This window comes from Lytechinus variegatus, chromosome 7 (assembly GCF_018143015.1).
Source record: "Lytechinus variegatus isolate NC3 chromosome 7, Lvar_3.0, whole genome shotgun sequence".
Taxonomy (NCBI): Eukaryota; Metazoa; Echinodermata; class Echinoidea; order Temnopleuroida; family Toxopneustidae; genus Lytechinus; species Lytechinus variegatus.
Window position 1 is genome coordinate 39,847,158 of NC_054746.1, and position 72,089 is coordinate 39,919,246.

The 72,089-nt window shown below is 33.9% G+C and overlaps 3 protein-coding genes across 5 annotated transcripts in view; 1 reads left to right on the forward strand and 2 right to left on the reverse strand.

The window, feature by feature from the left end:
• Positions 1 to 10,727: 10,727 nt before the first annotated feature.
• LOC121419272 (RNA polymerase II-associated protein 1-like) lies at positions 10,728 to 51,843 on the reverse strand. Of its 3 annotated transcripts, XM_041613662.1 has the most exons (30): positions 51,780 to 51,843; positions 49,705 to 49,934; positions 48,988 to 49,082; positions 48,562 to 48,643; positions 47,849 to 47,889; positions 46,942 to 47,034; positions 46,635 to 46,788; positions 45,812 to 46,042; positions 45,421 to 45,536; positions 44,778 to 44,913; positions 44,328 to 44,530; positions 43,716 to 43,817; positions 42,938 to 43,105; positions 39,283 to 39,471; positions 38,646 to 38,853; positions 38,060 to 38,157; positions 37,497 to 37,654; positions 36,815 to 37,015; positions 35,884 to 36,103; positions 35,125 to 35,234; positions 34,427 to 34,778; positions 33,645 to 33,787; positions 32,930 to 33,124; positions 32,688 to 32,813; positions 32,018 to 32,181; positions 31,536 to 31,668; positions 30,722 to 30,887; positions 29,220 to 29,462; positions 28,465 to 28,645; positions 10,728 to 10,803 (listed from the first exon to the last, which is right to left on the reverse strand). In XM_041613662.1, exons 2-29 carry the CDS (start codon positions 49,901 to 49,903, stop codon positions 28,472 to 28,474), a joined length of 4,500 nt encoding a protein of 1,499 aa, XP_041469596.1. In that variant the 5' UTR covers positions 49,904 to 49,934; positions 51,780 to 51,843; the 3' UTR covers positions 10,728 to 10,803; positions 28,465 to 28,471. The 3 variants fall into 3 exon arrangements, with proteins under 3 accessions (XP_041469596.1, XP_041469594.1, XP_041469595.1); XM_041613660.1 differs by lacking the exon at positions 10,728 to 10,803 and having other exon boundaries at positions 28,224 to 28,645; XM_041613661.1 differs by lacking the exon at positions 10,728 to 10,803 and having other exon boundaries at positions 28,224 to 28,645; positions 51,776 to 51,797.
• Positions 51,837 to 60,206, forward strand: LOC121419273 (dynein regulatory complex subunit 5-like). The gene is made up of 5 exons (XM_041613663.1): positions 51,837 to 51,919; positions 53,683 to 54,011; positions 54,627 to 55,484; positions 56,050 to 56,213; positions 58,096 to 60,206. The coding sequence occupies exons 2-5, from the start codon at positions 53,720 to 53,722 to the stop codon at positions 58,291 to 58,293; spliced, it is 1,512 nt and encodes a 503-aa protein (XP_041469597.1). The 5' UTR covers positions 51,837 to 51,919; positions 53,683 to 53,719; the 3' UTR covers positions 58,294 to 60,206.
• Positions 60,207 to 63,143: 2,937 nt separating this feature from the next.
• The window catches only part of LOC121419274, a 9,237-nt gene continuing 291 nt past the window's right edge, over positions 63,144 to 72,089 (reverse strand). The window contains exons 1-5 of the mRNA XM_041613664.1: positions 71,898 to 72,089; positions 69,919 to 69,988; positions 69,063 to 69,128; positions 68,199 to 68,323; positions 63,144 to 65,252 (exon numbers count right to left, since the gene is read on the reverse strand). The exon at positions 71,898 to 72,089 is cut by the window's right edge and continues 291 nt beyond it. Of these exons, the coding sequence (XP_041469598.1) occupies positions 65,140 to 65,252; positions 68,199 to 68,323; positions 69,063 to 69,128; positions 69,919 to 69,988; positions 71,898 to 72,009 (486 nt within the window). The 5' untranslated portion in view covers positions 72,010 to 72,089 and the 3' untranslated portion in view covers positions 63,144 to 65,139. The remainder of the gene's footprint in view (positions 65,253 to 68,198; positions 68,324 to 69,062; positions 69,129 to 69,918; positions 69,989 to 71,897) is intronic.

Consider the following 72,089-nt stretch of genomic DNA (forward strand, 5'->3'; position numbering starts at 1 on the left):
CTACATTTTGATTAAAATGCAGTCTCTATAGGCCTAAACTCTTCAGTAAGTTATAAATGTAAAATGCTAGATTTTTTTCAGTAACACCAATTCTCCTGGGGAAACCTGAACATCTAAAATCACATGCAGAAAATCTAATAGTGTTGAACTACAATGGAGCCAGAATCATCTTTACTACAACTAGTTAAAAAAAAATGATATAAAACTTTAAGGTTGCTTTTACATCAAATAGAAGCACACACACAAGGTTTTAGGACATATAATTTTACAGATGATAATCAAATAAAGACGACCATCTTGAGAAGTTTGGATGGATAGTATTCCATGAGCGCAAAGGTCGTCATCTCAATTCGCTACTATCACTTTCAACAAACTCGGAAGTAATCAAGTAATCGCTGGAAACCAGTGAGGAAGGATCGAATTCAAGTTCTATGGTAATGTCATTATCAGATAGATGATTGAATATACATATGTTAGCAGGTCAAGAACAAAAGTCCTCCTTGGAATTACTTTTCCAGAGGAGATTTTTTTTCTTAAAATTATTGTTTGATGTAAATGAAAAGAGCTTTAAGAAAAATAACTTGCACTATGTGTATTAATGGGTGAATGTGATTTTTCTAGATTTTTCTATGGATTAATTAAAAAACAAAAATGATTCTATTATGTCATCAGAAGACGAACTTGGAAATGATTGAAAAGAAAATAGTTATTCCACCTGTAAATCTAACAGTAATAAAAGTTTGGAAACATACTATCTCTGATGCTTATTCAAGAAGTATAACCCCAATGAAATCACTGGCTTTATCTGTGACAAAAATAAACCACTTGTAACAACTCTGCAATTAGTCATTAATCTGTTCCCTTTTTAAAAGTGATTATCACATATTATGTTAAATTATACATAGTCCTATAGATGTTTTCATGCATACAAAAAGATGCAAGTGAACCAACATTTATCATATGTGAGCCAATTGCACAGACCCTACATTCTTTCACACTAGGTGGTTTCAGACCGCCTTGAAGTTCGCCAGTTCCAGGTATTCTCTGATCGGGAAATTTACCCCGATCAGAAAATACCAGGTATTTTGGTAATGTGAAAGCAAACTACGCGTAATTTCCCCGAAAGAAAATACCCGCTAAATAGTAGGTACTTGGCGAAATTACGAGAACTTTCGTGGGGATTTTTCCAAGGTCGCAGGTATTTTGGCGATGTGAAAGCAAATTACGGGAACTTTTAGCCCAGCGTGTCGTTGGGCGCGGCGGCGTGGGTGGCTGCTGGGCTAGTGATTTTGAATCTCGCGCCTTGCCTGCTTATCAGACCATACTGCGCATGCTCGTAACTTCGGGAACTTATCCCGAAGGATGTGTTTCTGGGTGGTGTGAATGCAGGAATAATTAACGGGTATTTTTTAGCCTTAAAAAGTTCTCGTAATTTAACGGGGATTCTTGTGATCAAGGCGGTTTGAATCCGAGTACTCTGAGTATGGAAAATGATTGTTACCAACTGCAAAATGAACCTGACACCACCTTGAATTACATCACATAAAAATAACCTGTTCATGTTACTATGATTCTCATGCCATGGTTGGTTGACCTATTTCTCTTATTGATGCTAAACATCTACACAAGGTAACTCGTGCATGAACTTGTTTCTATCACCAATGTTTTTCAGATTGTGATGCCACACCAGTAATGTTCTGAAGTCTGAATATGCATCAACATTTCCTGAGTGGTGGCTCAGTTGGTAGAGCGTCCACCTCACAACTGGGAGATAGGGAGTTCAAACCCCAGCCGCATCAGACTAAAAAGACATTAAAAGATGGGAGCTGTTGCTACCCTGTTTGGCGCTCAATGATGCAAGGGATAGAACTACATTGATCTGGCGCTGCACAGTGGCTGCCAGGCCCACAATCAATTGGGTAAAACAAATTTTCGGAGTATTCCTGTTTCAGATACATCTATTTCCAACAATAAATAAATCATGGATTTAAAGAATTCATAAAATTAAAAAATCTTCAGGAAAACATTAAAATTATATTTGACAGACAATTGCTTCTCCCATGATGAAGTTTGTAATATTAAAAAACTTCAGGAAAACATCAAAATTATATTTAATAGACAATTGCTTCTCCCATGATGAAGTTTGTGATATTATAGTATAAGGGGGCGCACATAAATTGAAATACTTGCAGTAAACAAAATAACCCCTTAACCTATCTCCCTAACCCCCTCTCCATCCCTTTCAAACTCCTGGGGGGTGTTTTACAAAGATTTAAGTATGACTTAGAGTCGCACTTAAGTGCCTAGTTGCGCGAGGTATATAAGGCTTGACCGCATTGGTCAGATCATGCAAAAAGGACGCGCACTACTGCGTATTGATCAATAAGATTGCGCGTTGCATTTCAGATACGCGTCGACATTTAAGTCATACTTAAATCTTTGTGAAACACCCCCCAGGTATCCTTCTCTTTCTCAACCTTGCTCCCATTGTCTTACAATCCTCTCACTCTTTTGAACTCTTTCATCAAGTTTCCAAATCATTAAAAACATTCTTCTTTCCCATGCAAATCTTCCTTTTCTCTAACTACTACTAGTACTTCAAAATGATCTGTGGTACAGCAGAGCAAAAGAAACAACAAATCATGTCCAGAACCCCTTCCTTATTTTGGTTCCCTGTGTTCTAAAAATCAATTCCAAAGAAACTTATCAATTTAGTCTTTAGATTCATAAGGATGTTTAATCTATATGAAAATCATCTGGATGAGTATCTTTCTTGCTCTCATCCCATAACAAGCACTATATTCCTCAGCATGAAAACATGATCTACTTTCTACTTTGAACTCTGGTAAAGAACCAAACAGAAAGATGATTCAAAAGAAGGAATCCCACAGTAAACTCAGCATGAATGCTCTCTTCAGGTTAATATCAGATGTACTTAGTTAGCATTGATCTTGGTGAACTTGAATATTGCTGGTTTGGAATTCATGTGGGTATGAGAAAAGTGAGATCGAGCACGTATCTTATGACGTCAAAATAAAATGGAACAATTGCTGCCATGTAGGAGGCATGCATTTTCTTATCCCTCTTATTGTTTTTCCTTTAGAAATAGAAATGTGCAGAATTGCAATTTGCTCAACAATCTAGATCACATTTTCTTTTGTCTGAAACCAGCTGTTCTTTATTATGAGACAATTGTTTGACTTAAAGACATCTGCTTTATACGCTCCAAAACAGACCTTTCAGAAGCTCCAAATAAGTCAAGTAGAAAACACATTTTATAAAGTTGCCATTAACTTCCAGTTTGATGTAACTCATGGTTTGAAAGCCGTTTTATCTTTTACTTTTTGTGAAGCCCTACTTAGATCAAATGAAAAGAAAAAATATGATACAGTTTGAGTGCATTGCAATCATTCATCACTAATTCCCAAGAATTGATTTTAAATTGTTTGAACTTTAAGGGAGGTTGAAAAGTCAATAATTCTCATATTCACGGGCAGGAAATCACTTCCAAAATATTGATTTGGAAGACACAAAACCTTGTATCTTGGTTTATTCTACCTCCATTTCCTGAGTGAACAATCAGTTTGATGCACACAGACCCCTGCAAACAATACCCTTCGGTGATTAGATTGATAAGATTCAATCACACACAATCTAGTGCAATGATTTGTAAATAATCCTTTTGAATCGCATATTACGACTGTTTGCGCGCCCCCATACCTACATGCCCCGGCCTAAAAGGTCCATAAAATGGGAGCAGGGAAGCATGATCACCTGGTGGGGAAACAGAATTGATAAAAAGATGAATTGAACTTGTTAGATGGGCTTTCATTCTTCATCTTTGATTGAACTTCGGGTAGAGGTAAAGTGGATTTGGTGCGTTAACGAATATAGAGGACAATAATCATTGAGGACAATGGATGAAATGAGAGGTAAGTAGAATGAAACGGAACCACGCATGAAGTGTCTCCATGGACATATCAAGATACCAAGTGTCTGGTAGTGACCCCTATCTGACCTTGGACTTGTTTGCCATGGATTGAGGGAAACACAGTGGCTGACTGGCTGGCTGATGGTAGGTCTGGTCTTCAAGGGTGATATCAAGCAATATCTCATTTATACATAAATATTGCTGCACATTAAAGCAAAAAGCAATCGTGAGGTAAACAAATACAACAACCAGAAAAGAAAAACACTTCCGTGCAACAACCATATGACAATTCTACACAGCCTTAAATATATGCCTATTATTTGCACAGTTATTGATGGACATAGATAAGGGGAAAAAAGGAAAATATTAAGGCCAACTAGTTTAATAATGGCTTTCATAGTCTATCCTTAAAAAAGAGCCTGTCATAACATGAAATAACTTGTATAGGTTTTCATGATGGAAAACAAATCAGAGGCATGTGATATTTATTGGGAATGTGTTTGGTTCTGGAAATTAAGACCACCCAAACTTGATAATTAGGCAAGAATGTTCTTGCCATCTTCTGGAGTTTATCGAATAATCCTATCCAATTCTCAAAATATATTATGTTTAATTATTCATAAACCACACAAATCTTATTTCCTGAGAGCGTTTCATAGCACTGAATAATCCATGCTACTTGAACACTCCCCCAAACGTCCCACAATCTGAGGAAAATCAACAGTTTTAGAAGAGGACCTCACGTTCAACCCTAAACGATTCCATATCTCTTCATGTACAATGAACCTGGTAACCATAGCAACAAACATAGCACCATAGCAAGTATGCACTCTGATTGGCCAAGAAGAAGGGAGTGAGCAAACATTTGAAAATAAACTTCCGATCCGTCCATGCTATTGTGGAGGTTAAGATCAAAACAAATGATGAAATATGGTTGTGGGAGTTTTATAGCATTGTCTGGGTTTGCCAGTTAAAGTCGCAATGCAAAATAAATCAAGTAGGGTGGATTAAAGCGTTGATATTCTGGTCATGTTTGAAATTGATTTAAAGGAGTCAGGGGCTCTAAAGCTACCAAGTGAAAGATTTATTTCACACTTGAACCAATCAAGTTACTAAATCATTGCATCAACACTTGTATTCCTATAACATGAGAATATTTCTTGCCTATTCAGCAGAAAATGTTGAAGATTAGTTAGAATCACAGCTAACAAATCAAACCATCAAGAATAATGATGTCAAAGTATCTGTTTTTATACAGATATTTCAGTGTAAAGTGGACAAAAGGCACAAGGCATTTCATTGATTCAAACCATTTTGATATCCATATTCAAATCAACTCGAGCTTAGATGACTAATTAAGAAAATCAAGAGAACTGTAGGATCATCATTCAGAAATTATTACATCAAACACTACGGTTATGAATAACTATGCAAACTGTGCAAATGTACAAATCTTGACACAAAATCAAATAATTTAACTCATCAAAGACAGGTCTTTAATGACTACCATGTGACTAACACCTGATTCTACTTTAAATCTTACCGTATTCATTTTATTCTTCAATATTACCAATGTCAATTTACACAGTATATCATCCCATCTATCAAGATAAACATGAGGCTGGTTTAAACCACACCTTAAGTGTATCTTCACACTTCTCATCTCTTTACAATAAAATATGATAGGGAGTGAATTGAGATTTAAAGGTGAGAAACCAAGTTTTGTTTCGTATCAGAATTTCTGTTGCACTAAATCATTAGAAGTAATTAAAAAAAGAATGAGAGGTAATTGATACTCCTTTTCTCACTCACTCACTTCCTCTCGCTCTCTTTTAAATAAGAGTGAAATTCACACTTAGATGAGGGATTTTACTAAAGTTTGAAGAGAGAATTTGGAGAGGACAATGTGCATTTTCACTTACTTGTGAGTAACTAAAAAACCTATATGGAGGGAAAATGCTACTAAAGTTTCAGTCATGTAAAGTATACCAGTTTCCTTTTGTATACCTTAAATTTAAGTTTTTACTTGAATATGTTATCAAAGACATGTGTTTCCTTCTTCCTATAAAGTTGATTTCTATGCTATAAGTGAAATATATCAAGTAAGAATATTATTAATAATAATATACTTTTTTTATGGAGAAGCAAACTAAAGCTATGAACATGTGATCTGTGAACACAGACGATGGGGCCTTGAAAACAAATATGTTGACTTTTCATTTTCAAATCTGAAGAAATAGAGCAAACAATCATTCAGACAATACCAAAGTCCAAGAAAATCAAACTCTTTTGAGTTCAAAAAGTAATCATACCCAGGATCTTTGAATGGGATGGTAGGGGGTAACTTGAACTCGAGGAGATTGTGAAGTGCAATGTACAAAGTATGATTATCATTAAAATAATCTTGATGATTGCATGATGGACCTACATTTTGAGCACTTCTTCCTCTCCTACTCAACCACCACCACCACCATCACTACTAGTACTACTACTATTACTACTACTACTACTATTACTACTACTACTACTACTACTACTACCACTACTACCACTACTACTACTACTACTACTACTACTACTACTACTACTACTACTACTACTACTACTACTACTACTACTACTACTACTACTACCACCACCACCACCACCACCACCACCACCACTACTACTACTACTACTACTACTACTACTACTACTACTACTACTACTACTACTACTACTACTACTACTACTACTACTACTACTACTACTACTACTACTACTACTACTACTACTACTACTACTACTACTACTACTACTACTACTACTACTACTACTACTACTACTACTACCAGTACTATTACTCCTAGTTTTCTCCTCTTTCATAGGAACAAAAATCCAACAAAATCTGTCTTATGTCACATCCATAATAGGAATAGACAATGCATGTATATATAATAAAGAAGGACAAGACATTGCTAAATCCATATTTATACAAATTCATGTTGTTGTGATTGAGTTTTGAAGAAAGGAATTGTGTCATGGGGGAGGCCACATTCTTACCTTTTTCCTTGACTGCATCAAGTATAATCTCTTTTAGACTCAATCCCTTTCATTTAATCAAATTTTGACCAATCTAAATGTCAAGGTTATTTTCCAACTAGACGCAATTCACAAGGTCCATTTGGAACACAAATAGGAGATAAACTTGACACTGAAATGGCGCCATGTATTTAGTTTGAAAAGCGGCTCAGGGCAAAGCACGACTGGTACACAAAAGGTGACAATGGTGCGTGAAGAATCAGAGAGTTGTGAATGGAGTCGGAAGCACGTTTATCAGAGTCAGGGTTTAACAGAAGATTGGATGAAATATGGACATTAAAGAAACAACACAAGAAAAAAGGTGGATTCTATAAAGAGGGGTAATGTGCAAGGGAGAGAGAATGCTAGACTCTTCCAGCAATCTACATACCAAACTAAAAAAAAACTGAAATCTTAAATCCTAGCTATTCCAAGTTTTGGTAAATCGATTAAAAGATGTTGCTACTAATGATATTGATTACTAGATTGAATGTGCGTGGCCTAAAAGGGTTATGATGAGGAGGATATAAAAATAAAAATGTGCTTTTTTCATTGGATTAGACAACTAATTTGATCTCATGCTGTATCAAAGTAATATATGCATTTTTTTTTCCTTTTAGATACCAGTTCAAACTTGCTATCAAGGGACAGATCTTCTATTATGGTTCTTGATTTGTCTATCATAACTAAGGAAACAAAGGTATGGAAGATACTGTCTTCTGAAGACTTATTGATATTCAATTTTCCCCAAATAATTGGATTTTTGTAATAAAAAATGTCAAAATTTTTGCTTGCTCGCTTTGTTCGCTCCCAACTTTTATAAATTTTGCCCAATTTGCCATATCTGGCCCCTTCAAAATTTTTGGCTCATCATGCTACTGGGCAACATATTCCCAAATGAACACATTATGAAAGAACTGAGTGATTCTGTTAATTGCTCTTAAAATACTGATTCACCATTCTAATTTTGTGGTAACACTTTCCTTTATTTGTTATATAATGACTTTTGGAAATGAAAAAGCGTACAATTACCCATTTAATGAGTTACCGCAAAATGATATCTCTACAATCAATGTGTACTCCTATTACAATTCATGTTTCAGAGACCTGCTATTAGAAATTATCACAATATCCATCATGCACACAAACCGAATTGAAGTGAATGAAAAATCAACCTATATGAATCTTACTCTTTAATGATATCTAGGAAAATAATTTTCAAGTACTTTCAGATGAATTAATATCACAATTGTTTTAAAAATCTTTTTCAGTTTTTTGTTTAAAAGATATTAATTTTGAATATTTTTTTTCTCATTTCAGTACTCACAGAGGTCTCAATGTTTTCATTACCACTATGAAGAACAAAACCAACAGAGAATCTGAAGCATTATTTGTTCTGATATTCTCTCTTGAATTCCAAAGGAAAGGTAATAGTGCTCTCGACCACAAAAATGACCCCCTCAAACAGGCTACGTCAAACAACTTCTTGACCCTTTATCCTGTACTTTCGAGTGCTACTGATGTTCTGAGGAAAGATAGAATGGAACAGAGAGAGAGAGACATACATACAGATAGACAAAGAGAAAGAAAGAATGAGAAGGAGACAGAAATAAGAGAAATAGAAAGGGAGAGGGAGAAATAGAGACTGACACAGAAAGAAAAAGAAAGAGAGTTGAAAACAGAAGAACTTCAAGGGCATAACTTATTCTATAATACACCCTTCTGCCATGGAGTGCAAATATCCCACTTTTTATAGCAAACATGAGAATCTAGACTGAGAGATGCCTTTTTTAGCCCTTGTTTCCGGTACATGTCAACAAGTTGGAAGCTGAATACACACATGCTTCAGACACTGCTTAAGGTGTGAATACCAATGCAGTCTTCATTACTTTGAGAAATAAAAGGAAGAATTGTCAGAAACCGTTTTATGGTGCCAGAGAACATAATCAAAACAACAAGAACAGACAGCAATGGAGATAGTTGGAACTACAAATACTTGATAATCATTTAAAATTTAAGAGTAATTCAAACATAAAATTGAGCATGCTGGTTACCAGTGTTTCTCAACTATATGACCATAGTAAGCTCCATGATCACATGACCGACGATTTTAGTTGTTGGCACAGTCGTGAAACTGTGCCTTGGTTTTGAATAAAAGTGAGACATACAAGATCTCATGTGAATATAGAAATCAAGGTCCTCTGCTGTCAAATAAATTAAACCCCAATACAAAGTGCACATCAAATTGTACACTTTTTACTTAATAATGGAAGGATTTCAAAAGTTGTAATTATACTTTCTAGTTCTACCAAAAAGAAATGCAACTGCATCACCTAACCAGTATACGAGACAAGGATTTGATAACATACTAGGCTGGTGTATAAGACTAATAGTGATGATGAAAGTGAGTGAGTCTACAGCTGTGCTTACAGCTGTAGGTAAGCTTTAGCCACAGAATCACGGAACCATCCTCTTGGTAGACCCTACCGGATGTTTTGGCTTTGGTTTCGATGGAAGATGAACGGATGTTTGGTCGATAGCTAGGAGTCACATAGTACAGATCACATCATTGTCATAAAGAATCATCGTCAGTACATTATAAAGTGTCATTAAAGATATTTGACCCACTTGAAAGAGTGATTCCAAGAAAATATCTCAAAACTTGCAAAAGTATGTAGATCAACAAAAAAGGGAGATCAACTTGCTGATCATTCATCAATCATAATTTCAGTAAATATGCCCTTAATTTGTTTATCATCCTTCAAAATTTCTTCTTTTCAAGAATCTACAAAGTATTTTAAGTAAAAAAAGGTCTAAATAAAATATTCTAAATTCAAATTGCCTTTGGCAGAATGCAATTCTAATGAGAACCTTGCCCAACAAAGCTATTTATGCAGACTAGATTTCTTATCAAAGTTGATTCATTAAAAACAAGCTAACAGGATGGTGGATACCTCATCACAATGTCAGATGTTTAGATGCAAAACAAAAATTATTGCACTAATCTCTGATAAATCAGATCATGTTAATAAAATGTTTATTATAATACAATTCATCAATTATTTCTGATCACATTCTTACGTTTGATACTCTCTTCTTTCAGGGTTCCATGCAGTATAGCGTGTGGTCTGCTCGAGGCTACACTGGCTACTAAGAGGGCTTTAATCTTATATTAAAATGCAAATCCTTTACCAGGAGGTACACATGAATAAAATATGAAGCTTGGATCAAAGATGGTCCACAGACCTGTGAAAGTAGAGCAGCCAATTTAAGCATATCACAGCCTAAATTTGCTGCTAAAAAGACCCATTTAATATTCAGACCCTGGAATAACATTTATAAGTGGCTTATGAAACATTCATGGCATACATATCAAGTATTCCGCCCTAGATTCAGGTCTACGTTGTGCAGTTCGATTGACATTTCTCTGATTGCTGTTACCTACACTGATTTGGACTTGCATAAAGTATGGAAATATCATCTAAAACTATTTAATCATATAAAGCCGTAATCATCACAAACTTTAAAAAGCAATAGAGGAAGTGTGTGTGTGTGTGCGGATGTGTGTTTGTACGTGGGTGTGGGTGTGTGTGTGCATGTGTACAAGCTCATCAATTTCCCATGTTTTCAAAAAATGACTCATTTAGTCTAAATTAAGATGCAACAAATTTTTAATTATATTATACATGTATCATTATTAGTGACACACATCTCATTTGTATAAAAGTAACAAAAAAAATTGTTCCTGGAAAATACCAGGACATAAATGAACATGTACTTACCCACAGGGATGTTCTCTTCTACACAGTGAACTATAAAGAAAAAAAGGAATATTCAGTTAAGATTATATTATTCAACTTTGACCCACCCCCCCCAAAAAAAAACAAAAAACTAATCTTGATCAATGAGTAAGAGTATACATATAATTACATAGATTATGTTCTGAGAAACTCACTACTGAAAATACTGATGATTATAAATGAGATAAAAAAAAACCCAATACTTTGGTAACAATGTTCAGGGCTAAAGATTGTCATAAACATACACATTCTTACAAAAAATCACATTCAATCTAAACTTTAAGAATGTTATTTTTATCATTACTTATTTGGCCTTAAAAACATACAAATTTTACAATGTAAATACATAAATACAATTTACATACAAATAAGTAAAAAAGAAATGAGAGACAAGAAGGTTTTCCATTGGCCAGTGCTCGCAAAAGTAAAATTCATTACTTTTGCCCAGGGGTGGTATTCTGAGGTCATTTTATCTTTAAAATATTTTATTTTATCTCTTAAAATGAAATTGGTATTCTGAGATGAGATTTTATCTCTCAGATAAAATTTTGATTTTATCTTGCGTATAAATTTTATCTTGCGTATCTACTAATGATACGCAACAGAACAATGCCTGCGTACACATACCCATCGCGTATCTGGCCATTGCAACGCAGATGATGTGCTTGCGCCCATGTTACTTTGAAGAAAAAATAAAATAAACTTAAAAGAGGGTAGAGGCTATTTTATCTCTGCGACATTGATTTCACCAGTATTTCTAGGTGAATTAACCCCAAATGGTGACATGAAAATGAAGAAAAATTATATATTTATTGAGAATAACACCTTAACGTTGTTCCTGTACAATCAGAGAGTATTTCATAAGACTTTTCTTTACTAATACTGTCTTTGAAATGATGTTTGAAAAGATGCGATATAGACTTCGAAAAAAGATGAGAGTATTGTCCTTTTTGTTAAAAAGAAATCTCCGTAAAGACGCGCAAGCGTATAGTGCAAGCGTATTTGAAGTCAATAAATTGACGCAATCTGGCCCCTTTGCCACACCTCCTGGCGGAATGGATTTTAATTGGTTGAGTGATATGAGAGAGCTATAAAAGCGCGTTTCTAATTGGATATTGATTAAAAAATAGGTGTGTCTTACAGAGATAAAATGAAGATAAAATGGTTCTCAGAATACCAATTCGGAGAGATTTTAAGGGTATTTTATCTCACTGATTTTAACGGAGATAAAATATTTTATTTTATCTGAGATAAAATGGATCTCAGAATACCACCCCAGAGCAGACATCCATTGAAAAAATATTCCACATAACCGGTCTATACAAGTAATAAAACTTCAATTAAAATACATTCAACCAACATTGTAGACACTCAAATGCAAGTATGTACAGTAGGGCATGGTAAAAGAAAGAGGGGGGGGGGGAGGGGTAGAATTAACAACATAGAATTACAGTTAATCTCAATGTTGCAATTGATCTTAACCAATCATGACTGTCTGTGTGAAAACACCTTGAATTTTCTAGAAATGTTTAAATTCCATTTAAGGAAGCCAGCAGTCAAATTTGATTTGTTGATAGAGATGCCACAGTGATGAAAGAGAAATGAGAAAGGTAGCTGTTTCCATGGTGATTGACCTCAGTTCAAGTTCAACAGGCTCTTGAGTGACAGCAGTCTGACATTGACTGGGTTTTCTTATTTGTCTTGGAAAAACCAACAGAATGACAGACTAAAAACTTATTCTTTAAAAATGTATAAGTACCAGTTTCACTTTTTAGTTACATTTAGTTACATTTTGTCAATTTCTAGATCTCTCTCTCTGTATCTCTCTTTTCATCTCTCCATCTGTCCCTTTCTGTCCCATCCCCCCTCTCCTCCTCTCTGTCTGCCTCTGTCTCTCTTAATCTGTATCCTTCTCCCTTCCTTGCAATATCCCTTCTTTTCTATTTATTGCATAAACATTTCTTCTTCTGTGTTCGTTAATCAATTTTAGTGTTCTTCCTTTTTAATTTCTTATTATCTATGTCCCATGCAAACTTTGCTTTAAATTGCGAGCACCCAGATTATCCTTGACTTTCAAACTCAGCATGGGCTCAGGAAACTGTTTATTTCCATTTCCTAATGGGCCAATTTAGACCAATTTTCAATCCAAGACATGCCAACATTTAGGATTTCTTAATATCAATTCAATTCACATCTGTTCCACACACTTATGAAAACAGCGGGCTAAAACAACCACACATGGTCTTATTCAAGGTATTTAGAAGTACCCCCATCCCACCTTAGTCATTGATTTCTATTCATTTTGTTCTTTGATTTATGTCAACATATTGGTGGTAAGAGTCTTAAAAGTTTATTCCTGTGATATTCTGAATTATATTTTCCATTTTAGTGCAATCAAATCAGAATAGAAAACTAGATACCACTAGTGTTACCATGGTAATTAAATGATGCTTGCAGCACATCATTACTCCATGACAAATGTGTTTTTCAGAGTCTCAAGAGCATTGGGAAAAAATGAGGAAGTAGTACAATTTGCAAGTGAACAATCAACAAACCACCTGACCGTCAACTGACTCCATAAACAAATTAAACTGTATCCCATTTTAAACGAGTTCAAAATCATAGTTTCTCTGTCAAACGACAGGCTATATTTAATTGATAGCTGGTCAATTAAGCAGGTTTAATTATAATCTCATGTACCATAATAATTTGATAATGAATCAATGTGAGTGCAAGGTATGAATTTATGGAAAAGACAACTGATAACATAGGCTGTCTAGCATAGACAGAGACACAGGTTTCATGTTACAATATAAACATGATATTCCTTGAGGATATGAAACACTTCATCACATCATGTGATCTTCTCCAGCAAACATCCAGCTAAAGTACAAGCTATAAGGTCAAACTCATATCATTTCCTTCAGAGGTTCCATCCCAAACATCTTGAAATCCTAGCCAGGCTAAGCAAAACTGTTTGAGGGAGAGATACTCCTCATATTACACCTCTAATTTACTGCCATACTTCAAGTTCAGCTGCTTCATATCACACTTCACCTCTGCTTCTCTGCATATCAAGGGGCAGATTCAGGATTTCAGGACAGAGAGGGTTAAGACACATCTGCCTCAGTAACAAAAATCTCAGACAATAGAGCTGATTTTTTTTAAAGAAAATTAATCAATTTGATTATTTATGTAAATCACCAATAATAATCAGTTGTGTGATTAATTGCTGATCTGAGAAAGTTTACTGATTCAAATGATGCTTTGGAAGTACAAAGAGACATTAAATAATATGATAAACCATATACAAGACGATGGAAAAAGATATTGAGGTCTGGTAAAATTGTCATTTTTGAAAAAAAATGCTTTTCATGATTTTTTTTCCTGATGCCTCATTGGTCTCATCTTTGGTCAAAAGGGGACACATCCCCCCTTCACTCATAGAAAGCATGATTATGTGATACCCTTCTGAAATTGCCATTTTTGAGACATCACTAATACCAATTTCTGGTGAACAACAATATGCAGAGTACTCTTACAGTAATCAATATCTAAAAATTCCAATAAATCGCCTTGCATTTTTTTGTGAAATTTAATGACAACTATCCAGATTGAGAGTAATCAAATTACAATCAAACATTTCCTAGTAGGGTACACTGGGCTTGGATAAAACTCCTAAGACCTATAACATGGTTGGTGACTGTGAGAAAAAAAAATTGCACATTCACTGACTTCAAGGCAACTAGCAAATTTACTGGCAATTTCTCTCCAAATTGAATATATAAGCATCGTGAAGTCTGTCGCTACATTTAGCTCTACTGAGTGCCAGGCTTGACACATGGGAAATTGGATTGTTAGAAAGTAAAAAGAGAGCCTCAATTTGTTCCCACTCGTCTCCTATAAACTTGTGAAACAGAGAATTGAAGAGAGAAAATGAGAAAGGGAAATGTCCTTTTTATCCAATAATGATTCTTCCTAGGAATCTTCTTGGTTCGATGAAATGAGTGATGCATTCCCAGGGTATTGTGATATTAACCCCCCCCCCCCCCACTTAAAAAGACACCATCTTTCAAAGAAACCAAAGAAAGACTTTTTTTTTTCATTATGTGTTTTATTGGTATTCAAAATCACATATAATCACAATATTTACAGGTAATTGGAAATGATTTTAAGACTTGATAGTATAAAGCTTGTAAGCTGTACATTGCATGGATTTATTCAGATAATTGTCTTTTGGGGGCCAAATTATATATTTTAAAAAGCACCTCATGAAATATTCTTTTAATAAATGCTTCTTTGAGAGTCATTGCACATTATACAGATATTGACTAATGGGGTGTGTAATATAAACATTCTTTGGACCGCCGGATTTATATTTTCCCGAGGGGTTATATTTTCCCGAAGCGCGCAGCGCTGAGGGAAAATATGATCACGAGGGAAAATATTAATCCTTTAGGCGGTCCAAAGATTTTTTTTTACACATCCCATCAGTCAATATCTGTTATATTAGATAGCCTTTAATGATGTACATGTAGATAAAAATGGCCTAACGATGCGTGCAGCCCGTTGTTTACGATAGTCACAGTGATTGATGGAACTGGTATAGATCTAGATGTAACTTCAGTCTACTACTACTCTAATGCAGTGAATGGCCCTTTTCTAATCAAATCAAGTTTGTTTTAGGCCTAGCCATAGATCTAAGTTAGAGTCCAGTCCAGATACTTTAGTCCCACATATTTTATTTCCGTGTAGTTGGTAACAGCTGATCCACAAGAGGGCGCCATACACGTAGAAAAATATATTCACGGACCGGTTGGTCAATATATTCATCGAAGGTGGACCGGCTGGGAAAATACATGGATTTCGATCATATCACGTGACGCGCAATTGACCAATCGCGCTTGGCTATCTGTCTTGGCTATCTAATATAACGCAATATCTTTTTTTGTCAATGTTTTTGATCAATTTATTTTTTTTACATATCATATCTCAGCATGCAGGAAAATAATAGCAATATCATGAACTCCCAAGCTTGATGGCAAAATAAATATGTAAATAATATTTTCATACCTTCATCTGATGTGAAGGGAGTATAATACACTATGATTATTGTCTTTAACAAGATGTTATATTTATTTTAGAGTGTTTCAAGATATTGCAGATAAACAATTATTATTTAAAATATCAATCATGAGTTCATTATTTGATCATATCCAGGAAACAATTTGTCATTTGCTTTTTTTGTCGATGTTTTTGATCAATTTATTTTTTTTACATATCATATCTCAGCATGCAGGAAAATAATAGCAATATCATGAACTCCCAAGCTTGACGGCAAAATAAATATGTAAATAATATTTTCATACCTTCATCTGATGTGAAGGGAGTATAATACACTATGATTATTGTCTTTAACAAGATGTTATAATTATTTTAGAGTGTTTCAAGATATTGTAGATAAACAATTATTATTTAAAATATCAATCGTGAATTCATTATTTGATCATACCCAGGAAACAATTTGTCATTTGCTGCTCATATAAGCTTTAATCCTGACCTGAAAGTCAATTTTTCATCCCATCTACCATCCTGTCAATAAATGTACAAAATTTCTAGCAGTTAATCCCATTTTAATCTCAGAAAGATGATTTTAAAAAAATTAGACATACATCATTTCAATTTCACATGCACAATCAAAGCTGATTTCTGTGGTGTTGCATTACTTAAACCCTAAACAAATCAATTGAAAAACATGTGTAAAGCATTGATCTTTCGTTCAAACTGAAAAAAAAACACAAAAGCTGGTATAAATGGGAGATGCACTTTAAAGTTCACACTTCATGCAAGACTTACCTAAATGGCAAGTTACATTCCTAAGCCTGAAATCAAACTTATAATTTTGAATTATCCACAGTAAATATCTCACATCTGTAAATATCAAATCCCCAACATAACATTATGAAAATCAATGTTACAGAAAAAGAATTTTTCATAAACATAAGTCTTTGCCACTTGCCCAGATCATTTGTTCTCACATTCTACTTAACTTATTAAGTCCTTACACACTTGATTCATTCTCTTCTTCTTACCATATTCTTGACTACATGTATGATCATGCAACAGATGAAATCACTGAATGTGAACTGAATTTCACCTTTTGATTTGTAATTCATGTCGCATCTTGAGATAAGAGTGAATAATCTGTTAAGAGTCTATAGTTTACACTTCCAAACCCATTTCCCTTACAGTCATGGACATCTTGATATGACTCATATCATTCAGGTTCATTGTCCAAGATGGTAAAAATCATTAAACAAGAAACTGAATTGATAAATACATCAAGATGACAATCATTAGTAAACTACAAAGCAATATATCAAGGTTTAAAGCTTCTGTTGCCTCTTCTGAGTTATTTTGAAATATGTATATATAAAAAAATCATTTATGAAGATTATGGAGAGGGCAATTAATCAACTGAAGTTTTTTTTTTCTAACTATGAAGCAGGATATAATTATTCTATGTTCAGTAATGAATAAACTTGGAAGTGTTGGTAAATTGTACAGATGTAACATGACCTGAGTATTGTTATCACTGCATCAGGTGGTAGACTATCTTGTGTGGATGACTCATATCATTGTATATGCACATTATGGATGAAGTGTAAATCAGGTGATGATACATTAGTATTAAGATCTAGATCAAGAGTGAAGAATGTGAGGCCTATGTAAGGAGGCAAACTGACCAGGAAGGGAGGGTGGGTCATTCTATGGGACGACATCCCCCACCAAGCAGTAGAGGGTGGAGGGTAACCACTTTTTCATTATGACATGGTGCAATTTGTGGTGTAAACTTTCGGTTAAAGAAGAAATTCCATGTCCCCTTCTATTCCCCAAAATGATATATATTACTAACAAATAGTTACAGGTTAATGTGCATCTCCACTCACTCTATCTTGCTTGGATTTTTATATTTGTAGCTATTAAGAATCTAACAATAAATCTTATATGTAATTATGATATACATGAAACTTGAAGATATGTATCTACTCTAGCAGGAATTAAAGAATTACAAAGGATTAAACTCCACATGTAAGAAGATCGAATCTAACAGTTAAAATGTTGTATTTTCTACTTCCAGTATTTCTATTTTGTTTTCCTTCGATTGAAAATTTAATATTACATTCATTCAGACTTAATGGATAATTGCTTAACTAATCCAAATAAGAGGATTAGAGTGATCAAACATTTAAATTCCTACTATAAATGAGTAATGATTCCATGCACTTAACCAAATCTTGACTCACTAGTTCTTAGAATAAAATGCACTTTAATTAGAGTATTTAAACTACATTACTGATGTGTAAGCCCTTGAATCGCACCTTAGGTGCTGCCTGATGTAGCCTCTCATCTCAATAACTAATTATACCTATTCCGGACAGTTATTGGCTTCTGTCCATTGGGTCGACTGTGGTTTCTAACATTAATGCAGATGGAATTGGATTCTGAGTTTATTTCCCTTGTGATCAGGGTAACTTGAGTAGAGACTATTTTCATCCATGCAAGCATTAATACTTGATAAGGAATACGATCATGTAACTCCTTCTTTGCCTCTACGTGTCTTCACATTTCTTCATGTTTAACTCTTCTACAACTTCATTTTTTTCTCTAAATTCAAATGCCCTCATTCAAACTTTTTTACTGATTTTTTCATTTTGAGAGTCTATATATCCATTCTTAAATAAACCCAAATATTTGCTGATATCATTGATGGAATGTGGAAACTTGTTAAAACCTTATATGAAAAAAACTTTTATGAATAACCTTATATGTTAAAACCTTGTAAGTAGAAAAACAAGTGCATGAAAACTTGACAAGGCAGCTCAAATAACTAAATGAAGGTGTATACCAAAATATTCCAATGTCAAATGTGAATTTGAGTGAAATAACAACATTGAAATTGGCAAAAATGGGCAATGAAAGAACTAATATTCCTTGGAACTTTACAGTGGACTGCTCTTAAACAATCTGTCACTTTGAAGTACACCACTTGATGGGGTTATTGGCCTGACATCTACTGTTACATTAAGAACTACAGGGCACTCTCTACACTGAAAATATTATGACATTCTTACAAAAATATTAATAAACAATTTTTATAATAGCTTCAAATGTAACAATATAACTTTATGCTTCATTCATAAAATCAATACAAATAATAGATTACTTTGATAATTTTTGTTCATTAAAAGACATACTGTATGTATAAAACAATTTTTTGTCATGATGATGTTTTTAGAAAAGCCAGTATCTCTAAATTTGCAGGTTCCCAAGGGTTTTCCCTGAAGTGGAATGCTGCTTACATAATGAACTTATCTCAACTCCCAAGGAGAGTTGAAGAGGGTAATATGATATACCATGCATCAAGTGATTGCATTAAAGATGATGCTAGCCCTCGGTAGCTAGGGTAGAGTTGTCATCCCCTAATGCTGCTGGGGGCCCAACTTGTTTATCCCACTGCCTACAACTTCTTCATCTGAAGAGCATGTAAGTTTACTACTTGGTGATTTCTACAACACAGTGCAGTGGACTGAGGAGCACCAGCAACTGCTTCAGGAATCAACATGGTTTTAACTTAACCCACTACCTACCATGTGACAGCAATTTATGCACTAAAGACTATATGACATGGCAATATTTCATATGGCAAAGACTATCATTTTCACCTTGAGAGGAAAAGTTCAAGTGGGAAGCCCATCTTGGAATAAAATTAAAGTATAAAAATGAGAGAAACATAGGTCTCCAACGGTTAGTAAAAAAAATCCCATCAAATGGTGAGTGACAAAGGGATGGACTTTTTTAATTTTCTGACATATCTAATTTTCTGACATACATGCAAGCAACCACTAAAATGCAAGGATGATACAAGATCATGGGAATTTTCACTGATTTTCACTCTCAGAAGGGCTAGCCAATCATATACAATGATTATAGTAGCTTATAACAGCTGAAGATGATTATTGTTTTCAAGCCAATCAGATGCAATATTTAGTAGCTTATGACAGTTATCACTGATGAACTGACTGCTATCAGTAGTAGATATGAAAGCACTCTGGCTGCAGATTTTGTCACGTCTTTTAAAAACATAAATGCTCAAAGATCACTGGCGGATACAGGGGGGGGGGGGCAAATGTAAAAATGCCCCCAAAACAGAAGTGTCCCCCCCCCCTTTTGAAAGAGACCCCCCTTTTTGGGGGTTGTCAAATCTTTTTCGTGGATGAAATGTCCTTATTTTTTTGTTGAAAACCTTTTCTTTTTTTTGCATGTCAAATTTTTCCTCAGGAAAATGTGCCCCCCCCACCCTTTGGAGAATCTTGGATCCGCCCCTTTCAAAAAGCAAATTATTACAAGTGTAATTCTTAATGTTTCATAATGAGCTTGGGATAGTTGAAGAATTAAAGTGAGATATGGTGGAAAAGATTCAATACTACATGTATACACTATCATAAAGAGAATGATCATCAAATCAAAATTGATTACAATTTTAGGGCAAAGCAAATCCAGTAGAATAGACTTGGAAATGGAAAAAGAAGCGATTGCTGAGAGAAAGAGTGGGGGGTCAACAAATCATGTTCATAGCAACCTGAGCAGCATTTTGTGATTAATCAGAGAAAGAGGCAGAGAGAAGAAAGACAGAGGTGATGTGAGAAAGATAGAAACAGAGAAAAGGGAAATGATGGTACATGTGTTTCTGTTACAAGACAGGCAGTAAAATGAAAAAAAAAAGAAAGATAAAAAGTAAGGGAGGGAGAGGGAGATGCAGAGAGGGAGAGAGAGTGTGCGAGTAGGTGTAAGATCAGAGCTCTTAGGAAATGAAACTGACAGGAGACAAAAATTAATGAAATATCACTTTGGTCATCTCCAATTTCACAACAATTTCACCCTCCGGTGCTTCTTGTAATCAGTGCATCTTTACCTATCAAATCACCCACTTGCCATTCCTAAACAATGCAGTGGCGGATTCAGCGGATCGATACCAGGGCCACCATTGTTTATGAACAATAGTCTGCCTCCTCCAAAAATTACTGTTTAATCCAACTGGATTCCAGCCAGCAAGGCATGTGAAAACTTGCTTTGAAATTGTGATCTATCTCGTCAGTTTTGTTTTAGAGCTACAAGCATATACAAAATTTAGATGTTGTCTCCACAAAGCGAGAGGAAAAAAAGATTTAATAACAAAATGTGCTGGTTGTCCTGTAAGCTGACAGGAAGGTATTTAAAGCAACAAGCAAACGCAAAACATATTTCACCCCTGTCCCCTTCTTCCCGATACAAAGCCCTTGCTCTCCAATCAAGAGAGAAAGAATAAAATGTACATTCTGAGTTGACATCTTTCATAAGCCATCCATGATCTCCATACCCCATACCCTGGGGCACTGAAAGCAATCTACCAATTACCAAATGCATCATGACTCTCTCTCCCTTGAGATACAATCCAATTGTATTCAAAAACATGGTCAAAGAATAAAAGTCTCTTTCCTCATGCAACATAGTAATTCTCTTCTGTTCACCAAACTGAAATTCAAGTATGCCAAGCTTGTCAACAGCCTGGAGGAAGAAGAATTTTGAATGATATGTTATGCTAATTAGAAAATATCTATAATCAATTGCAAACTTCAGTTGCAATTTCACAACTGATGGATCAAATTTAACTTAGGCAAATCAATTTATACTATATAATTTATACCAGAAGTAGACCTGCGATCAATTTGCAATTAATTGCATGACTTATGATTGATGTTGAGACCTAAAATTAATTGCAATCAATTGTAAGTTTCTTGCAACATTCCATATGACTAAAACTAAACCTTGAACCCATAACACAAAGCTTAGCAATGATCATATAAAAAAATTATGATTGATTGCATTTACTTCATCAAAATCAAGCGTACGATGAATCATGCTTTGTGTTACGGAGCCCTGATTTACAGCTATGATCTTACTTATTTTTCTTGACACAATCTGATCGGCCTGCTTTCAATCATGCATGTAGGTAAAAATTGCACCACAATTGATACAATTATTAATGAAATAGGGAATATGGTGGACTTATGGAATAGGCATGGAGAATTTTACAAAACACAGAATGTCTCCATCACATTAGGTCGTGCTTCAGCAATGTTCTTTACAATAATTATGTGAAAATCTGAATATTCTACCACAATGATATTTTTCCTCATTAAATTTATCTTGGAGCCCTATTATATCAAGCTTCTAATTATGATATCTGCGATGAAAATTATGATTTTAATTGGTTGTTGGGCATTATTTCCATGGTAACTACCATTGATGGAAAAGGGACTATATAAATGACTTTTAAAAAATGAAGTTACCGTCTGAGGTGCATGTCTGCATGTGTGGGTGAGTGTGTGTGCATGTGGGGTGTTTATCCAAGAAATTTCTTTTCATAATCATAAAAAAAAATCACTGTATTGCACATTTACCAAACAATAGCTGAAATGACTGACAGATGAAAATATTGTGAAATCCAGGATATAAAACAAATGTTATATCACATTTCAACTCTCAATACAACTGCCAAATCTCATTTTACAAATAAATACAACCTCATAATACAAGATGTCAATCATCCTCCATCATCATCTCCTAACACCCATTACAGTCTGTCTGGTACAGAGTCAGTCGTACATATTCACAGCAGATGTGACTTTACAGTCTGCTAAAAAGAAGTTTAGATTTCTAGAGTTACTAATCACAGTGATTCATTCTTCAGGAGGCAAATCTAGGGTTAGTCCAACCCTCACATCAAATTTCCCACACATTTGGAAGGAAATTATTCCATCATGCATGAAGCTTTTTAACTACATCTCACACGGTCGTCATGGAGAGTATCGAAAGAGCTTTGCCTGTCTTCTTGAGTTTCAGACCATCAAGCGAAGTAGAAATTTGACAATACGTCTCTTTTTTAGAGTCTGAAAATAGATTGGATGCTTTATTGAGGTGAACCACCTATCTACAAAATGTATTTTCCCCTTTCTTTTGAATTTTAAAGGTAGAAACCTTAAATCTATTCTCCTTCATATTTGTTTTAACGGCTGGTTGTTCATTCTCCCTGCTTCTGTGTGTGTGCATCTCCCTCTCTCTCTCTTTCTCTCTCTATTCAATTTCTCTTTCATCCTAATTTCTGAAGCATATTGCTCATGAACAAGAAAAAATTATTCAAACCATCAAAGATATAATATACACAAATCCCTACATAGAGATTCAAATGATGATAACCTTCCTGACAGTTTATCATCTTCTCTTTGACAAATAATTTCACTTTTGAAACAGACAGGATTTATAATGTCTTTACCATAAAATAATCTGTAAATATAATTCTTATAAAAACAAGTCTATATGACATAACATATTTTTTACAACACTGTACTTTCTTGGTAATTATATTTATGGTTATAAAAATCAGGATACGAAATACAGCAATATATGAAAAAAGTGCATGTACCAATATGTTTACATTCTATAAATCATCCAAAATGAAGACAATATTTATACTTTTACATGATAAATTAGAGGTTCCCAAGGACCGCATTATTGGATTTCCATTGCACATATGGATACATTGTATAAAGTAAAATTGTAGGAGTAAAATGAAAATAATCATGTACAATTTTGCCCCCTCTCAGGAGTATATAGTATTATTTGAAACAAAGTATTCTCAATAATGCGTGCTTTCTAAAATCTCAAACCACTTCTGATACTAACGCATGGGGACACAAGTCGATTATAAGCCAAGCGAGCCATTAAATGGATTTTCTCTTCAAAAATTTCATAGTTGGCGCTGCCTTACTGAAACTAATGAGTCAGCCCATTGAGGTACTGTCATCACAAGCGATGCAGGTCAGTGGAAAGTAAATTTCTCCCTCAGGCTTACTTTGATCAAATATGTAAGACAATAGTCAAATATGCCCAAGCATGCTTGGGGAAATATTAAAGTGGAAATTGCTTTTTTCAAAAAGACCAGACCACTGAGAAATCCATCCTCAATATTGTTGGCTATATTTCATATTCTAAAATGGAGGGTTGTTGCTATGAATTTTGCAAAACCTTTGAGATTTTTATTCAATGCTGACGGAGGAGAAGTCTGCTGATTTATTACTTGGAGCGTTGTGGCCCAGTGGATTAGTCTCCGGACTCTGAAACAGAGGGTCGTGGGTTCGAATCCCGACCATGGCGTAATTTCCTTCAGCAAGAAATTGATCCATAATGTGCTGCACTCAACCCAGGTGAGGTAAATGGGTACCTGGCAGGAATTTATTCCTTGAAACGCAGCGTGCGTAACAGCTGCACTGCTAAAGCCAGGGTAATTATGCTGCATATTCTGTAGAGCGCTTAGAGACTTCTGACAAAGCAAGTATTAAGCGCTATATAAGCAAGTATAATTATTATTACTCATTATATGATTTCAGCCCTTATGTAACTAGTTTTATCTATCTGAAGTTGGCATATTTAACGAGTTATCAACAAACCATTGTATATTTCTTTCAGCTTCCTTTCTCCCTCCTCTCCACAGGTTCAATCCTAAATAGATTAAAACAATTGTTATTACCATCATTAGTTTCCTCAAATCACCATCCTCCCTGCCTCTTCATCAACATAATCATCATTGGCAGTACCCTACAGTTGTTTATCTTTACCACTATCATTGTCATTATCAGTATCTTCACACACAATGACAATGTTCCTAATTTTATTCAAAATAAAAATCTCTTGTATTCCCCCTCCTCTTTTCCTCCTCCTCCTCCTTGCTATCATAAATGTTCCTAATTATGATTATACTCCTCAACTCACTACTGTACAATGTTCATTGTTGCGATCATTCTGGATCAACATTTATTATCAATCACAATGTGAATTTCATCACTATCATCTTTATAATCACGACCTTCACAATCATTGCGATTACCATCAACATCGGCCTCATCATCATCATTGTCATCTAGGCCGTGGTCATCAGAACTACCAACACCACTACCATCATCATCATTATCATTGTTATAATCATCACCACTATCACAAAGATTACCATCATCATCATCAATCAATCTAAGACAAATTGAAATATGCATGGAACCCTAAAAGGCAAAGTGAGGTCTGTGATGAGGAACAAGCCTGTATGGCACTGCACCTTTAACATCAACACACTTCTCTTGCTCCCCTGAGCACCCCTTGCCCTTATCCTTGATTCTTTGTCTAATAATGGAGGATATCCCAGAGCACTCACTTTAAAATGGCTTCAGAAATTCTTACAAAGGCTTTCTTTAGACCTTCCTATCAAATCTTAGATTACCATCGCAAGAATGAGAGACAAGTATTCTCACATAGAGAAGCCTAACTACAAAATAGCAAATCAGTTCTGAGAAAATCTTAGAATAAGATATTGCATTATACATATATTTCCATATAAAAGACTTGAAAATAATATGTTCCTTTTCTGTCTATTGTATGAAATTATGATTGTTACTAAATTACTTCTTTTGTAAGTTCTTAGCCTGTGAAGTATGATAGTCAGTACAATATTTCTAATTTATTTATATCTATTCTTCAAACTTTTTATTTTCTCATATAGTTTTGCCCCCTTTCTTTTACAACTCTTTTCTATATCCACCTTTTATGTAAATAGCTGCCCCTGCAAGCTTGAATAATATATTTTTCAATTAAGGTAATCAATACCCCTTCACTTTACACTACTCTCCCATTGGTTATGATTTAGTTGATTCTGGACCGCATTTTACAAAGAGTTGCAATTGATCCAATCAACTACAACTATGGAAAGCCAGCACCATATAAAATGCATGTTCATTCAAAATATTTTCTACAGATGTTATATATTTTGTTGAATGTTCTGTATGCTTCTCTTGGTTTACAAAGGACATTGTGCAAATTTCCTGTAGAAAAAACTTATGACATTGTTGGATTTCCATATAGTTGAGGTTGATCCGATCAATTGTAACTCTTCATTAGACAGGGCCCTAAAATATCTTATATGAAAGAATAAAAAAAAAAAATTCAATCAATGGAGTGTGAATGAGAATAAAATAATACAAGCATATCGATTTCAAATAAAGATAAAAAAGAATTTATTATTTACATCTGTACATATCATGAGATTGCATATGTAGTTTGTTTTACCATGTGATATGTTGTATCATCTACATTTATTGAGATAATTAAAAAAAACACGTACTTTTCACACACATATCCAAATCTTTAAACTTTTTGTACAAATTTCAAATTAATTAGCCACATTCATTGAAGAAAATAAGTTGATTAATATATCAAATTGTGTGAATCGGTGTCAATATTTATTTCAGTTCTATTTTTTCTCTCATGATCAGATCAGGTAAATATTGTTAGTTTAGAAATATTCATATTCTGGATATTGGGTAGATGTACCAAATACTATCAAATCAAGTACCAAGTAATACAATAACATTGCTGTAAAAAAAAAATTATGTAAAGACAAAAGTGGAATGTAAAATCAAAAAATGAATTGTATATTAACAAAAATACTAAAGAGAAGAGTCTAATAAGGTGATCTCCATTACTGTTTGAAAATAGCACACATGGTTTTGTTCTGTATTATTTATTTCAATAATTCATTTTGTACGATCCAGTGAAAGAAATACTTTGTGAGTGAACTTTGTGGTATGTGATGCTTTTATTCAGTTAGAAAGTCATACATATTAATTTCTTTCTAGTTTATAAATCCAATTGATTTATATTCAACCTGGTACACATTCTAAAATATTGTTATTACATCTGGAAATATAGTGGTCTTTTATGAGCCATAGTTGAAGGGCATACTTAAAAGAAATTAACATGTTTCTTTAAGCCAAAGCCTTATCAATTTTTTTTTATATTTGGTTTACATGTTTATAGAATAATAAGTTTGTTTATAGTTCAATAAAGTAATGCATTACACTCCAGACCTAAGATATATATTGCTTCTGAACAAAAGTATTAAACAGTGGTCTATTTTACTGTACATTACCTACAAGCTTGCAGAAATATACCAGTTTATAGTGATTTACTCTACAGATACTTTACTTCCAAGGGTAAATTGCTCAATGCCACATGATACAAGACAAAAACAAATAATCAAACCTTATATTGAACAAGATAAAACAAGCATCATCCTCGATGATCTTCACATTGACATCTTGAGATGAATCATGTCCTTAGTCATATTTCCTTCATTATTCAAAGCCTCTTTGTCTATTATAGATAGTGTCTTATAAAATATGTATTATGACTGAATATTTCACACTGCATGAAGAAAGAAAATAAGTCCTAAAATTATTGCAGCTTGTTTTTGTCATTTTTTTTCTCCTGCAATCATTTGTAAATATAGATGCCTTTTGAGACCCCTCATATTATCTGCATTGTTACAGAATTAATAATGAATATTGTCATCTTTCCATCTTGCTTTTAATCACTCATTTCAACAATTGTGACTGTATCATTGTTTGTTATTGTAAACTGACAAAAATGAGAAATATAATTTTTCAAAACAAATACCACAATCACAATAACAATGAAATCAACAATGAAAATTACAACAAATATGATTACTGCAACAAGAACAATGACAAACATTAACAAGAATAATAAGGGAAACTGTAAAAAAGTTAATTATAACATACTAGCTTCAATTATCTATGGCATCTCAGGCCACGGTTTGCATTGAATTAACAATAACCCTGTCCTCCTCTGAACTGCAAACAAGAGTTCATAGCTTGTGATTACAAACCTTATAACAAGTGGAGCACATCTGGCAGTCTCACCTGCATTTCACAATTCAATATAGCAGCAGTGCTGACTTTGAAAACTACTATAAAATAAGTATTCACAAAAAATATACATATAATGATATAATACTATGTCCATGGACCCTAAATGACATTTGACCTTGATCATGTGATCTAAGACTTGTAGGTGATACTTGATTACCCCCATGTCCATATTTCATAAACTATATCCATAAAATTTCAAAGTTATGATGGAAATTCAACATGGCCAAAGTTCATTGACCTTAAATGACCTTTGACTTTGGTCATGTTACCTGAAACCTGTTAAGTATGTTTAGTGATACTTAATAACTCTAATGTTTCAGTTTCATGAACAAGGTCCATCAATTTTTTAAGTTATATTTGTAATTTAACAAATATCCCCAACTTGGCCAAAGTTCATTGACCCTAAATGACCTATGACCTTGGTCATGTGACTTGAAACTCGAGCAGGATGTTCAGTAATACTTGATTAACCTTATGCCGACGTTTCATGAACTAGGTCCATATACTTTCTAAGTTATGATGTCATTTAAAAAACTTAACCTTTGGTTAAGATTTGATGTTGACACTGTTGTCGCAGTCGGAAAAGCGGCGCCTATAGTCTTTCTTTGCTATGCAGGTGAGACAAAAACTATTAAGACAAATATTTACTGTAATTTATAAATGTTTCATAACTAAGTTCAGAAGGTAATAATATATCCAAGAAATTACATGTAATTGCCGAGAGGATGCATGTAATATCAAAACATAAAAAAAATGAGGAAAAAATAAATAAACTGCTTATATCCCTACTCCTTACCACTACGTCATGACATCCCATCTCTCTCTGTGTCCATCTTCTTGTTCCTTTGCTCTAGTATTGCTCTCTCTGCTGCTTGTAGGATTACTGACCTATCCTCTGGCAAGGCATCATATGTCGTATAACCACTTGAGTTGGTAGTATCTGGACTTCTGTAGAGCAGTAATAACTTCTTCAGATCCTGCGGGAATACATTCAAAATAAAGAATCAAAACACAAAATCTCTTACGTTATATCAGAAATCAACTGTAATTTTGATAACCATTGCAGCTTCAAAGAAGTCAACAATCGATTGATTGAAGTCAATTACATAATTCCAGGTTGTTGTTTAAAAATTCTAGATAACATTAGGCTTTTGCTTTTTTCCAAAGCCCTTTTATATGCATCATGCATTGTATACTGTGCAGCTTTTGGGGTACCCCAGCATTTGGATGGAAATGCAATTGCCAGGACCATTTTGCTCCATATGGTACAAGTTGCCAACAGAAAATGTGATGACAAATCATCTCAATGAATATCCTACGGATGGCAAAATATCTTCAGAATTCAACAGTTGAATTTCACCTACAAAACACTATTTCTATTATCTTATGGGATTTTTTTCCATATCACATATGTATTGTGATTAATATGACAAATTTGTGACATGAATTTCACAAATATCATTAGGTAATTGCATGATGAATATCATCACTTTTCTTAAATCTATTTGAGTACATTAAAATACATGCTTCCAAGTCATACAAACAACATACCTCATTTCGAAGGCCAACTGTGCTCTTGATCAACTTCAGTTTAGCTGTTGTTTCTCTTATTGTTTCACTGTCTCCCTTTCCACTGTTGAACATGAAATTGGCAACATGGTGGACTGCAACCAGGTGTATCATGGGAGACCAGGATTGCCGAACCTTACCCTGGACCAAGCTCTGGAAGTACATATTGATCAGAGCTGGGTCTCGCTCAGGTGGATCAAGGAAGTGGCAGATTGGAATGAGACACTGTTTGAGAAGAAAGGAATTGACAGAAATCAAATGCATATCAAGTTAAAACTCAATTCAGGTTGACTACGCAATACTTGCATGGAATGTGAACAAATAATATGTAGGGGAAGGCGGGGTAAGTTGAGCATAGGGGCAAGTTGAGCCACCAGCCCCAGGCCAATAATGAATGAGTCAGACATTGTGGTGGTGTCATGTATTGATGAACCATAGCATAACCCCTAACCCCACCACATTGTTTTCAACTTTGAAACAAAAAGTAGTTTTTGAGAGGGAAAAATATGAATTTCAGCCAAAAAAGTAAAAAAGAGTGTGAAATAGATAAGTGCTTTATAAACACACACGTCTTTAGATATAATAAAGACATGATAACAACATTTTAGTCCAGGTATGGATCTTCATTCTTGTCATAGTCTTTTATATGATGGATGCATAATAAATGTGTGGATACAAAATTATCGCACTAAGTTCGGACTGGGGTAAGTTGAGCCAAACAGCATGGGGCAAGTTGAGCCATGGAAATTCCTATGGTAATGTATCTTAAAAAACAAACAAACCATAAAAATTGATTGAAATGCTGGCTGAAAGGAGCAAATTTACATGACTGCTCTTTTCCTTTTAAAGGATGTTAGTATTTATAGAGAATTAGCAAGTGAAAAGACTTTAAACAAAAAATTGACATGCTGGTTCTCCCCTCATACATTTTGTACATAGTTTTTGTGGCTCAACTTACCCCAGAAGATGGCTCAAACTTACCCCATATATGGGGCGAGTTGAGCCATTTGACATCGTTTTTTTTCAAAGGTCACGATGACTTTCAGTGTGGGGATAGAAAGTTATATATAGGTGGAAAATATTTCAGAAGAATTAAATTTCAAGGCAAGGTACTTATTTCGACAAGATTATTAATCATATCAATTCTAGCATGCAAAAAGCAAAAACTGTCACAACTTATCCCGCCTTCCCCTAATCATATTAACATACTAACCTAACATTCTATAACTAAATTAACAAAAAATATAAGAATGCAAAAGACAACTTATCATAGACATTCAATTTTCTTCTTATTTCATGATGAAATGTTGTACAGTCAACTTATATTCTATAGGCATTTAGTCCATGCATGAAACCATTACCAAATGTTTGTTATTTAATGAAATCTTAGGAGACAATGGATAAAACAAACAGAACAGCTGATATAAATCATCAAGAATTATTTCATACCAGAAAAGAAAATAAAGTGAGTGCAAGTAAATTACCTTTGATGGTTGGATTGGTAAGGTGCGTAGTAGATCAATGTGATCAAACCAGAGTGTCTTGCGGAAATGAATACTAAACCTCTGCTGTAGCGGTAGCAGCACATAGTGAGCAAAGAGATCATCACCAAAGGATACAGCTTCATATTGGGCAAGTACTGCATTGAACCTTCAAAAGAAAGACATTTTAAAAATATTATTTAGCCTTTTCCAGATTGAATTTTTCCATAAATGATATTCTTAACATGAGTCAAATCTTCTATGACCACAGAAATTTATTCAACTTAGAGAAATTTAAATTATAAATGGCAGATACATGTTTTACATAACCCAGTCAACAAACTTGCTCCAAATAATTGAATTATTCTACTACCCACAGGTCAAGACTCAAGGTTGACTGGGACTGTAATTGAATCTTAGACAATTCCCTTCGGAAAAACAAATGATCTTCATCAATCGTCAAAAATACATTGGAAATATACAAGCTCTTAATTCCTACACTACACATTGTGCTGCACTCAACCCAGGTGAGGTAAATTAGTGCCTAGCAGGATTAATTTCTTGAATGGACTGAACACATTGAGGTGGTAGCTTGAGCTAAAGCTGGGAAAATACTGGTTGCACTTTGTATCCTCTGGAAAATAATCTAACCAATCCAGCTATTACTATATAATCATTACATAATTACAATTGGATCAAGCTTTTAATTGTATTTTTTTTCTCATTTGTTATAAAGACATGACCATATGCAAGCTTTGTTTCAAACACAACTTTGATGAGGCATGAGTGAAGGGAACCAAATAAGGACATGACTTACAGATCATTGAAAGATGCTAGACCAGGAATCTTTTGATCAAAATCCATGTCCTTTATGTAATCTTGGTTTGTGTAGATCTTCAGAAGAGCCATCAAGTAATGGTGAACTGATGGCTCCATGAACAAGTCACTGGCTGAAAAGACAAAAAGAGAACATTTTCTTCCCAAGGTAATAAGTTTTCTATTCCCTATTTTCTTGATTTGCTACATTCATTATTACTAAAATAGTATTCTCATGATTCCAGCCTATTTTCTATGTTCTTCTATTCTTTACATGATTCTCTTTCCTCATTATTGAACTAGCAACATTTACAAACAAACTATGATGCTATTTTAACCTATCAATATCACATAAGGTATCCCAAAGACAGAACTGGAATATATTTTCTTAGGGAACAACACTAAAGAAGAAAACACTACAGTGATAAATGTGTATATATTTAGCCATAACTTAAAGTTCAAGTAATGTCTTGTACTTCTTACCAGTGAGGAAAATGCAGTAAAGTCTTGCAATCTTGGCTGCCAGTGGGATTGACCTCAAGGTCAAAGGTCGCCATGTCTCCAGTATGAAAACCCATCCTAATGTATCAGTGATAGCAGCCATGATGTAGGGAGGTAGTGACTTCACAGACTTTCCTTTCATCTCACTATAAGGTTAAATGTGTGAAGAATGAATGAGAATGTGTTATCAAGTCATTATTAACTTTCAATGTCTACTGAGAATGAAATTTGGTTGGTATTTTCATAATATATTTTAGTAGAAAAGACAGTTTGATGATTTCAAAACAAACATGCAATTATAATGAATTATAAAACATTAAACAATCTCAACTCATACAACCAGTGAGACACCTGAGTAAAAATTCAAAATTCAAGGGAACGTTTCATGAAAAACTTGTTGGATGTTTGATGAAATGCAAGCCTTATTGTTACATTTGCTATTCACTCTCACAACTTATTGTTTCTATATATACAAATCCAGAGCTGAAGATTCTGGCATAAACTCTAAACACAAGAGACCTTTGACACAAAACAATTAATTTCATCATCGATATATCAATAAAAACACACTGGCTATCTATGTACTGAAGAATTACACTTGTGTTACAGTTTACAGATATTATAAGTGACTATCAATGATGATGAAACTTACGCTTTTTGTGCTTCTGAGAAGAGCTGAACCAGAGGTAAGAAAGGCCAGTCGATTGGTAGAACAGGTCCAAGTAGGGGAGGTAGATTGAGACTAGTTACTTCATGAGGTCTACCTGAACACCTAGCTCTATACAAGATAAAAAACATAAAGGAAAGAAAGTCATAGTTATTGTTAGAACTGGAACAAGGAGGGGGTCAATTGATATTAGTCACCAGATTAAAACCAGTCATGTAATATCTTACCTTGATTTAGCCAAGGATGGCTGTTCTTTGCCAAAGTAAACCATATAGAGGTTCCTGATACTGCTTAACCTCTGATAGGCCTCCTGTAGAAGCTCTCCTTTGCTCTTATCACGCTCCTTGAGAGGCGGTTCCTTGTCTGAAAATGTCAGGAATTCAGCAAGATCAGATGCCATGGGATCTCCTACATTTCCCTCTCTGAAAAAAAATAATCACCACAACCAAATAAAAATCCAACTGATTTTCATACCAAAAAGCTAGTATCTATATTTCATTGCAAAATAAGTTATGCTTTAAAGAAACATTGAAAGGAAATTGGATGATAAACTTCTAATATAGTTTTAAAATGCACTTGTAAAAAGGAAACATTTATGCCCCATTGTATTTCCTTTTTTTCTGAAAAGTATGACAGAAAGCGATATTAAAAAATAATAAGCTGAGTCACTTTGAAAAAGTATACTAAATCTATAAATATACATGTATATTCAAATGTAATATTGCTGAAGAAAAAAGCAACCCACTTTCATCCAGGAGAGTGCATCGTGCACTAGCCTTTCTGCTCAAATTACATTTTGACAAACATTCAGTTACACAAAGAACATTCGGCCAATAGTACAGCATGATTCACAATATAAGGAAAATGATATCTTTAATATTTTAAAGTAATTCAACACACCTACAATAATGGCATTGATAGAGATACAATGGACTGACTTACGCAAGGAACTCTGTACTGAAGAGAATAATTGATAAGAGATCATGTGCAAAGTGTTCATAACCAGGATGTAGTCTTGCTAATAGCTTCATAGCAGCACTGTGGTACAACTGACTATGATGCTTACAGGAATCAACTTGCTGAACCTTGAAAATGATAGCAAGAAAACAAATATTACTAATTACTGAGCAAAGAATAATGCCATAATAATAACAATAATAAAAATAGGCATTTATATAGCGCCATCCATCTAGAAATATTCTATTCCGAGGCGTGTTGTTATCATTATTATTACCCCGGCTTTAGCTCAAGCTGCCTCTCAGCGCTCATGCATTCAAGGAATTAATCCTGCCTGGTACCCATTCACCTCACCTGGGTCGAGTGCAGCACAATGTGGATAAATTTCTTGCTGAAGGAAATTACACCATTGCTGGGATTCGAACCCACGGCCCTCTGTTTCAAAGTCAGAAGACTTATCCACTGGGCAACAATGCTCCACAACGCCATCACACTGATTTCACTGATTTCAGGTTTCATAATCTAACAGAATTAAAGATATTGCTTGTCTATTTTGGTTATCGACAATATAGATTTTCTTGTCATCTGTTTGTAAATTTGTTATATTACATTTTTACTACAGTCAGTTTTTTTAATAAGTTATCTCTCTCCCCTGGACCCAACCTCAGTATTTTTTACCCATGTTAAAAATTGTTCAATTTCAATTTTAATTCTTATCATAGAAAGAAATCAAGGAGATTTCAACAGACTGGGCATCTAACACTTACCACACACTGGAATATCTTGATGAGGAAGTACACAGCTGTATGTTCATGAATAGCAAAATGTTCAGCAAGACCAATGCTACCGCAAACACCATCTCCACAAAAGTTCTCCAAGTAGGGCAAGACATAGCAACTCAGTACAATAGGTTCAAACTTGGGTGCAACACCTTTGTGTATTTTGATCATCTGGTATGTGAGTCTAAAGAGGGCTGTACCATAGCCTAATGTTGATGTCTTCCGCACACATGGGGGTGTGTCATCACTGGAATCATCTCTTTGGCATGAGAAGCTGGGTAAAGCACGCGTTGAGCATCTCTTGAGGTTTGTAGGTTCATACCTCAGTGAAGAGTGTGTTCTGTGCAGGTTAATACAAAGTAATTTGGGAAGTGAATATTGAAATTGTTGCACCTAAATGTTATTACAAAACCTGTCTATGGTGGAAATAATAGTGACAGTGCAAGTGTCCCTGTGTGTATGCAATGCGCAAATAGAAAAAAGGATTTGGCATTGTCATAGTTAATTACATGTTTTCTGCTATAGTCATGTCACTAACCTTCATTTGCTAAAGTTGTTCTAGTCTCACAAATATACTGATATACAACAATTGGATTGGTCAAGATTACATTTCTGATATATTTCTACCACTTGTTTGTTTCCCAAGTAATTTCAATACGATAGCTGGAAAGTTTATTTGGACTTACTGTAGATTGTGAACTGCTGAGTAAAAAGAGGTAGACTCCATGTATGGAAGCAGCAAACTATCAACAAATGATTCAATATGACTTAATGAGCTCACTGGATTGTAGGAGGCCTGTGTTAAATATATACATACAAAGGGGAATAAATGGATTGTGAGAGAAAGGACTTGTATGTACGGTAAGAGCATGCTTTCAACATATGTAACAATGTGATTCAATGAGTTCTCGGAATTGATAGAAGTATGTGGTAAAAAACAAGGTCTGTGGTAACAGTATACATACCAGTACACAACAAATGAGACATTTTCAGACCCCAGAAAAAAAGTTATTAATCATGAGAAGCTTTTTTGTAATGTTTTTCAGTAACTTATTATCTGTAATGAAATATTATGTTGTATTGCATAAATTAGGGAACATATTTTACGGGGCCACATGGCCTTACTTTAGTTTTCATGTTTTTATTTTCAACTAGGTACTTTGGTATGTATTACCCTTTCTATTTTATTTGAAAGGCATTGTAGTGACATTCTTTAACTTATTTAGATGCATTTTACTTGTATGCATCTGTATCTAATTGCATGCAATTCTTTTCTATTGTAATGACATGTTAGTATATGAAAATAAATTATGAAAAAAAATCAAACATTAATTACTCAATATGATGTAAAAATTACAATAAAATTCTACCATTCACTTTGTCTGGGAGACTCAGTTTATGTTACTGACAAGTTATGCATTATAATGGATAAAACCTTTGCCTACCTGTTGAGTGTAGTTTGAGTAGAATGTTGCTAAGAAGTCCATGGCACTACCAGCCAATGAGCATGCTTCGGGATATAACACCTCAGTACATCCAGTCATCTCAACTAACCAACGATGAATACATGTCTCGAGGGGTGTGGCCAAACCAGTCACATGACTCCAATCAATGGGTGGAGGGCTGATTGCTTCTCTAGACGCCTCTGTATTTGTGCCATCATTTCTGAATATTAAAAGAATAAGTATCTAAGACATGAAATGTAGATAATAAGTATGGTTTGGTTTGATGTACACCATAAACCTCTATTTTCGATAATGTTAGCACACAAACACTCATGACTCATCTCCTCATTACTTATTTACTTTTGTGATCTTTATGTTCCTACAGATATCATTTCTAGAAGTGGAAAGATATGGGGCTGCCAATCATTTCTCATGTGTTCTCTTTCAAATAATGATTACCCCCCCCCCATAAAATAATCCTGGTTGGAGAATGATTTTGGATCAAAAGAGGAAATTCAGGACTTGTAAGAAGAGAACATTTAGGTAACCCTTCCTTTGAAACAGGAGTTAATGAGGGATATTATTGTGAAAGATAAAAATGAAATGTTAACATATTAATTAAAGTTGTTTTACAGATATAAAATCACACAGAACTTTGAGAAAAGTCAGGAATTGTTATTCATAACCATCCAATTTTCAATTCAATTTTCAATTCATTTATTTGACATCCTTTGAAAACATACAAACATATGTACAAGTAACAACAACAAAGGAGTAAAAGAATTTAAATCACAGTATAAGCAATAAAAAATGGTAGAAATATAAAAGACATAACACCTATCACCAAAACGTCAAGCGTTCAATTAATTTTGCCTCCAGATCATTAACAGCCATTCAAAATAATTTCTTTTCAAAACAACATGCATCTCACCTCATTGCAAATTTTCCCTGAAGCTCTGTTGCTGTTCCTGCAACCTGCACCACTCCCTCCAGCAATGAGATCAATGCAGTTGCTCTAATAAGCTGCAACCTGTGTACCATACATGTAGTTTTCTCTACAGTGGATGGCAGAGGGAGGACTGATAGTCTTTGGAAGAGTTGAAGCTGGTGCATCAATAGAGGATACAACTCTCTATAAAGGAAGTACAACAAATAATTCTGGGTATTTCTTTCTAATTTCTCTTTTATCACATACATCAAACATTCTTATTGAATACTATGCTTTCTGGTAAAAAGTTCAATCAATAAAGAAATGTTTTCATGAGGAGAGGTATTCATTTCCTCATATGCCATGAAGAAGTATTGGCCCGATGGAAGAGTGCCTATCAAGTGTTACATATAGCATTAGCAAGTTCAAATTCTGCTGGTTCAGGAATTTACCTCTACATTTCTTTTGATTGGATGTATGAGATAAATGTTTTCAGAAATTAATTACACAAATTATTCAGCTGTATCACAAAAAATTGTCTTTTCATGGATAAAAAAAAAATAACTAAACCATATTCTGGATATTCTGGAGGTAGAATATTCCTTTTAAATAATATACATCTAAAGTATGCTTGAGAAAATGAAATAAATAAAATGAAAGCAAGGTCATTATCCAATGCTCCTACCTGTAAGCATCACATCCAAATCCATATCTGATGCAAGCTGACCATGCTCTTAAGCTCTCAATACTTAGATGATATGCTTCTCCTACATTGAGATTCATATCGGAAGGCTCCATGGAGAAATACCGGGTGATAATCGTCAACAGTGGGTACTTGGATAGCTAGATGAGAGTAAAGGATAATTATGAAAATTCACACTAAGATTGTACAAAACATGTTCATCAAATAATACAGAATGAGGAAATTATTCATATTCATTTGAAAAGAGATACAGGATAAATTTGGAAATAAAAAAAAATAGAGTAAAGAAAGAGACGGGAATGAGTAGGATAAGTGCATAGTTTTTCACAATTTTTTTAAAAGGTTAAAACATTCTAGTTTCACTGATGAATAAAATATAAAACAGCTGTGGATTGTGATACAGATAATTGCCTTTTTTTTACCTTTTACATTTATATCAATTTAATTCTATGGTAATCACAAGGAGAAAAAATGTACTCATTACATGTCAATTATTTATGATAATACCTAATAAATTACAAACAAGTGTACAATGATATACTCACCAGCATTGCTGCAATGTTTCTACTACTGAGGCACAACACTCTGATGAGTTTCATGGCAAGCATCGTAGGATGACCATATAAATCTGATACTGGATCCTCTGTCATCAAAATCATACAAACATCAGAGTAAGTATGTGGTAACCATGACAGGTCAGACTGCATAGGTCAACTTTAATGTGTTGAATAATTGGCTAATTCTAAGACATTTTTCAGACCAAACTATGCAAAACATGTTTTATTTACCTCATTTCAGTACTATTTCTCCAAAACAGAACAAATTTCTATTTCAAGAAATTCAACATCGGGAGAGTTAACTTACCAGACATGCATTCAGGATAACATTTTTTTATATGAAACGTTTTGCTACTCAAAGTAAAGGATCATTAGCTTTTGTATTTTGTAGTGAGATTACATTTATATCATAAAGAGAAGCATGACTATAGCAATAAAGAAAATGATTACCCTATTCTGCTTTGACATAGTGCATGATACATCAGGAGGTCTTTAAGTGTGTTACAGCAGTTTACAGATATATGAGGTTAAGCAAGGGTGTATTTCAAATGACTCTACCATGAAGAGAACTGACCTTGTTTCTGCCATGAACTAGTGGGCAAGAATTCTCTGAAGATTGTGTTCATCAGACGAGGGCATTTGATGATTTCAAGAGCGGATTCGGTGGAGTGCCTTGCAACTCTGATCAGGAAAGCTAGAATGTTTAAGATGACAGGTGGAGTAGGCTTGACAACCTCTATGATGTAACGAAGACGAGGTAACACAGACATCTTCAATAGACCCTACAAAGGAGGAATCAATAGGCTCGAAATTTATAAGGATACACAATATAATTAAATGCTCAATTTTAAGCAATTTTACATGAAAAAATCCTCAAGTGTGCATAAAAAAGTAAAGTATCAAGGAATAGATGAAGTAAAAACATGAGCTCTTCCTTTCCATGGTAAACTATAGCAAAGAAAATGTTTGGGTTTAATGGATTTCCCACACTGATTTGTGATAATCTGAAAAAAAAAGGATTTTTATTATTTACAAAACTTATCAACACCTGGGATTTCTCTAATTTAATATAAGAAACACTATTATATCATTACAAACCCAATATCATTATTTATTGATGTTTTAGTGCAATACTGTATATCAGATTTTACATGCCTGGACAATACATTTCATCAATTTATAGCTTAAGTAAATTCAGAGATAAAACTTACCTTAATAACATCTTGACTTGCAATGTGTTCATCTGGTTTGTTCTGTTTTTGCTCTTCCTCTTCTTCTTCCTCTTCATCATCATCCATATCCTCTTCTTCATCATCATCATCATCTGGTGCATCTTTCCTTGGTAACATTGGAGGTACACTGTATCCTAGATGCCATGAGAAGGTTTTATCAAGGGCCTCCTGCAATCAAAGAATTATATTCATGAATCAGGGGTGGTATTCTGAGATCCATTTTATCTCAGATAAAAATGAAATATTTTATCTTCGTTAAATCAGTGAGATAAAATATCCTAACATCTCTACGTATCAGTATTCTGAGAACAATTTTATCTTCATTTTATCTCTGTAAAACACACCTACTTTTTAATCAATATCCTATTAGGAAGGCACTTTTATAGCTCTCTCATGCCACTCAACCAATGGAAATCCATTCCACCAGGTGTGGGAAAGGGGTGAGATTGCGTCAATTTATTGACTTAAAATGCTTGCGCGTCTTTACAGAGATTTCTTTTCAACAAAAATGACAATACTCTCGTCTTTTATCGAAGTCTATATCACATCTTTTCAAGCATCATTTCAAAGACAATTTTAGTCATGAAAAATCCTATGAAATACTTCCTAATCGTGCAGGAATAACATCATGGTGTTATTCTCAATATAAAATATAATTTTTTATCATTTTCATGTCATCATTTGGGGTTAATTCACCTAGAAATATTGGTGAAATCAACGTCGCGGAGATAAAATAGCCATTACCCTCTTTTAAGTTTTTATTTTTTCTTCAAAGTAACATGGGCGCAAGCACATCATCCGCATTGCAATGGCCAGATACGCTATGGGTATTTCTACGCAGACACTGCTCTGTTGTGTATCATCTGTAGATATGCAAGATAAAATTTATATGCTAGATAAAATTCAAAATTTTATCTGAGAGATAAAATGTCATCTTATAATTATACCAATTTCATTAAAAAAAATGTATTTTAAAGATAAAATGATCTCAGAATACCGCCCTAGGGCATTTACTAGTAGGTTAGAAACTAATCAAAATTAAAGAATAGTGCTCATAATTACAGTAATTGTAATTGTTTCCATGAGAAACTTTCATGAAAACCTGAATTTTGATTGTCTGATGAACTCTGTTGCTATGGAGGCTACCAAAACTGCACTTACTCTTATCATCCTATTTACAAAAGAGGTCAAAGATACAAAAGAAACTAGAATTTAATTCGTCATGCGGACGAATTAGGTGGTCTGTCTTTATTCTCGGCATCATGATCACTATTACCATATTCATGCATATCAATATGACCTTCATGATGACAACGGAATGCTCATTATGGATGGAATACTTGTGAAAGACGGTAGATGATAAAGCACTGTGAAAAGGGTCCGGAAAATGGTCTCTTTGATGTATGACTATATAGATGCATGTGATATAAAAAAAGGGATTATAATCTGTTTTATCTTGCTAAATTGCAACTTTTATACCATAAAATCATCATAAAGGATCATGTACGAGGTGGTAAAAAAAAAAAAAAATGGAAAAAAAAAATCATCTTGTCTACCCCAGGACTCGACCCCCGCCCTCGAGAAAGCAAGTCAAATGCGTTATCCATTGAGCCACGATATTCCCCATAGAGATTACACGTAAGCAATTTTGAGAATTACAATTCCAATTTTGCAAGTGAAATACGGGCATGATCCCGGCATCTGATCAAAAAATGAAGGGCACATTTCCGATAGCCCAGAATCTCAGCTACAACATGTTAAAAGCTCAGGGAAAGCTGACAAGAAAAAATGGAGATATGGCTCACGAAATAGAGGAATGTCGAATCTAGTTTTGGGAAAAAGTCATGTCCCATAGAGATTACACGCAAAATGAGGAAAAATGACATGCCTCTTTTCATCGCTGTTTTACGCAATGATGCGTTTCTCAAAACGAAAATTTATGTTTACTGAGGAGAAAGAGTACATTCTAAACTACATCATATCAAAATCTGGGCGAAAAACGATCTATATTCGAGAAGTTACAACCAAATTTGCATAAATTTGATGACGTCATTTTTGAAAAAATGAAATTTTTAGTTTAGGCGCCATTTTGATGACGTCATGATCAAATTGAGGGACATTGGTGACATGAAATCAAATTTACAACTAATACTCTATCGATATATGAAAAAAAAATTGGGGGTCAATGGACTATTTAAAGAGCTACAGTGAATTTTCAATAGGCATGTTTTTGCCCATATATGGCCTATAGTGAGAGCTCGCGCGCACACGTGCTGCAAAGTTTAACGGGTGTTAATTTCGTTATTAATGGTTGTAGAAGGTTGATCAAGGTATCAAATTGTTCAAAATTTTATTATCAATGCAATGATGTAAAAAAAACGGTGTTTCTGTGTTGCGTTAGGGCGTTACGCGCGGAAACGCGCGCGCGTATGTGCGCGCAAATTTTTGAAATGCTTAAAATGACCTGAAACGTACCCAAAAAATTTTATAGGCCATTTGGAGAATTTTTTACCTTTGACGCGCGCGTACGCGCGTGTCATGACCTTTACATGACCTTTGATGACATTGACAGTTGACCTTTGACCTGAAGTTAATGTCATGTAAATATTGTTAATTTTTGATAATTGATAATGAAGATATGATCAAATGAAGAATTTTACAAAATGGCGCGTAGATGACGTCATCATAACCATATGACCTTGAAAAGCTTAGTATGCCATCTCTATGATATATTCTATGTATGACGAAAAATCAGCAAAATTGATTCAGCCAATTCCGAGAAAAGTTGGCGACAAACATAGGTGCCAAGAATAAAGAAAGAAAGAAATAAAGAAAGAAAATTCTGACGAAATCAATAGGTGATCTGTCACAGACAGACCACCTAATAATCATAAGATGAGCAAAACACACAGGCGTATGACACTACTCACACTATCATTCTGAAATGTCTTTACAGACAATTCTCATATCTGAAGAGAGAATATTAAAGACCTTTCCTATTATATCATCAAAATGAACATATAACAGATCTAGCATACAACAGATGAAAATGAGGTACATCAGAATGTTTGTTCCAGTTTTAATGCAATCATATGTAAGATTTACCAAATACCTGATTTACACATCCAATGACAAAATTCAACTACAAAGCTTGAACTCATGGTAGACTGAAAAAAAAACCCATAATACATTCCTTTACATACAACCTTCTGCCTGTGATGTACATTTGTTCATGATACGTTTTCATTTCAATGGGGGGGTTCTTATTTTTATTTGGCAACCAGTCAAATTTGACTATTTTCGCCATCATAAATATTATATTATTAATATTTGTTTTCTTTGAAAAAATTAATGAATAAAGTAAAATTCAAATATTTATTTCCTTTCCTTCTTTTTTTTTCTTTTCTGTCTTTTTTTATAGGATATATATACTAGGATTTAAAGTCAAGTAGGTGTGTCTCTCAATTTAAAATCAGGGCTTTTACTGAAAATATGTTATAAAGACCTACTAAGTATGCCCGTGCAACATGGAAAACTAACCTCTTAAACCAGGAATTGCATTGTATCATTGATCCTGTTTAGATTATTAACCTCATAACCAGATATTATGATATCACTCATCCTGCTTACTAACCTCATCACCAGGTTGTATAAGAAGAGCAGCCAGGGCCTCAATCCCTGCTGAGTGAACGCCTTCATTAGAATCATCTAAGGACCATCTCAATAGGAAGAGAACACCAGCTTTAAGGAGTCTAGAGATCAGAGGACTTCTTAACTGACCATTGAGACAGTCTGCTCTATACTGTAATAATGAATTCATAATAGCATTTATGAGGCACAGATTATCTAGATGCCTATTCAATGGCGTAATACATTACCCCTGCTGTAGCTCCAGCTGCTAAAGGCAAGAAATTAATCCTGCCAGGTATCCATTCACCTCAACTTTTTGCTGAAGGAAAACACGCCACAGATGGGAATTGAACCCATGATTGGGAGACGAGAGTAGTAACCACTAGACCATGACGCCCCCAATGTATAACATGAATATGAAGATGACCATTGATCTAATGACGATTCTACTAACTAAACACAACTGTTTAATATTTGTGAGATCAAAGGGCTTCTTAACTGACCACTGAGACAGTCACCATAGTCATAACAACCCTGACTTTCCTTTCTTTTCAATCACAGGGTTTTCATAGGTAAAGAGTTTTTTTTCTTTCTTTTCATTTGTACAATCAGATTAAATGAGCATATGGTAATAATAATAAAACCAAACTGGGTTCAGCCTGTAATCATACTTCTAATGAATTTTGCATCCTTTTGTGAAATACTTAGCCTTGTAATGAATACAATCTGAATCCACTTAAAGTGACAACTTTCTACAATATCCACCCTCGGTTAAAACTTACATTGTAGATGAGTCTTGCAAGTGTTTGTAATGCTAGTACTCTCTGCTGTGTGACTGCACTTCTACACAGCGTGAATAACTCCTCTAGTGTATAACCAGGTACCTACAAAGGAAGTCAAGGATCAGTTGCATGAACTTGCATTTTGATTCAACTCCTAAAATTCAAATAAAGTTCCTTGATGCACACTGCTAACTGACTGAAAATCAGTTTGTGATGAGTTTTCGCAAGGTGTTCAAACATACAAAAGACCCTAATTTAACAAAAAAAAAACAACCCCAAAAACACACACACACAATCATGATCAAAATCGTATATTTGACAGAATATCACTTAATTTAGGGGGCATATCAGAAACTGACAATAAAGAAAATGTAAAGGAGACATTCAGTAGGAAGTTATCTACATACAACACAGGCAACTACTATGAAATAGTGATTAATTATCAATATACTTCATTTAAATATAAAAAGTTAGCAGATATATTACTATTTTCCTAAATTACATAAAGCAAATTGACCAAGGTCAGGTGTTACTCAATAGCACTGCACAATGCAGCAAATTGAAAACCTGTATACAATGTAAAATCTATGACAGAATTAAAGTCCAATCTACCTCTTGTTCTTCTCCATGGTGAAATAGACCTTCTCTGACCGATACAGGAGCATCTCTAGCCACTAAATGACCATTGAAATCAAATCTAGCTTGTGAACCAGTCTTAGATTTGGCAGATGGTTTGGGTAAATCATCCATCCATTGTAATTTATCATCCTCTCTTTTCTTCATATTCACCCATTCACTCTTCACATCTATTGGTACTGTACATGAGGAATAAGATGGATTTATTTCTAAGTGAGATTAGATATGACAGATAATTGACAAACAAATTTGAGAGGCAGCCAGCTCATCCATCTGAAAAGAACTATGAAACAATGCTTGCTAATTTTTTTAAAATCCTCATTTAATCCTAATATAATTAAAAGCATAAAATAATTATTAAGTTAATATGAGATAATGTAAGTAAATAAGACAATACACTATCATTTGAATTGATTTTTCACTCACCTTTTATATTTCTATCTTCTGTAGTTGAAGAGATTTCAACAGATCCCTTCTCAAAGCCATTTTTATTTTCTGACAAATCTTCTGCATCACTTTTCTTCATATCTGTATCCATCTCTTCACCTGCTCCGGTGCTGTGCTATATTCATTAAGATACAGTAAGATTCAGTAAGAATTTCATGCAATACATTGAAAAAAGATACAATTGACAAAATCAAAACTAGTGCAATAGCATTACAAATTGTCATTTTAAATTTCTTGAGGTTTTATAGGGGAGGTGGAGTGCAATTGATTGAACAAGGTGGACTCACTCAAACAAACTACAATATCACATTCACACAAATGAAATGAATCCATACTAATCAATAGTCTGTTATTCAAAATGAAGTAATAGCTTTGTCTGGTACCCGTTTCATGTCCATCTCTGTCCTTTGTACTCCACCCCATGTCAGCTATGTCAATTCTTTTATATACCTTCTTATTCAAAATTTAGCAACAAATGCAACAGACCAATTTGATATCAGAGACAGAGTTTATGCAACTTAATGATATTGTATACTTTCTAATGCAGGATGAATTCCAGGATATAAAATCAACTGCCCACAAAAAGGGCAAATTTACAAAAAAAATACAGAGTAATAATTACCTGTGTTGATAAAGGCATGGCAGGTTTGCTAACTGGTGGAAAACCCTGATGGCTACCATTTTTATGTTGAACAGTTCCAGCTTTTCTTGCTTGTAAGAAGGCCACTAGACTTGGATCTATGGAAAGGGGAATATATTCAGATCTCTTCACAGTCCACCACCTGACAGATTTTACAATTAATTATACATTTGAAGAACCATACCAATAACTCAACAGACAAATGTCCTTTTCAATTTCTAAAATTAATTAGATTTTTATATTACAAATAACTAATATTAAAACAATGAGGCAGGTACGCAATCCACCAGAATTTTCTTTAAAAATTCTGATGAACTCTTTTAACAAAATAATCCAATATGAATCCATAAACCATACTTTCTGTCTTCCAAACCTAACATTGCTTTTAGTTTAGCTTGCTCCCGTAGAATTTCTTCCTCCGACATGGCAGCCATCTTGGATTGGTTTTCACTGTGGATATCCTGAGTGGTTTGCATGGCAACATCCTGCGGAACATTCTCACCCATCAGACCACTGCCTTCTAATATTCCACTATATGAACCTGATGATGGTGGTCCTGTCCCAGATAATGGTTTCCCTATTAATGGTGATGATTGTAATAACTCTGTAGGATATGAATGAAAACAGACACTGAAAGTTTTAATCCATTGCCTACAGGAATCAGGTGGACCCAACTCAAGTCTATGGGAATAATATCTGGGGGCTGTTTCATAAAGCAGTTCATAAGTTAAGAGCGACTTTAAGAATGACTGGTGATCCTTGCTTTTGGTAAATGATATTCACCATTAAATGTTCATTGGTGATTATTTAGCTCATAAGGAAGGTTTACCAGTCGTTTTTAAAGTTGCTCTTAACTTAAGAACAGCTTTATGGAACACCCACCAGTACTCAATGAAGTAGCTAAGTACACAGCTAATATTAATCACTTTCAGAGTTTCTTTACAATTCAGTTTTAACAGCTGACATGAATGCCATCTTCTGGTATATGTAGTTATAGTTGTTGTTTTTTGTTTGTTTTTTTTTGCTGTAAGGCAAATGAAATTAAGTGGCAAATTAGAAGACTGATTCACACATGGTTTGAACTGTAGATGCATCAGTATCATAATATGTTATTAATAACAAGAAATCATTTTGAACTTGTTTCCAGAGTTTGTCTGAGTGAGTTTGACAAATAACACTTTGAAAGGCATATTTACCATCTGTTTCCATTGCATCATGTACATCTCTTTGTAGTTGATGAGTCTCAGCTTTAGGAGGCGGTCCTAATGTAACACCAAAGTCTACAGGAGGTGTAGAATCAAATTGTTGTGCGAAGAGACTTCGCTTCTTACCCGTCTTAAGTCCACTTGTCTGAAGAAAAAAAATCACATTGAAACCTCATTTAAACCCCAAATCTGCTCCATTTACTCCAGGAATAAAAGGATTTTGAAGGAAAATAATAATATACAAGTTTAAACATCAAAAGTTTATGATACACAGATTTAAATTTGACATATGATTTACCTGTATTGGTGCTTGTGATCTATGAAGAGCTGTTGGAAAGGCTTTGTTTGTTGGCTGAGGAAGAAATACTGGTTTTTCTCTGATATCTTGTTCCTGAGTGAGATTAAATATAGAGACACCATCATAATTCAGTGCTACATATACCGTGTTTACACATGATCGGCTTTTTTGTTTGTGCTTACACGTTGTTACAGCTCGCAGTTCAGAACCGCGAGCCGATGCAAACACCTGAATGATACGCACACCAACGATATTCGTCATAATAAAGACAACGCTGGATCGGTGCGCTTACAATCACGTCACAATGGAAAAGTAAATGAAATGCGCACAAATTGCCGATGCAGAATCGGCTTTCTGTTTACACGTAGTAAAAAAGCCAATTCTGCATCGGCTTGCGGTTCAGAACCTACTACTTTGGTGGTGCAAATTGCCAGTTCTGAACCGCGAGCCGATGCAAGTTAATCACGTTTACACGCTATGAAAAAGCCGATGCTGCATTGGCTCGCGGTTCAGAACTGCGAACCGATTAAGTGTAAACACGGTCATAATTAGTGATGATTTTACAGCACAAGATTTGTACCGGGTATTAGAAATGCTGTTCTAATTTTCTTCATGATTTGTTTTTAAATTGAATGATTAATAGGTTACAAAGCAACGTTCAAATCTAGTTAATTGTGATAATACCATTATCACTCACATAGTATAAATTTTCTATTACAAATAAGGAATCAATGCAAGAGTAAATATTAATCATAAAGACGTTTTTGTGTGTGTATACTATAAAACAGTACAAGTTTAATCTATAGAAATTTCCAACTTTATACAGAATGTTCTTATTACCTTGAAAAAAAAATTCTATACAATAACAAAATAACACACACAGATTAAAATGCTTTAGATAACTTACCCGTATCTTGGATAACACTGCTGTTATGTGAGTATCATGCCCTAGAAAAACCCAGAAAACACAATAGGGATAGAATAATGATAAGCAATGACAAATAACTTTCACAGAATACTTATGTTCTAAATATGATTTATGAATAACCAAAGGCCATAATTTTTTTTCTTTTTTTCTACACATGACAAACCAATGTAATTTTAAACAATTGTCACCTATGTTTGAAGTAAAATCCAAATGAACATTCCAGGAGTAGAAAGTAAATTCTGATACTTTTTATTTTTTGAACAAAAATAGGAACAGATGTATTCTTTACAAATAAACTTATCAAATGCAAACGTTTCTGTATATGAAAAAGAATTTTCAAACCCCGAGCCTCAGCAAAATGGGCACCATTCAGATGTATGGGCAGGGTTTAGTGTTGGTTAGGCAAGTGGAATTTCGGCATCTTGATGTATAACCGCATACCTTTGGCACATAAGTGCACAAAATATTTATATTTGTTTCGATATTGTTCAAATGTTGTTGACTGTTTTCAACTCAAGGCAAAATGCACAATGCATGTTTTTTTTTTTAATAAGAAGAGTGATTTGTCTAACCATGGCTGAATGAGACTTTATCTATCATTCAGACTGACCTTAAATCTCATTTTTTTACAATGCCTCTCCTCATTATCAAAAATTTTATAAACACAAATTCATATAAAAAAATTTACTAACTGTCCATTGCAGCTTCTGGATCATCATCATTATCAAGGTCAAAGGTCACTCTCTGTCCAGGCAGGTGGCTTTGGGTTGCAGCCTGCAATAATAATTATTAAAAATTGAACAAAATATTATCAATCTAGAGTGTATAACATCAATCAAAATTTGTCAAAAAGAAAAAAATAAGAGAAACTTAATACTCAATGGAACTCAATGCGATAAGTTTATGATCTAAATCATGATGTATATCTATAATTTGGCAGTTCAATAAAAATTCATTTAACAGAATGCAAAAAGAAATACATTTTATATTTAAAGTATTTACATGAGAAAGTTCCTAAACATAAACTGAAAAAATAGTTTCTTGAATTAGAATAAGTACTGATGTAATTGCAATGGATCAATTTTGAAGACAGTTAAATGTTTTTAATTCTTGCTCACATGTGAAGATGGGTCCTGTCTGGTTTTGAACTTTGACCTCTTTTGTGGACGTGAAGATAGTGCTTGCTCTGCTTCAAGTAGGTTTGTTGGTAAACCTTGGGAATAACAATAAGAAGAATTATGACGAAAGTGACAGAATGTTTGCTATAAAAATTGCAACTTAAAGAAGTTATAGGCATACATGAAAGAAAAAAATAAAACATCTACAATAGTGAATATGGCATAAGATTAAAGGCAGAAAACTGGAAATAAATATGAATAAATATGAAATAATAAAAGATGAATACATAAACAATTAATTACACAAAACAAATGAATAAACAACAAAAATGAATACTTAGAGATATAACAGGGCTGCATGTATTGCATGATATTGCAACAATTATCACTTTTTTAAATCTCAGTCAATGGCAAAATTTTAAAAAGTATAGATGTAAAAATTCACTGGAATGTAAGGGGGAGTTGGTTTTGTTGATTTTATGATTCTTCACTCTGGTGATGCGTGAGTTAGATTAGAGATGTCTTTTAATTAACAGGCTGCTGAGATCATATCACCCAAGCTCAAATAAAAAAAAAGATTAAAAATTTGGATTATGCAATTAAAATGTGGACAGTTCATGGGGCTATAATTTTTTTCATGGAACATTACTCGGGGAAACATTTTTTTTTTCTTACTGTGGACTTGCTGGACACAACTGGTGTAAGGTTTAATTATACCTGGTAAAGTGACAACATCTTTTTTGACAGTTGATCCAACAGTAGATGCAGAGGAACCAGTGTTTGATCCAGAACCCGGTGCCTTGCGCTTATCTGCTTTCTTGATAGTCACTGATGGCTTGGTTTTCTCTTGAACAAACTGGGCTTGAAGGCGTAGAAGATCCTCCTCAGTTTCTCCTGCGCTTGGCCTATGACTCATCTTTGAAGATATCTCTTGTTCAATTTGTTTTCTATTTGATGAACAAGACAATAGTTGCACTGTAAAGCATCTTATAATGAATAGTATTTTCTTATCAAATAATATTTGTATACAAAGGGGATGTAGACTCGGATCTAGGACATCATTTGAGTGTGAAAACGACCAACTACAAACAACATCTAAACCCGATTATTTTTCACTGAGGGCCACAACAATAATATTGTAAAAATACAGGTGATAACACAGCATCTATTCCGGTATTAATTATGCAGCTTTCCTGCAGTCTCCAATGCCTTTTTTGTCCATGGTGACTGTGATGATTGAAATGAAAAGCTGCTAGCAGGAATCTTGCGGAAATAAGATAACTATGATCATCTTCAATATAGAACATACATGTATGCAATCATGCTGGCCAATCATTTTTATTGGATGAAGACAAAGATATAGTGCAATACTATACTAGATTGCAGACTGCAAATTGTAATAAGTCAAAATGAATACTGTTTTTCTTGGTTGACATTGGCATAATCATGATTGGAGATAAATCAGTTCACAATTCATGTATTAAATGCACCAGCAGTATACAGGATTTTGAGTTCATGGCCGAGCAATGTTAAAGACCAGCATTATCTTTCTAATCTGTTAAAACCCTAGGGTAATTCTTCTTTCCATGCCAAAAAACATGAAAATAAATGTTTTTAAAAATTAAAGTGCCCAAATATCAGATAAAAATGAAAAATAGACGTGAACTCTTCAAGGGCGTATTACTTGTGGAAATAGACACAATACTATTTGAAGTAATTTACGATAATTGTCCTCTTCTCTTAAATAACTTCAAATAGTATTGCGTGTATTTCCGCAAGTAATGCGCCCTTGAAGAGTTCACAGATGCTTCCAGAATCACTACCATGTCATAGAGAAGAGGACAATTATCGTAAGTAACTTCAAACAGTATTGCATTTATTTCTGCAAGTAATGTGCCCTTGAAGAGGGAAGTGGGAGTTGCGCAACAGCCAGAGTAAGTCAGTCTTTTCCCCTATTCAGTTTATTGCATCTGTAACGTTGGCAAAGAACAATAGGAAACAAGATGGCAGCGTAAACATCGGGCAAGTCTCTTCCGTCTTTTCACAATATTTTTCTCATTTTTTTTGATGAATTCTTGTTCAAAAATAACGAGACCGTAGAAATGTAGGAAATAAAGTTTTATCCCATGTATGATTTAGGGCTAGATCTTTTAGAAGGAAAGTAGAAATGTAGGAAATAAACTAAAGTTTTATCCCATGTACGATTTAGGGCTAGATCTTCTTTTACTAGGAAAGTTCAAAGTAGAAATTTCGGGGGTGAAAGTTTCAGGTTTTGGCATCCTCCATGTAGGTGAATGAGAAGGAAGACCTGGCTTCACTGAGAGTAAGCCTACGTCAGTAAATGATTTTTACTCTCAAGAAGCCCCCTGGCTATGTGTACGGACGATCAATTTTACTTTTAAAGTTTTAGAAAGTCATTTGGAAAAAATTACAATACAAGAGAAGTTTCACCCATTTTTAGTACAAAATGTTAGAAAATATTATAGAGAACAAAATAGAAGATGATTACAACTATTGAATACATATTTGTAGTGAAATCCACAAAAAAAAGAAGGCTTCAGTGTCCGGACACCCGACCCCCCCCCCCCCCTTCCTACATATTTGCAAACATGGATAGAAAGGTGTGGGACAATGCAAGAAAATGAATGACCAAATCAAATTCAAATTAAACAGGTTGAAACAAACTTCGAGGAAAGTGCATATTATTTTAAACTTGGCTTGACTTAAGCACCACAGTGCACCACAGACCAAAATGAATTTTGAGAATCCATGAAAAGGTAAATTTTACTTGCTTTTTCAAAATGACCGGCGGCAGAGTGGGTCCTCTTTCGTTTCAGATCGGCCATATGAATATTCAAATTTTCATCTTGCGCATGCGCATTTCCAATTAGTTGTCACAGCAACCTGTATCAACAACGTAATTTTTTGGCAGGTAAGTAACAGAAATATTGTTAAAATATGAGACGTACATTCATATATGATGTACGAAGTATTATTAATTAGATTTCAATATTATCCAAGAGCGATGTGTGTTCATGTCCAGTCCTGATATTGTGTGAGCAGGAAGAAAAGAACTTAAAAGTGGACCATACTTTGTCTACTTTGGACGAAATGCGGATACTATGAACCTCCGCACAGTCAAAAACTCCGCCGCCGCTGCGCTGGGGGGCTCGAGTGTCGTTGTGCGCTTTGTCCACCTCTGGCTGCTGGTGGTATACCCAGTTGTTGTGTGTCCGGATGATCAATATTAGAAAGTCATTTGGAAAAAAATTACAGGCGAAGTTTCATCAATTTTTAGTACAGGATGTTAGGAAATATTATAGAGAACAAAATATAAGATGAATCCTTCCATTGAATTCACATTTTTAGTGTAATCCAAAGACAAAAAAAGAAGGCTTTAATTTTTCAAAAAAATAAAGTGTCCGGACACCCGACCCCCCCATCCTGAAAGCCGAAAGAAGGGGGGAGGTCGATCTACGCACCTAACTAAAATTGAACTGAAGATTAAACATCAATTTCTTTAAATTCTACAAAAATTGAAGATGATATTGTTCCTATATAATTTCTATAATTTCCCCCAAATTGCTGTTAGTTTATTGTCTGTCATTTTCATTTTCAGATTGAAAAAAAAAGGTTCCTCTGCCTCCGGGCTGACTCCGGCCATGGCATATATACTAGTAGTACTAAGGCTATCTGCATACCCATTTTCATTTAGGGGGGGGGTTCTGAGAAAGGTTGCATGAGGCCATGAGATGCCATGGCCGAGTGGTCTAAGGCACCTGGCGCAGGAAAGTCTGGAGTTCGATCCCCTGGCCCTACCAATACCATATCATGCACCAGTGCTCTTTTATCCTGCATTCAAACTCAATCTTAAATAGAAATGATTCAAGCATTAACTAGGTGTGCACTTGTCTAAAAAAATAACAATAGCACGAAATGGCTAAGATTCAATATTATTTCACCATTTTGACCAATTTTTTAATGAATATCTGATTATGTTTTGCAGTTTTAGATCTATTTGTGGACGTTATGTGTCTTTGATTATATAATTTACGCAGATATGCATATGGACAAACATAGACAAGCACTGACTGTAAAGACTTTGGGTACTTTGCCGTAAATGATAAGTGGGGGGGGGGCTGATAGAAGTGTAGAAAATAGAATGCGTAATCTGTAAAGCGGGAAAATCACTCCGTTTTTTTTTTTTTACAAACCTATGGAATCACATCGCTACTATCACAACATAATGTCATGTTTTTTAGGCCAGGGCAATGCCATAAAATGATCAACCTTTTTGTACGTCCGACCCCCATTTTTTTCAAGTCTTACTTCACTTCATAATCTGACTAAGTAATGGTCCTTTGAGAACATTACATACTCTCAAAAGAGGAAGAAATCAGAGACAGAAAATTACGTTAAGGTCCCAGGGGTGGGATGTACATATTCTATGGCATTTCCTGCCAGTGAAAGACACAAGGAAGCCCAGTATATGGGGTTTTTCTTAACCTAAATAAGCAGCTGGTAAGCATAGATCTTTCATTGCTGTGTTCAGTAGCTTTTCAGCTTTTGATTGAAATATGATGAGGAACTTTCCCTTTTTGGATCAAGTCTAGGTCTTTAAAAGGGGACTGCAGATAAAAACAAGCCCAGACTATAATTTTTAATCCTTTGTTCTCTTTTCTTTCTTCATTTCAGATTGTTTTTATACGACGGCAACAACAATATTGTCATAATGACAACAGAACCACCTCTCTCTGATCAGCCTTCCTCAGCAGGGGGAAAAGGAGATGCAAATGCAAATAACAATGCTACAAGCAATGCCAATAACAATGCTAATAGCGCAAAGAGGGGAGGGAGGAGTGCAAAGCGGTCTATACCATCACCCATTACTAGTGCTAAGACTAATCCTGCAGCTGACAATCGTAACATGAGACGCATTATAGCAGAGGATCCTGATTGGTCACTGGCCACTGTACCTCTCCTGACAGAGCTTTGTGTAACACATATTGTTACTAATTTTGCAGGTACTTACGCAAATCAACATTGCATCATTTACTTTTACTCTCAAGCACCTTGTATGTGAAACAAATTTTAGTATTCGTTGTAGCAGTATAGCTGGGCTGGATCCAGGATTGAATTATTGAGGGAGCACAGAATTAATTGGAATTTTCTGACAAGCAAGGAATTCTCACATCAAAAGAGGACACAATTGAGTAATTGAAATATATGTCAAGTAAAGAAAAAAGGTGTTTATGCAATTGCTCCCTGAAAACGCAGACAAGCAAAATAATAAGCATACATGTAGGTCATCACATTAAAAATGGCTGACAATTCTCATTGAAAAGGAAGGCAAAAGGCAGAAGCATCTGCCCACTATCCCACCTGATCCATCTTGAGTAGTAATATTGTATAGTAGTATTGCTTTCAATTGTTTGTCTTGTACATACCCCATATTTAACTTTCTGTTCTTTATTTTGGAAATTTTCACTGACCATTCTACAAATTCATATAATTAGGCAAATCTCAGTACCCCAGTGTTGAAGTTAGCTTCAGTTATATCTTTTTATATGGAAACGCTCTTATGCTTTGATGTTTGTCTGTGATGTACACCTCTTTTTTTTAACATTGTGCTCTCACAGAACACCCAAAGCTGGATGAACTACTCCCCAAGTACAAATCCAAAGTCCTTGAAAAGATCTCTGTGGATCTTCCACTCAAAGTAGTAGCTCATCTTGTATCAGATGAAGGCTATTGGCAGAGAAGATGCAAAGCTGGTAAGGAAGTCTGTGATGTATCAAAGTATGGTGACAGCTGGAAACGCATGTTCTTTGAAACACACTTGGAGAACATAATTGAACACTTTGTGCCAGAGACATCTGACATGGCGTTAGTAGATAATACATTGCCTCTCTGCGCTCCTTATGTGAAGAGACTCCATATCAAGCAGCTGCTGCCTCCGGTCAAAGAAGAACCAACTAAGATCTTGGATGACATCTCTGAGACTGGAAGTGATGCTGGTCTTGATGGACCTGTCATGGATCACTTTGAGTTTTCTAGCACTCTTGCAAAGCTTCCTCACCTTGAAGAGTTTAGTGTTACGTATGGAGTAAGGGATTGTGGGATGAACTTTGAGTGGAATCTCTTCCAGTTTACTGCGAGGGATTGCATGCTCCTCTCAAAGTGCATCAAGAAATGCAGTCAGCTCAAGAAGTTCCAGCTCCATAGAAGCAAGGTAGATGATGACAAAGCTAGGGTTCTCATTGCCCACATCCTAGACCATCCATCATTAGAAGAGCTTGACCTCTCACATAATATCATCAGTGATCATGGAGCCAGAGCCATAGGTAAATTCTTGAATGGACACTGCAAATTGACCAAGCTGGATTTATCAAACAATCGGATAAGGTCTTCAGGGGCAGGTGCTATTGGGCATGCTCTTGGAAAGAATGAAACATTGAAGGAGCTGGACCTAAGGCTAAACAGGATGGGAGATGAAGGTATGACAATAATACTGTCTTAATCTGTTTTTGGTTCAGGGAAACAAGCTTATTGGAATTATGTAAAAATGAATTGGAATGACAAGAGAAATAAATTGTTTTGAGAGTGGTAGAACAATTTAAAATAAGATAAGCGTTGATTTTCATTTGAAACCAATGTCATGGGGAATGTCAATGTGAAATTGATGAGTAATGCTGCACAATACAACACTCTCCCATTATGCTGCCATGGCATTTGTTTCAATATTTCCCAGCTTTTATTCCCCTAAAATACACGCCTAAAAATCAGTGATATCTTCAATATATTTTTAAGGAAATATAGCAAATAATGGTAAAACCTGATATCGAATACTGCACTTGTTTAAAAAATTCAGTATTTAAGCAATGTTGTGCAGCACTACTATGAAATAGTAAATACATCAAATTAAGACATGCAAGTCTGTTACCTCAATATTTCAAAATTGATTTACAGATCTATTCAAAGTATAAATCAAGATATTAATTACCTGTAAAGGTAGTAATTGTTGTAGATAATGACATTTTTCTTCATAATTTTGTATCATAGGTGGACAAGCAATCTGCAGAGCTCTGATGAAGAATACCACTCTTGAAACTATCAACATTGGTAGTAATGAATTGAGTGAACCAACAGCTGCTTCATTGGCTCAAGTTCTCATCAATAATGATACTCTTGTCAATATCAATGTATCCTGTAATAGACTTGGTCAGGTAAGTCTTTGTGCTATATCCATGTTTTTGTCTCACCTGCAAGCAGAGTGAGACTATAGGCGCCGCTTTTCCGACTCCGACGGCGGCATCAACATCAAATCTTAACCTGAGGTTAAGTTTTTGAAATGACATCATAACTTAGAAAGTATATGGACCTAGTTCATGAAACTTGGCCATAAGGTTAATCAAGTATTACTGAACATCCTATTAGAGTTTCATGTCACATGACCAAGGTCAAAGGTCATTTAGGGTCAATGAACTTTGGCCGAATTGGGGATATCTGCATCAAAATCTTAACCTGAGGTTAAGTTTTTGAAATGTCATCATAACTTAGAAAATATATGGACCTAGTTCATTAAACTTGGACATAAGATTAATCAATTATCACTGAACATCCTGCTTGAGTTTTCTGTCACATGACTAAGGTCAAAGGTCATTTAGGGTCAATGAACTTTGGCCGAATTGGGGGTATCTGTTGAATTCCCATCATAACTTTGACAGTTTATGGATCTGATTCATGAAACATGGACATAATAGTAATCAAGCATCACTGAACATTTTGTACAAGTTTCAGCTCTCATGATTAAGGCAAAGGTCATTAGGGTCAATGAACTTTGACCGAATTGGGGGTATCTGTTGAATTACCATCATAACTTTGAAAGTTTATTGGTCTAGTTCGTTAAACTTGGACATTAGAGTAATCAAGTATCACTGAACATCCTGTGCGCATTTCATGTCACATGACCAAGGTCAAAGGTCAATGAACTTTGGCCGAATTGGGTGTATCTGTTGAATTACCATCATAACTTTGAAAGTTTATGGATCTGTTTCATGAATCTTGGACATAAGAGTAATCAAGTATCACTGAACATCCTGTGCGAGTTTCAAGTCACATGATCAAGGTCAAAGGTCATTGAACTTTGGCCATGTTGGTTTTTTTGTTGAATAACCATCATATCTCTGTAAGTTTATTGGTCTAGTTCATAAAAAGTGGACATAAAAGTAACCATGTATCACTGAACATCTTGTGCGAGTTAGAGTAGTTTTCAAAGTCAGCACTGATGCTATATTGAACCGCGTGATGCAGGTGAGATGGCCAAGGGCATTCCACTTGTTTAAATTCAAGGTCGAACTTTTTAATCTGTTGAGAAATGTCAAGTTAATCAATACACCAAGAAATATTGTTTTACTACATTTATTTTAAATAGATTTGGGTTTGACATAGTATATATGCTATGCCTTAAAACTTTTATATTGAAAAAAAATCCCCCTTCTCTACATGTGAGAAAAAGCTATCGATTTCCATTTCTATCAGACTGTTAGAAAGTGTGTTGTGGACAAATTTTGGCATACCAAATATCAAAACTTGGCCCAAATTCACAAAGGCGTCAATATGGTGCACTGTGATAAAAGTGCGCATCAGCATTGGACTTTTTTTTAATATACACAGTAAATAAGTGTAATTTGTACAGGAAATCTGCATAAACCATGGGTCCAACCGACGGTATTGAAAACCACCTTTGTGAATATGGGCAGTTATGTTTTGGATGAAGTATAATATTGACTATACTACCACTGAGCTTATAAAACGCATATCAATGCCAAATGTGTCCCTATGCGCTCTCTGAAAGGAAGTAAAGTCAAGAAAAATAAATTGTTACCAATTGATATGCTAACTCCTAGTGTAGAATATACTGAGCAAAAATATCCTTTTGATAAATCTCTTGCTGAAGAGGTGCTCAACAGTACAATTACAATGAATGTTCTATTCCAATGTATATTAGATATTGATACCCGGTACTTGAATTTCTTTGTCATTATTTCATAATTCTTTCAATTCATTAAAAACTTGTACTATCTCCTTGTTACATTCCTATTTTAGGATGGAGGAAAGCAAGTTCAGGAAGGAATGGAGGAGAATGCTATAGTGAGAGATCTTGATCTTAGATTGACTGAAGTTGGTCAGGAGAGTGAATACTGTATCAATCAGATCCTCAAGAAGAACCAAGAGACATTCCGCATGCAACAACTTAAAATCAAAGAGAAGGAGAAACAAGATAAAGCATCCGTAGATAGATGAATTCATTGTAGAGCACTGATTGCACACCTTATGAAAATTATTTTCCCATTGTAAGAGGAGATCCCAGTGTATTACCGGTAATAACATACCAAGGTTTCATTATTAAAATTAATTATTTTTGTTTTGTAAGTTATCATTTTCCTGTTACCAAATATGTCACAAGTTGCAAGAAATAAGATTGTGAAAATTTTTTCAATTTTTTTTTACAAATTTATAATTGAAATTATATTTTTGCACAGTGAATTAGTGTAATGAATTACAATGAAGTACCTTGATTGACTACTCCACATTCTATTATAAAGCTCTGTTAATGCTGTTAACAACCCCCATGACAGTCTCTGTCTTTGCAGATGTGGAATACAAAACAATGCTACTATGCTATATTAATGTGTAAATGTATCCTCATAGAAAAGATATGCTAGTGTTCTCCAGACAAGATCCTGTGAAATATTTTGTTGTCAAGTCTTTTAGTACTGGGTTGATCTGTGTCTAGGAGGCAAAAGGTGAATTCTCCTGGTTATTCAATCTTTGACTTTTATTCCAATTCCTTTACTGTTGTTTTTTTTAATTCCACATTCAAGAAGGAAAAGTGTAGTAAAATAGTGCTAACGGTGGTATCGACTAGTGACTTGTCTGTTAGCAAATAAGGATTATTTCTATTAAACTTTTTTTTTCGAAAGTTCAATCACAAAAAGGTCAAAATGGATGACAATTTTATTTTCAAGATGAAAAAAGGTATAAAGATAGTTTTCAATAATATATTACATTTTGTTACATCATGATATAGTAGATATATAAGATAAAAGCAAAACCATTACAAGTACTTTAGTTTTATATTATACCCATTATTTCATTATGTTGCAATATTCCAAGTGAAATTCTTATTTAAATTTAAAAAAAGTAATTAACTTTTAAACAAAATTCATGGACTGATAATAACAAAAGATTCTTGTTTATTTGATGAGATTGAGAAGGTTAATAGAGATTTAAAGTAATATTCATGTGGTGTTATATATATTTGGAGTGAATCAATTGGGCCCTCTAATATAAAGTGTTAATTCTGGAAGCATCATGGTGCAGCGCGGTTCTGACTCTAGCCATGTAATCAAGAGGGTCATGTGTTCAAATCCCACTGTGGCCTAGGGTCTTCTGGCAAGGCATCAATCCACACTTTGCCACTCTCCACCCATGTGATAAATGAGTGCCTGGTATGATTTAGAAACATATGTAGTATGCTTAGCAAATGAATCTTGGAACTCACACTGTGTGCAGGCATGCCATGACCTGATGACCAAGTAATAGTAAAGTTAAATGCTTGGAAAAATTATGTATTCAGCGCTATATAAATTTAACTATTGTAATTATTAATTAAATTGTTCATTTAAGTGTAATTTTCAGTCTGACAACACATGTACAAAAAGTTACAATTGTTAATATTAATGTGTGCATTACAAGTCCCTACACCAACAGTGTAATGACCCCCCCCCCCCCTGTCTCTCTCTAAAAAAACATAAAAGTGAGTGGGGTCAAGGATTTGTGTGCTATTTTTTGAAAAATTTTAGAGAGCATGCCCCCCCTACAAATTTTTAAAATCAAGCACTCAATTAAAAAATTATTTCAGTCATAGCTTCTCAAAAACTCAGTATCTGGTGAGGTTGACTGGTGTTTCTGATGTATTTTACCATCTGTTTTGAGTAACCTCAAAGTCTTTGCCACATCTTCTAGCGAATGTTTGTATAGTCTTTTATAGTAGCTGTGAAAATAAAAAAGATGCTTAAAGGATTCTTGCAGGAAAGACTTGGCATTGACTTTGCCAAGGTGCCTAAACATACTCTTTTGCATATATGTGCATTGTATATAGATATCTGATTCTATTTCTGTTAAAATAAAGATATGAAACTTAAAGACATGTATACCGATATACTTTTGTATGTGACCTTCTGTTTGGATGTGTTTTTACATTTATTTATACATTTAAGGCTTAATTTTTTAGTGCTAGATTCAAATTCTCATTTCACAAAATGCATAAAGTATGCATATTATTTTGTACACAAACAGTACAACTGACAGTTTCTTTTCCAGCACAATTTTACATTTATTTTCAAGAGTGCTCGAAGCTTGATACTGACCAAAATCCCATTCAATATATATCAGTGATATAGATATTACACATCGCTGTAGACATCAATGGACAAAAGAAATGTTTATCATTAGATAGCAGCTACACAAACACGAACACTCCTTTTAATCATTTACTGTCATTAATATAACATTAATGCATTACATACCACTTATATGTTTGGTTTTCTATCAATGTAATCAAAATGCTATTTTATAATTTTTGTATGAAAATTTGAACCACTTAGGTTAATCTTTATATTTGGATGGATAGCTTATAACATCATAAATACATAGGCTACTTCACCACATTATTGCAATTTGCTATTTCAGGCTTGACCTTACATTAAGAGAAATGTGCAGCTATATTTAACACATAGCAATCATTAATACAATCCAGTAACATTAAATCACGTATAACATTTCTTAAAAAACTTTCCTTTAACATCAAATTTCAAATAAAAGAAATTATTTTTTAAATTATATTTCTTTACGGATGTTATTTGAAATGTTTAATGTTATTACAATACATGTAATTGAAAATTCAAGTTCATACGAAATTTAGGCCAAATCAAGATGAATAAACAGACAACACTTGGTAAACCGTAAAGTACTGTTTAAGGAAAGAGTAAACATAAATATCAAATTATGTGAAAATTATTCAATCATTATTTTGACCAAACTTAGATTTTGTTTGGGAAGTGGTATAATTTAAGTGTCTTTTATTCAATAAACCTCAAATCACCTGAAATGAGATTACATGCTTTTTTTGCAATACTTAATTACTTTGTAAAAATAAACCTCCAATGAAATGTTTTTAAGATAAATACAAAAGGCATGATTAGAAACTTGGCAATACTTATTTAACAATATTAGTACTCTTTTTTTCAAATAATTTTTTTGTCATATCTTTTCATAAAGATTTGATTCAATTTTGGAGAAAATATCCATACAGTATGTAAAGAAAATATAATAATTTCAATTGAGAACCACATGAGCATTAATTCTGTATGAAAGTATATAATGGTGTATTGATTTAAATGAGTTTATACTGCTCATGTGAAGAACCAACTCATAAATGTTAGCAATGAATGAAATTCACACGAATACAACTAAAAAAATATTATTTGGTTTTAAATACCATTATAAACTTTAGATTGGGCCCCCTGTAATAATTTACTTGGTTAATACAAGCTCCAAACATTTATTAAGTTCCAAAAATGAAATGAGTTACATTGATAAATTCCAAAACTCTTTTCAATGACATATCTTTTCAATTACATATATAATATAAGCCTAAGGTAATAACTACATGTACAGTCATCTGAAATACTGCCAGTTTGTCATCAGTAACATAAATGGAAGTTCTTTTCAAATACATGTACGTAACAAACAAACAATTGTTAAGTGACCTGATCAAACATACTTTACAATGGGTAACTTGTCGCAACTACAGTAATGAGAAGTATATATATGTAGATACAAAATAAATAATTCATGCCCATTTTTGAAGTCATTAATACTGAAATAAAACAAAAATAAACTTTGTGTATACAAATAAATAGAAGATTTACAGACTGATCCTGAAAGTAATGAGGAAGCTAGGCCGAACAGCACCATATTTAGCATTGATACCTGCTATATAGTAATGAATATTTGGCAACATTTTATGATATTGTAAACTAGACATACCTTGCCAAGTCAATAGTATTGCAATGTAGTAAAGTTTGTCTTTGAAAGACGACAGACTATTCTTTGTTTTTAGTGAATCATAAAGCTTTTGATACTGAAGGGATGTAAATATTGCCTACTATCTATTTCTACTCAACTCATGTATAAAAACCTTGATAAAACAGCTGATCTATCAATCTGAAGAACAAAGTTAATGAGGAGGGGGGGGGGGGTTCTTTGCTCAGATGTGAATTTGATGATCCCCTGGTTACATGCAGATTTAAAGTAAAACAAAGTCTGTCTGATAATAGGTTATACTAAGGTCAGGATCTTTCTTGATGTTATCCCACAGGTTCTACAATGAATCGTTCTTGTATAAGGTCTCTAAAATCTTTTTATTATTACCATCAAATTAGCATCTAACCCAGGATATCACCTCCCTCCTTCTATGAGTTATGATTTATCAACCTTTCTCTAAAATCAACTGTTTGAACAATGATTTATGCAGCTATGAATCCTTCAAATTGAAAGTGTTTTTAAAAACTATCTAAGTACAGTTTGGTTAGGAACCTACAAACATGTATAGGATTGAAATGATAAGGTTATTTAGATATATGATTATTAGAAACAAAGACACATTTTTCCATTCTTTAAAGACAAATTTACGACATTGCAATACTGCGACAGTGGGATTTCATACACCATAATTCCCAATCATGTTGAGTCACGATCACATCAATGAGAACTTGGAAATTATCAAATTGACATAATTATGTAAATACGAAATATTAGAATTTGCACTGTGAAACAAATGTGAAAATAAATACACTGGCAGTCATGAAAACAATCTATATTAAAATACTATGATGTCCCTGTATTACCATGATGAATGATGTTGGTGCTCTAACCAAGTATATGTGTAATAATAATAATAATTAGACCATTTATATAGCGCAGTCACTATATAAATATACTCTACTGCGCTGATTATGTGTACAATTATGTGTACATGTGAGTTTACTTTAAAGCCTCAAACAAATCTGCTTTTTTCATTTTTTTAAGGCGGGCAACCATTTTTTCCTGAATTTCTGCATCTTTATGAAGAATTTATATTTACCATACATCAGGTGACATCATGAATGAAAATAATTTGAAATCAGAAGTGTTCTGTTATGTAAAATCATCACAATAACTTTTACAGTATGTACATTAATAAAACTACAAAGAAAAAAAAGAGATCATGATCAGGATATATCTTATGATTTCTACAAAAGTAGTCACACAGAGCATGAAAAGAATAAAATGTTTTCTTTGACATCAATAGTGCCATCTTACCCTGGAAAAATATGTTTCCAGGCAATTTCCAATTTTCATTTAAATTGATTCAAGGAAATTGAGAGCAATTTTTTATGCAATGGCGTAATGTCTCAATATCTCTTCCTTAGAAGGGGTGGGTGGTCATAATGCATACAGTTTCACAAAATACACTGTGAATGACTCCTACAATAGCTGGTATAAGTCAATATCTGAATTCTAGCAATATTAAGGCAGAATAAGTTACATGTATAATATAAACATGTGTTGAATTCATAAAAATGTCTTAACAGAAAGTTGCACACAAAATATTCTTTTTACAGGAAATATAATGTAAAAGTGCTAGCAAACATACAAACTGAAAATCATGATTGGTTGAACAGTTTATACTTCTCCAATACTCTACACATTTTCCCTTTAGCACATACACAAATAGATTGCATAGAAAAGGGTTTAATTGCACTAAGGGTCGAAATACATTGATAATTCTACAGCAATATTACTGTACCAGTATACACACTAGAGCTGCAAACTCACCGACCAGAAAGCTACTATTCAACAACTGACATTATGTGGTTAACTAATTACCAGTACTTTTTTTTTACACCCAAACTCCCAAGCGTTTTTTTTTCTCTATGGTCATTAAGCCCCTGCACTGACAATATAAAATGAATGTGAATGTTGGTACATCACTAAAGATCAAGTCCTACCCAAGAAATAAAGAACAAAATCAAATGCATAATTAAAAGGCTATAAAATTTAGAGTTTTGCTTATTAAAAAAAGGGTAACCTAAACATTAGTTATATGCCAATGAGAGGGCAAATGATACCACACTCTCACATCTTGAATTTTGATGGAGATTTACAATTAAAATCCCCTTGATTGAATCACCATAGGTTACAATACAGCAGTGCAGTAAGTCCACATCTTCAAAAGGATTGTTTAGAGAGAAATAAGTCATGTTTTACAATTATAATGATGAAAATAAAATGAAATACACAATAATAGTGAGTGGGTGACACAATCAGTTCCTTTATTTACATACCACATTGTATTGCACATGTGACTGCTTTGGGAAATCAAGCTAAACTCTATATAACAACTTTCTTATTTTACAATCCAATATTGATGATCTTTCAGCACTAAAGCTAGTTTGATATTTCTCTATTTATTCAAATCAACTTGCTGTTGAGATGGACTTGACCTCTAAAATCATATTAATCTCATTCAACTGAAAAAGTCATATATTCCTACATTCACATCCTGTTTAGTTGAGCAGATGGGCATACTTGTGATTATCTTGCTGGTAATATGAGACAGATCCCTCTTACACTTTTTAAATAAATATTTTTTTTTAAAAATCAAAATTTACACAATTTGATACAAACCATAATACAATAGAGCATGTACCGGTATACATCAGTTGTTATTGTGTTCTAAACAAAAATCTGTTAGCCACCACACAGCTTCATTTCACTAACTCTGCACAAACTAGGTGATGGGAGATGTGCATTGGAACACATGTATGATGAAGCAGTGCACAATAAACAATCTGTTCACAACTCTCACACAAGATGTACTGGCAATGGTAACACTGCATGACAATTAGTTTTAAGCTATATCTGACATGGCAACGAGTGAGATGGCCCTTTCACTTCATCTTAGGACCTCACTAGACATAGACCTTACAAAGGGACAGGAGGAGGCCTTTAAATCAAGATAATGGATCAAAAGAAGGGTATTTAAGCTTGATTCTGCTGCTCTTCCTCAACCAGCTCTTTACGATCTTCTGGGTTCCGTGTTGACTTACAAGTCTTGGCAATATAAAGGAATCCAGCGATGAATAGCATAATACCTGCATATTTCAAGAAATAAAAAAAGGGTAGTCATATCAAATAAAGAATTGCTCAGTTAATGTAGGTACTTGATGGGCTTCGACAGCTATCTGAAGTGTAAAACTACATGAAGTATTTCTAAGGTTCCTTTATATAGTTTAGTTTTATCTAGATTGTTGAAATCAGTCAGATTGTTGCAATGTATTGTATGTGTACTCCATATGATCTAGTAGGTAACTTGGTTTGTCAATGTCAACTACAGTTTGTACATGTTTTAGTGAATATGTACATGCTGTTTTATGCATATTTTGTAATCACCAAAAAGACAAGAAAAGGCTGCTCTACCAAGCATCACACTGCAGACTACACATTGCACATGCAAGAATGGGACTGCATACAAATTTTTGGCCTAAAAACAGTTTAAATGATTAAATTGTTTGGCTTTACATATAGCATGAGCATTTTCACGTTAGTTCACCTAAAAAAAATAATTCTCTGCAGTGGACCTTTTCTTTCTGAAAAACACTTATTCAAAATCAAAGTACATGTATACTGGTGTAGATACATGATCTACATGTAACATGTCAATTCCCCCCCCCCCCCTCCTTTTTTATGGTCCATGTCACTGTGCATTGCTATGTTAACATTTTGCCAATTTTTTGGGAAGAATGAAAAATGTCTAGCTGAAAAACAAAGTTTATTGAAAATGACCAAATACATACATTTTTTCTGTCAGAATCATTTGTACATGTATTCCTAATGTATTTTCCCTTCATAATATAATTATTTTTAAAAAAAATTATTGAATTTCCATTTTTATTTGAAGGGGTGGATGGAGGAAATACACCCCAGAATTCAAATTCATATATTTTCACATCTCTGAAAAAAAAGACATGGTTCATTGGTATAAAAAGAAATCAAATGATTCCAATATACGAGTAACATGAGTAAATACTGACAATTGCAGAATTTTTACTTTAAAATCTATTTTACAATATTATGAACTACACAAAAATAGAAACATAATTTACTTAAAATTTGAAAAAAATTGAAAAGCACTTTTCATGATAACATACATGTATAAATTTTTACAACTATTTTGATAGATGTTTTTTTTTTATTTCGATAGATTAATAATCCTAAGGATTGCAATTATAAAAGACTAAAGAGCATGCTGGCTGTATTTATAGATCTGTGTATTATTTGCTGGTATTTTTCTTAATAATGTTATGATAGTGGTGCAAAACACATGATACACATCATGTCGCTGCTTTGTAAAGGTTGAATAAATTATATTACAACAAGACCCATACTCAATGTTCCATTACACCAGTACATGAATATCAAATACAAAATGCTTGGCTTCAGTGTTTATGTTACATGTAGCTTCTTAACATTTCAAAGCTCCAAGCATTAGCCAAAAGAAAAAAACCATTGATAAAATACACAACAAAAATATGGAATTATAAATGAATTATTCAAACATAAATAGAACTTAATGTATAAAGAAATAAATTAGAATTAATAAATGGACACAAGATCTATATGAAACATATACAATTACCATAATATACTTGCTAATGATATTCATTAAAAAAATTTAGCACTTTTAAATGGTGGGTGTGACCGGGAAAACTTGATAAAAAGGAGTGGACAGGTTTCCTAATATAGAAAGTATTTCAATTCAAACAAACGACTTCATTGCTTTACAGAGACTTAGAACCTAAAATATATTTACACATCACATTCACAAAATGAAAATTTATTCACTTTTTACAGAATAGCAGTTGTATGCATTTTTGTTGCCAGTTTGTATTGTTGGTAGGTTGATTGGTATGTGCACCTGTAGTGTGTTTTCATACCCCCAACCTCAGTTCAGATGGGTCAGTGATTGTGACTAGAAACTGGATCAGGAAATTAGTATGTCTTGGTCATTAGGTCCCCTAGATTACAAAGTTTAAATAAAGAAGTAGCAGAGGAAATTGAAATAGATGTTTCTGTTTTTTTGTTTTGCCCCATTCCCATCCTCCGCTCCCTCCCTTAATTTTTTTGAATATGACCACACAACTGACCCAAGTAAGGTTTATTTTAATTTGTGGTAATGGTTATGTGTGTATCCCTTTTTGTGGTAATGTCTCTACTGCCCCCCCCCCCCCCTCTCTCTATCTCTTTTTTTTTCTCTGTCTTACATGTATTTCTTTTTTTTCTCTCTCTCTTTCAGATCAATGCTCATTGATATCCAAGAGGTATGTTTTCCAACAAAAAATGTCTAAGAATCCAAATGTTATAAATTTCTCTATAGTTCTACATTGTGTTTATTAAATTGTTTTTTTTTGTACTGTTTTTCTTCTTTTTTCCCCCTTCTTTTTATAGCAGAATGATTTGTATCATTATGTAACGCATGATACCCTATTTAGATTTTAAAGTCTGCACATACTTCCATATATATTTTATTCAATTTTATAGGGTATGATCTAATTTTGCAGACACATTTGTCACACTAATTACATTTTATGTTAATACTTAAGAATGTATCTATTCTGCATTTATAAAGATATTAACACAATTACTACATACATGAAGCTCTTAATTTGTGCTGGTATGTCTTTGTATATAATCACACTTGGGTTACTATTCTAATGAGCCAGCATTTCAGCTTGATATATAATGCCCAATGACATACGTATACATGTACCAGTACTTCACTCACTGCAAATAACCGACATTGCAAATCTTTTTGCATTTTGAACTGGGGGTTAAGGCGTGCACCCGTAATCCAAGCTACATTGGGGAAGTTACAAAAAGATGCAGAGGTTTGAGGTTCAAGCCCTGGTCACGTTGAAGGTCAATCCCTGATGGATATAAGCATGTTTGATTGACAAAATTCAATCACACACATTGAATCAATTGTTGATTAAAAATAACATTTGGGATTAAAGTAGAATGAAAAAAAATGTTATTCTTACCACAAAGCAAACGAAGGTCAACACCAAAAGGTATGAAACAGAAGATTCCTCCAACAACATAAACCAATCCTCTTTTCCAGGTGTCAATAAACCATATGGCTTTGATACATTTACCACATCGCTGTCTGTCAAGGCAAGTAACAAGGCACATAATTCAAATCAATTAATCTATGAGTAATAAAATCAAAGAAAATAGTACAGATCAGAATTTAATTGGTATTCCTTCCTGCTTATAAATTTTTATGCAATTTGCCTGCCCTCTTGTGCTATAATCTGAAAATTGTCTGAAGACAAATATTCTTGTATCTTCAGAGATAGAATGAAATCAGTATTCTGAAAATTCTTGTATCTTTTCTTGTAAATTTTCTTGTGACTTTCACTGAGAATGCATGATTTCAGAGCAAAATAAGTGTAAAACTAAAAATGGCACATAAATCTCTTTGTATCCAAGATAACATATAAAGATAGAAGGCATTCTAAAAAAAAAGTTATCAGAAATGTTACAAGAAAAGTTGAGACATTTTCAGAATACCACCCCTGACTAATTTGAAGCAAATTTTAGGACTCCATGATAATGTAAGATTTTGTACATACATATCATTGTTACTTTTAAAATAATGATGCATTGTATAACTTTCTTCTTCCTTTGCATAGAATTGAAAAAAAATGTGTACTATTCTTGTACCATTTATCCAGTCTGCTAATACATACAGTGACATTTTTTGACTGAAACCAATGCATCATTAGTAACTTCATTTGAATAAATAAATTGTCTTTAGTCTTTCTTTAAAACTTTATTTAAAAGTCACTTTGATTTTGTAACTTGTTTAAAAAAACGTAATGATTTGTAAAATGGTTATATACCTGCAGCATGTAGTGTAAGTGAAAAGAGTCATTGTTTCCAATAACAGAACAATTCCACCTGCAACCCTAGAGGAAAAAAAGGTAAAATACAATATAAACATAACATAGATATTCTTCCCTCCATTTCAATTTCAAATTCTAACAATCTATTTCAAAATTGATTTGCTGGATGCATTCATTCAATTTGTCAACCTTTAACTCTTGGGGAACAAATCAACCATACATGTAGTCCATAAATTAATCAGTCATTGCATGTTTAATTTTAAATTTATTAATCATAAATCAAATATCTTTTGTTAATAGTATATGGTTGATTCACTAAATTACAGTTGGATTTAGTATAAATGGACTCTCATAAAGGACTTAAGATTATGCAAGGTATTTGAGTCTACCATAGGTTTCTACAGTTAATCATAATTAGGGTTCCACTGTAACACACTAACACTAAATACAATGGCAATGTTTCTGATATGCGTAAACCTATTGTATGGCCCTGCCTATTGATTGGTAAGGGAAAATTTCCTACTATCTCTGACAAGATACCAAGGTAAATTGAAGGGTCTTCTTTATTTTCTTTTCATCATAAACTAATAACATTTTAAGTATAATGAAATAGGACCCAGCACACTAGCGAAATTAAGGTAACACCACTTCTCAGAAAAAAAGTTGACAGCCCGGGCCTCATCCTAGCTCTTTACATACTGGGCACTTTTTGCTTTTGTCCCATGCAATCGTTCACTTTTAGTTACCTTTACAAATAATCATCTCAAATTGACATTTGAAAATGAAATTGAAAATGAAAATAAATTGATATGGCTTGTTTTTATTTTCAATTTCTAATAGAGCTTATACTTACAGGAGATAGACCCAAATCCAAAATTTGCCAGCAGAGTTGATCACAAAATAAACCCCTACTCCAAGGAGCGCTGTAGTTATCAAAGAAACAAAATTTCTTGGGTTTCATTTTCCATTCAAGTTTTATCATCAGAATGCATGCAATTGAATATCTCTGTGAAAAATTAATATCAAAATCTTTGACTATTAAAGGTCAAGTCCACCCCAGAAAAATGTTGATTTGAATAAATAGAGAAAAATCAAACTAGCATAACGATGAAAATTTCATCAAACTCTGATATAAAATAAGAAAGTTATGGAATTTCAAAGTTTCGCTTGTTTCTCACAAAACAGTGATATGCACAACTCAGTGACATGCAAATGATTCAGTCGATGATGTCCATCACTCACTATTTCTTTTGTTTTTTATTATATGAATTATACAATATTTCATTATTTACAAATTTGACAATATGGACCAACTTGACTGAACCATATAATATTAAACAATGCTAATTCCACGTGTTCAGGGAGGAATTAATTCTCGTTTCACTTGGCAATGAGGAGAAAATTAAAATATTTCATATTTCACATTATAAAATACAATTACAAAAGAAATAGTGAGTGGATAACATCATCAGTCTGTGCATATAACTGTTTTGTGAAATTAAACGAAATATTAAATTGTAATAACTTTCTTATTTTACATGGTCTGATTTTGATGAAATTTTCAGTGTTATGCTTTTTTTTTCTTCTTTTTAGTCAAATCAATTTTTGGTTGGGGTGGACTTGTCCTTTAAAGTTTAAACTCATTCCATAATTGCACAATCCTGGTACAGTGTTTGTGAATTCAATGTCACACTGACATAATCTTGGTGGGTTTTTCTTCTTACTTTAAATGCATATGACTGCATGTAGAATGAAGATCTAGTGCATGAAAAAATTAGGGTCTACTTTACTTTTGAATCAATTACTTTGCGCATAGATCTATTGCAAATCTTAGATCCATCTGCTGAGTAATATGACAAGTGGATGTATATATTACGATCTTTGATATGAAAAGTCCTGGCAGTATCGTCAGAAGGTCCAATCTTCAACTGCCATTATAAGTACAATAATTGGGGCAATTTAGGGATGTCAATGGAAAGAAAAGACAATATTGAACCTTGGCTTTATTTACTGTGAAGCAAATGGCTAAACCTACATTTTAAACACAAAACAAGCTTTATATATATGGTAGGGGGAACTAAAGCTACGCGGGTCCTAATGCTATGTACTACTCCAATGCACATGAATTTCAATTGCAAAATGTGCACTCCTGTGTGCAGCTGTGACTGAAGTGTGACGAACGATTCCTATTCATTTTTTTTCTACATAGGCTGAAATAAATCACTAAACACAGAGAAAACTAGCAACTTTTTTAAATTTTGGAGTTACAGTCACTTTGATTTCATATTTCCCTATTAGAATATATGAACATTATTTAGAAATTTAGGCACAGGAAATTCTTCGCATCATAAATTGAGTGCGTAGCTTTACTAGGACCCCTTCTATGTCAGACGGTGAATTAAATCAAGAGGTGTCTTGTTTAAGACTCTTTAAAATATTTAGCACTTATTTTTGAAAGATGATTTGTTAGAATATTAAGATTGGCACAGTTTGTATCATTTGTACATTAATTGGGTAGCTTAAGGTCCCCCGGCCATGACTCTGAGACAAGGGCTTCTCTCACTATCAGTAGGCCCTATTATCTTTATGAGAAACAATTTCAAAAATTTCACTGAATAAAATTTGATTACATTTACAATTTTCAATATCAATGCCGACAATTTTTAACTCGAATCACACAGCCACACACAACATCAGAACCAGAATCGATCATTCAACAAAACAATCAATTTTGCATTCATCATTTTTTGACAATGGACTTCATCATCGATCATGGAGGATAACATGTTTTGACTGTCTTGTTAAAAAGAAATCACACATCTAAATACTCACCAATTGCAGTCATTAATGCCCAAACATTAGAAGCACATGCTGGATGGCAACCAAACAGCTGAGATCTTACAGATCGACTCGTTCTAACCGTTATTCTGTGATCATCCGCCATCTTTTGCTGTTGTTTCTTCCACACGTCGCTCACTGCACTCTTCTGATCTCAACACATGCAATGCAATGCGGGGAACTTGA

What these genes read in the sequence shown, in the direction of transcription:
- LOC121419272 (XM_041613662.1), bottom strand. Translation starts at nt 49,903, where the DNA reads ATGAGTCATAGGCCAAGCGCAGGAGAAACTGAGGAGGATCTTCTACGC. An exon ending in ACCATGGAGAAGAACAAGAG is followed by an intron (nt 43,818 to 44,327) that starts GTAGATTGGACT and finishes CTTCCTTTGTAG; the next exon opens with GTACCTGGTTATACACTAGA. An exon ending in TTGCAAGACTCATCTACAAT is followed by an intron (nt 43,106 to 43,715) that starts GTAAGTTTTAAC and finishes TCATTATTACAG; the next exon opens with TATAGAGCAGACTGTCTCAA.
- LOC121419273 (XM_041613663.1), top strand. Translation starts at nt 53,720, where the DNA reads ATGACAACAGAACCACCTCTCTCTGATCAGCCTTCCTCAGCAGGGGGA. An exon ending in AAACAGGATGGGAGATGAAG is followed by an intron (nt 55,485 to 56,049) that starts GTATGACAATAA and finishes TTTGTATCATAG; the next exon opens with GTGGACAAGCAATCTGCAGA. An exon ending in CCTGTAATAGACTTGGTCAG is followed by an intron (nt 56,214 to 58,095) that starts GTAAGTCTTTGT and finishes TTCCTATTTTAG; the next exon opens with GATGGAGGAAAGCAAGTTCA.